This window comes from Manihot esculenta, chromosome 3 (genome assembly GCF_001659605.2).
Source record: "Manihot esculenta cultivar AM560-2 chromosome 3, M.esculenta_v8, whole genome shotgun sequence".
Classification (NCBI taxonomy): Eukaryota; Viridiplantae; Streptophyta; class Magnoliopsida; order Malpighiales; family Euphorbiaceae; genus Manihot; species Manihot esculenta.
Genome location: NC_035163.2, coordinates 22,430,869 through 22,493,545, shown reverse-complemented (window position 1 = coordinate 22,493,545; position 62,677 = coordinate 22,430,869). Strand labels below are relative to the sequence as shown.

At 36.4% G+C, this 62,677-nt stretch overlaps 4 protein-coding genes and 1 long non-coding RNA gene across 8 annotated transcripts; 1 reads left to right on the top strand and 4 right to left on the bottom strand.

Moving 5' to 3' along the window:
- Nucleotides 1–7,731: 7,731 nt before the first annotated feature.
- LOC110610479 (multiprotein-bridging factor 1b) lies at nt 7,732–10,268 on the top strand. Its single transcript, XM_021750415.2, has 4 exons — nt 7,732–7,956; nt 8,820–8,903; nt 9,750–9,832; nt 9,924–10,268. The coding sequence occupies exons 1-4, from the start codon at nt 7,815–7,817 to the stop codon at nt 10,041–10,043; spliced, it is 429 nt and encodes a 142-aa protein (XP_021606107.1). The 5' UTR covers nt 7,732–7,814; the 3' UTR covers nt 10,044–10,268.
- Nucleotides 10,269–14,342: 4,074 nt separating this feature from the next.
- LOC110610954 lies at nt 14,343–15,436 on the bottom strand. Its single transcript, XR_002487307.2, has 2 exons — nt 14,740–15,436; nt 14,343–14,640 (listed from the first exon to the last, which is right to left on the bottom strand). It is a non-coding gene; the product is annotated as an uncharacterized LOC110610954 (long non-coding RNA).
- Nucleotides 15,437–16,576: 1,140 nt separating this feature from the next.
- On the bottom strand, nt 16,577–22,227 carry LOC110611331 (tubby-like F-box protein 7). 4 transcript variants are annotated; one of them, XM_021751588.2, is made up of 5 exons: nt 21,767–22,227; nt 20,578–20,665; nt 19,671–19,800; nt 18,076–18,644; nt 16,577–17,180 (listed from the first exon to the last, which is right to left on the bottom strand). In XM_021751588.2, coding segments are annotated over exons 1-5 (1,137 nt in total). In that variant the 5' UTR covers nt 22,115–22,227; the 3' UTR covers nt 16,577–17,178. The 4 variants fall into 4 exon arrangements, with proteins under 4 accessions (XP_021607280.1, XP_043810902.1, XP_021607279.1 ...); XM_043954967.1 differs by lacking the exon at nt 16,577–17,180 and adding an exon at nt 17,207–17,235; XM_021751587.2 differs by lacking the exon at nt 16,577–17,180 and adding an exon at nt 17,860–17,921.
- An 8,391-nt stretch (nt 22,228–30,618) lies between these two features.
- LOC122723299 lies at nt 30,619–31,431 on the bottom strand. The gene is made up of 2 exons (XM_043955087.1): nt 31,093–31,431; nt 30,619–30,636 (listed from the first exon to the last, which is right to left on the bottom strand). The coding sequence occupies exons 1-2, from the start codon at nt 31,429–31,431 to the stop codon at nt 30,619–30,621; spliced, it is 357 nt and encodes a 118-aa protein (XP_043811022.1).
- A 17,777-nt stretch (nt 31,432–49,208) lies between these two features.
- LOC110610284 (protein DOG1-like 4) lies at nt 49,209–50,245 on the bottom strand. The gene is made up of 2 exons (XM_021750137.2): nt 49,707–50,245; nt 49,209–49,641 (listed from the first exon to the last, which is right to left on the bottom strand). Exons 1-2 carry the CDS (start codon nt 50,099–50,101, stop codon nt 49,335–49,337), a joined length of 702 nt encoding a protein of 233 aa, XP_021605829.1. The 5' UTR covers nt 50,102–50,245; the 3' UTR covers nt 49,209–49,334.
- Between the last annotated feature and the right edge of the window lie 12,432 nt (nt 50,246–62,677).

The following is a 62,677-nucleotide window of genomic DNA, read 5'->3' as shown; positions in this document are numbered from 1 at the left end:
GGGCCCAGCCACTGTGAGCAGCTCTTAACATCCCTTCACCCTCACGGGTTCCAGGCAGGATTTGTCCCTCGGGGGAGCCATTACGGCCCGCCCTAGCCCGAGTGGATTTACCGCTCACAGCCCGTGACCTTCCTCTGGGCCCAGCCACTGTGAGCAGCTCTTAACATCCCTTCACCCTCACGGGTTCCAGGCAGGATTTGTCCCTCGGGGGAGCCATTACGGCCCGCCCTAGCCCGAGTGGATTTGGCCCAATTCCTTCCTCTGGGAATTAGGTCGCCTCCCCCACTGCTCGAACCCTTGACCTCCCACTTTAAGGGAATAATCTGGTGAGAGTGAGTACCAATTGTGCCATTGGAACAATTGGTACTCACTCTCACCAGACTATTCCCTTAAAGTGGGAGGTCAAGGGTTCGAGCAGTGGGGGAGGCGACCTAATTCCCAGAGGAAGGAATTGGGCCAAATCCACTCGGGCTAGGGCGGGCCGTAATGGCTCCCCCGAGGGACAAATCCTGCCTGGAACCCGTGAGGGTGAAGGGATGTTAAGAGCTGCTCACAGTGGCTGGGCCCAGAGGAAGGTCACGGGCTGTGAGCGGTAACAGTGCCGGACCCAGAGGAAGGCCGGGCTGTTACAGTTAGGATGTCGGGACTATTGGTGACATGTTCACCCAAGATGATGTGAATTGTCTGTGATGTGATGCATTCTATGGAAGCATGTTTAATAACATGTTTTATTGTTCTACTCACTGGGCTATAGTAGCTCACCCCACTCCCTTAACCCTAGTCTTGCAGGATCAGAGTACAGGGGAAGTCAGAAGAGTACAGAAAGAGTAAAGAGTTTTGTAATAGCATAGTGTGGACATGTAATATTTGTAAAGAGATGTAATGGTATTTTATAGAGGTTAGTATTGTGCTAGACCTAGATGTGTTGTAAATCCTTTTGGTATACATGATCTGTTTATTGTATGTAAATATTTTTATGAGGATGGAAACCCGGCTTACCATAGTATGAGTTTAACCCGTCTAGAGCAAGCTCTAGTAAGGGGTTCTGTAAGTACAGAGATAGTGCATGCACAGGTTGAGCCGTGGTTCAGAGCAGAGTTTTACGCTTTTACATAAAATGTATGATCATGTATGGGATTTTTCAGGTACACAGACAGTATAGCAGGCTTGCTACGGGTCCCGACGACCTTATGTCGACCTGAATCCTAGCGCCGGTAGCGGTCCGAATTTCGGGACGTTACAGATTGGTATCAGAGCCCTAGGTTCATATGGTCGGACCTATAGAGAGAGTGTCGAGCTTATAGAGTGTAGGTCAAGCACAATAGGAAATCATGTCCACTAGGATAGGATGTCGAGTCCTGTCTTTATGATGATGTGTAATGCCATGATTTATGCATGTGCATTGTTGTTATGTGATGTTTATATGCTGATATGTGTTGTTATGTGTTGTTTTCCAGTAAGCTAAGATGAGAGGAACTCGTCGATCTACACGATTGACTGGAGTCCCATCAGAAAGTGAGGGTACAGCTGCTCGTCCTCCTGCGTTGCCAAGGGCGAGATCTCAGAGATCAAGCAGGGAGGGTACGTCAAGGGGCCCTAGAAGGTCTTTTGACGAGAGCAGAAGAGGAACAGATAGAGGAGGAAGGTCAGAGGAAGTGAGGGAGGCCATGGATGTGGATCAGGGCAGAGAGGAAAGCATGGGTATGGACAGGTCAGAAGAGGGTATGGGAGAGTCTCAGGGAGGCGCTCAGGCCTCGGGGTTTGGTTATCCACCCCATTATCCACCCTTTCCACAGGGCCCGGGGTATCCGATGGGGGGTACGTCGGATTACTCTAGTTTTACCCCATATCCTACCTACATGCCTTACATGCCTTATCCTCCTTTTTACCCACCATATCCCATGTATCCACCCACACCTTTCCATCCCAGTTCAGCATACCCTGAGCCAAGTGATACAGTACCTCCTCCACCACCAGAACCAGAACCAGTAGCCCCTGTTGTCCAAGTACCTCAACCTAGCTCAGCTGAGGGAAGTAAAGTGAAAATGACAGAGTATTTGAAGTTGGATGCTCCCAAATTCAATACGGGAGATGATCCATTTGAGTACCTCAGAACGGTTAAGATGATAACCGATGAGTTAGGAGTTGATGATAGCAGAGCCATTGAGATGGCAAGGTTCACACTCAAATGTAAGAAAGCTCGAGAGTGGTTCAAGAATTATGTGGACCCCAGGTTGGACAGCATGTCATGGGGAGAGTTCGCCAATGAGTTTGCAGGGTGGGCTTTTCCTGACAGTTCCAGGGAGCTGAAAGTGATAGAATTTGAGCAGTTGAGGCAGACCAAGGAGATGAGTGTAGATGAATACACAGACAAGTTCCTGGATCTGCTTCAGTATGTGGGTCAGGCTTATGACACTGACCAGAAAAAGGCAAGGAGATATACCATGAGACTTCATCCCAGGTATTCCTCCTTGATTCTTCCAGCAGAGAAGGAGAGTTTTCACGCTATAGTGGATGCCGCCAGGAAGATGGAGGCAAGTGCCATCATTCAGGGGACAGTAAAACAGCAAGGGGCACAGCCTTCGGGGTCTAAGACCCCCAGTGCAGCAGCTTCAGGCAGTAAGAAATGGGGAAAGGCAAAAGGTACCAAGAATAAGTTCTGGAGCAAGATCAAGTCTGGTCTGGGAATGGGTAGTGGCTCAAGCTCTGGTGCAAGCAGTCCAGTATGTGGGAGATGTGGGAGACCGCATAAAGGAGTTTGTCAGTTGGGATCTACAGCCTGCTTTAATTGTGGGCAGGAGGAGCATTTTGTACGGGACTGTCCTAAGGCGACCTTCATGGCACCATCCCAGCAGATGACTTCTGGCAGTGTGGCTCAGCCAGCAGCTTTAGCTATGCCTCAGAGTAGTGGCAGAGGTAGAGGGAGAGGGTCAGCCTCTTCCCCAGCAGCAGGTTCCCGAAGTGGAGGTCCTGTGGCCCCAGCACGGATCTTCACTGTGACTCAGGAGGAGGCAAACACGTCGAACACAGTGGTGTCAGGTAATCTCATCATTGGGTGTTCTGATGTGTATGCTTTGATGGACCCCGGTGCTTCTCACTCTTTTATTACTTCTGGAGCCGTGGAGAGATTGGGTCTGATGATCTCTGAGTTAGAGTATCCTCTCTGGATCAATGGACCCAAATATGACCCATCAGTGGCAGTGTCAGTCTGTCGCTTCAGTCCAGTGTTCATAGAGGGTAGATGCCTTCCAGCTGACCTTGTGGTTCTAGATTTGACGGATTTTGATGTCATTCTAGGGATGGATTGGCTATCTACATATGGAGCTACCTTGGACTGTAGAGACAAGGTAGTTAGTCTCAGAGACCAGGATGGGTCAGAGTGTGTCTTCAAAGGAGACAGGAGGGGTACTCCTAGAGGTTTGATCTCAGCCCTTCAGGCTCGTGGGTTGCTTAGGAGGGGTTGTCAGGGGTTTCTAGCTCATGTGAGAGAGCTAGATAGTCAGGTGAGGGAACCAGCCTCAGTACCAGTAGTCCGAGAATTTCCAGATGTCTTCCCAGATGAGCTTCCAGGACTACCACCTGATAGGGAGATGGAGTTTGAAATAGACTTGCTGCCTGGTACTAGACCTATCTCTATTCCTCCCTACAGGATGGCGCCAACAGAGTTAAAAGAGCTGAAAGAGCAGTTGCAGGACTTGGTAGATAAGGCTTTCATCCGCCCTAGTACCTCACCTTGGGGTGCTCCAGTATTGTTTGTCAGAAAGAAGGATGGATTCCTCAGACTTTGTATCGACTACAGGCAGTTGAACAAGGTCACTACCAAGAATAAGTATCCCCTACCTAGGATCGATGATCTATTTGACCAGCTAGCTAGAGCAGGTTGTTTCTCTAAAATAGATCTGAGGTCCGGATATCATCAGTTGAGAGTCAGAGAGGCAGATGTGCCAAAGATAGCTTTCAGGACCAGATATGGGCATTATGAGTTCTTGGTAATGCCGTTCGGGTTAACTAACGCCCCTACAGCATTCATGGATCTCATGAACAGAGTGTTTAGCGAGTATCTGGATCACTTTGTTATTGTCTTTATCGATGATATCTTAGTGTACTCCAGAGATGCAGAAGAGCATGCCCAGCATCTGAGGACAGTTCTGCAAACACTGAGAGAGCATGGCTTGTATGCCAAGTTCTCTAAGTGTGAATTTTGGTTGAGGAGCATTTCCTTCTTGGGGCATGTAGTATCAGCAGAAGGTATTGAGGTAGACCCCAAGAAGACAGAGGCTGTGGCTAACTGGCCCCATAGTATGAGTTTAACCCGTCTAGAGCAAGCTCTAGTAAGGGGTTCTGTAAGTACAGAGACAGTGCATGCACAGGTTGAGCCGTGGTTCAGAGCAGAGTTTTACGCTTTTACAGAAAATGTATGATCATGTATGGGATTTTTCAGGTACACAGACAGTATAGCAGGCTTGTTACGGGTCCCGGCGACCTTATGTCGACCTGGATCCTAGCGCCGGTAGCGGTCCGGATTCCGGGACGTTACAATTTCTTTCTTACTTAAAACCTTAAAAACATATAAAAATATGATTTTACCCTTCTAGAGGATTCCGACATCCGAGATTCCGCCGGAAAGTAGGAATTCCGATGCCGGGTCTAGCCGGGTATTACAACCATCCTCAGACAGACGGACAAACGGAGAGAGTTAATGGAATGTTGGAGGAGTACCTGCGACACTTTGTTAGTGCCAGCTAGAAGAATTGGGTTTTCTTCCTTGATGTTGCTCAATTTTGTTTTAATTCTTTACAGAGCTCTACTACTAACAAAAGTCCTTTTGAGATTGTGACAGGTCAACAACCGTTGGCACCTTATAATATAGATGGGCCTTATTCAGTCTGCAATCCGAAAGCATTCCAGTTCAGTAAGGAGTGGAGAAAAAATGTAGAGTTTGCCCGCGCTCAGTTGGAGAAAGCTAAGAGTCATATGAAGAAATGGGCAGATGAGAACCGACAACCGCAGGAGTTCACAGTTGGTGATTTGGTGATGATGAAGCTGTTGCCAGAGCAGCTGAGATTCCTCCGCAACCGTGACAGGAGATTAGTCCGAAAGTATGAAAGACCAGTACCAGTAGTCGCCAAGATTGGACCAGCTGCCTACATAATTAAACCTCCGAAGTGGATGACAGTCCACCCGATATTTCATGTCAGCAAATTGAAGCCATATCATGCCGATGAGTCAAATGCAAGCCGTAACACGAGATCTCGACCAGCCGTAATCCGCGCATCACCTATCAATGAAGGAGTTGAAGAAATCTTAGCTGAACGAGTTGTCAAGTCCACCAAGCGTCCACCACACAAAGAGTACCTTGTCAAGTGGAACGGTCTTGGTATTGAAGAAACCAGTTGGGAGAAGGAGTCAAGTCTACAGGCATATGCACACAAGATTGTGGACTTCATTAACGCTCAATCGATGAGGACGTCGACCATTTAAGTGGGGGAGTATTAGGGTCATAGAGTTTTCAAGGACCAAAACTGTAATTTTTCAATATTGAAATTTCCAGAAACCAATATTGGGATAAATTAGTAGAAATTAGTAGTAAGAAAAGTGTCGTGTCAGTTTCTTGTAATTCCTTTTTATTTATTTATTAAGGGGGTGTCAGCTCAGATATATTGATGTCTCCTCCCACCACAGTTCTATTTGTTCTTAAGGCTCTTTAGGGAAAGTGACTAATTGGCCACCAGCGAGGGCTGGGCCCGATTGGCCCCCGTAGGCTTGTTGAGTCCCTAGATTATACCATCTCTCCTTGCAGGCGTTCCCTCTGTCTGCAAGTTGGGAGAGAATCATTGCCATGATTGTGTAATAACTATTTTGCCCTTAGAATAAAATAAATAGCATGTGTTTTGTCTTCTTTTAAGTTAGGGAGTATTACAATTTTAGCAATGTTTACTAAGGTCCTTGACCAAAATGATGTCGTTTTATCATGACCATTATTGACATTTGCTACACTTTTAAATATATAGGCTAGCCCTAAGCGAGGAGTCCATTGTTCTTTCAAAGAGAGAGAGTGAGCGAGCGAGGAGTGAAGTCTTCATCTTTAGTAAATTGCTACTACCTTTCAAATTTGGGAGAGAGTGCTTTATTTTTAATTATATTTTAATATTATATAATTTTTATATTTTTAAAATAATAAATATTTTAATTTAAAATATAATTATTTAAAATTTTAAATATTTATAAAATTTAAATAATTTATAAATATTAAGTGTTTATAAATTAATTTTTATGAGTTAAAAAGGTAAATACAACTCCGACTTCTTTGTTTTCATTCTTCAAGCTTTAATTTCATCACAATCACCCTGCCATTAAACATCAAAGATAAATAAGGGAAGAGGGGGATAAACTATGGAATTTTTTTCTCTTTAATGAAAATATTAATATAATATAATATCAAATTAAAAGCTATAATGCACCGGCCATTTATAAAATTTTATTTCTTAAAAAATAGTGATTACAAATAATGAATAAAGTATATATAATTAATATTGTTTTAAATAAATTTAATAAACAAAAAATAAAATAAAACAATTAATTATCAATTAATTTAATTACAAAGATAAAGGAGAAAGAAAAATATATATAAAATGGTGATTTTCCATAATTTTTAGAGAGAGGCAAAAACAACTCTTGCTTTAACTTTTTTTTTTAACAGGGAGATCTGATTAAGTTTATATATATATATATATAAAATGTAGTTTATGGAGTTTTATATAATAACAATTGTTTAAAAAAGACAAAATATCCAAATAGCCCTTGAATTTTTATCAAAATTTAAATAAGCTTAATCCAAATTTTAAGTAATTTATAATATAGTTTTTGAAATTTAATAAAATTTATAATTTAGTTCCTATTAATTTAGAAATAATTTAGCTGTTAAAGTTTATTTTATTAATAAAATAATTATTCTGTAAAAATTTACCATTAAAATATAATTATTTAGTATTTTAAATTTTAATTTTTATAAAAATTTAGTCCTTTTAATTTTAATAATCAATAACAATTTAATTTTTATAATTTTAATATTTATAATAATTTTATCATTTTAATTTGAATTAAATTTATCAATTAATATTTATAATAATTTTATCATTTTAATTTGAATTAAATTTATCAATTTACGATTGATTGATAATAAATTTAATAGAAAAGCTCTTTTATGAATAAATTTAAAATTAAATTATTTATAATTAAAAAAATTAAATTAAATTATAAATTTTATTAAATCACAAAGACTATATAATAAATTATCCTTCAATTTTTTTTACCACATAAAGCCTTTAATTTTACTTTTAAGTCTAAAATAAATTATAACTTGACAAAATATTATTTAAATAATAAATTATTATTTTTATAATTTATTTACTTTTTATTTAAAATAAAATTTTAAAAAATACATAAATACAAGAATAAAAATGGTATATATATATATATATATATATATTAAAAAAGTAGTTTATATATAAAATAATATTTTATTTGTCCATAACTTATTGGAACTTTGCGTTCAAATTCAGGGCTTTACTTGAATAAAAAAAATTAAATTGGTCTTATTTAGATTTTTGGTAAAAAATTGAGGGCTGATATGGGTGTTTTTTAATAATAAACTAAAATAGCGAGATATAAATGAAATATTCTCAAAGTTGAGCGACTGTTGGATAAGAAGTAGCAACTATAAAAACGAAGTGAAATGGAGGAGACACAGCTACCGTCTTAAGCTATCATCAAACATCGAAATCAGAAAGAGAGCGTTTTGAGAGAGAAATAAAATGTCTGGAGTTGGACCAATATCACAGGATTGGGAACCAGTGGTGATTCGCAAGAAGGCTCCCAACGCCGCCGCCAAGAAGGACCAGAAGGTCGTCAACGCCGCTCGACGTTCCGGCGCCGACATTGAAACTATCAAAAAATGTATACCCTTTTGATTTTTCCTTTGCTTTTTTTTTTTAAAAATGATTGATTAGTTAATTTACTATGATTGATCAATTGAATCGATAAAGAGTTTCTGTTTGATTTTGATGATTGTATTATCGTCTTGTTCGTTTCTTGGGACAGATGCCAAGGAATGGGAATAACGATTTTGGATCTGCTAATACTCAATTTTTGGAATGATATTGTAACAATAGGCAGCAATAGATTTCTTTCTTCCTTCCCCCTTTTTGTGGTTTTGGTTCCCGGCGGCCAAAGAGCGATTAGGGTTTCTTACTTTATTATTATTAAATTGTAATGATTTTCTTACTCTTTTGTGATAATATCTAGCATGTATGCACTTAGGCCAAACATTCAGTAATCAGAAACCCTAATGCTATATTTATATGAAATCACTTATTTTTCGTTTTTATTGTTATCCTGCATCTATACAAACTATAATGAATAGCTATTTGAATTTTTCTGAGATGGTGACTGATATTTTAAGTGGTATGTTAAGCTGGAGTATGGACTTGGATGAAGAAACTGCCATGTTGCTCTCAATTTTACCATCAGGTTTTACTAGACAAATAATCATGTTTATTGAATATTGAGCTCATTAACTAGTTTGAATGAAATGCTATTGTGTTTATACCAATCAATACGTGTATTTGTGGTCTTGATTAAAGGGAGTTTTAGGTTTTAGAATGAGAGTGGCAATCATGTAGGAAGGGATGTTCATAAAATATTTAATGATGGATCATACTCTTAACATGTGGTTGCTTAGACAATAGTTTAATCTTTTCATTTAGTTGATAGATACCAATTTGTGTAAACTTAAAGTTCTCTTACAATTTCTCCTGCAGCAAATGCTGGTACAAACAAAGCTGCCTCCAGCAGCACTTCTTTAAACACAAGGAAGCTTGATGAAGAAACAGAGAACCTAACTCGTGAGTACTTTTTTTTCTTAAGTGAATTTTTATTTTGTCGTTGATAATTTCACTGACTATATGCTTGATGAAATACTTTTGCATAGCCAGTATCTGATTCATATTGTCTTGAGATGTGTACAATCAGTTATTTAATCAACCAGCATTGAGAAGTGACTCTGCATAGAAAACATGTATTTTCTGGTACTTATGTTAAACTCTTAATATGCTGAGAATGTCTGCTGTTGGTTTTCTATTTTTCCCTTTGTTGTTGGTTGGTTTAATATATATAAGCATGTATGTCATCACCATGTTCTTTTCCTTGCTAATTTTTCAGCTAAAAAAAAGCAGAACTAATATATTTGTTTTACTTTTCTTTTAATTATTATTTATGCTTTTTTTATGGTGAAATTCATGAATGAAGGGGTTCATTTTTATTTATTTTTTTGTTCAGCAGCTTATCCATAAAACAAGTAGCATAAGGTTCTAGATGGTCCTTTTAGGTTGATGCTTCTTGATATTGCTCTGTTTCTCTCTCTCTCTCTCTCTCTCTCTCTCTCTCTCTCTCTCTCTCTCTCTCTCGCACAATTATTTTTTTGTTTTTCTTTTGACAAATGCAGTTATTTTTTGTTGTCACCTATGTGTTAATTTCATGGAGGTGTTCTCTATGTGCATAATGTGGTGCGTGACATTTCCTTGATCTATTATATGGATAGAATTGCTATATATTTTGTTATTTTAGCATGTTTCTGCTCTTACTGTTGCTTTTATATGTTGCCTATGTGAAATAATTACTAGATGATGTGTGAATCTTTAGCATGAGAAGATGAGAGCCTTCTGAATCTCCTGGCCTTGTTTTCTTACTAGATGATCGAGTTCCAACCGAACTGAAGAAAGCTATCATGCAGGCTCGAATGGACAAGAAACTTACCCAGTCTCAACTTGCCCAGGTCTCTCTCTCTCCCTCTCTCTGTGCGCATGTGTGTTTGTGTGTGTGTGTGTGTGTCAGCTTGGGGTTTAACACATTCATGTTTCTTGCAGTTGATCAATGAGAAGCCTCAGATAATACAAGAGTACGAGTCTGGAAAAGCAATTCCAAATCAACAGATAATAGGCAAACTGGAGAGGGCTCTTGGTGTGAAGCTGCGAGGGAAGAAGTGAAAACTGACTTAAGATGTAGCTCGGAGCTATGAAGAAGTTATCTAAGCGTCTTTAGAGTCTTACCGCTGGTGGTGGTGTACATGAACTTTTTCTACCATTGTTATGGCTCGCATGTAAGAAACATGATCTTTGCTTTGTGTGGAGACTTATGATGTTGGAGTTGGAGTTTGAATTTGTCCTTGCATGCACGTTCTCTTTTTTCTCATGAATTTATTTGTTTTTTCACATCGGCAAGTGTTTTGAGACAAAAGGCTTCTCTGATTTCAAGTCTGTATCAAACAAGGCAAAAACGCATCAGGAAATTGAATTCTTCAGATTTAGCCTGTGGAGTTTTTTTATATTAATTGAATCTAAAGAGTGATATCCATAAATAAATAGACCAAGCAAACAGGAACCAAACGTAAATGACAAAACTCAAGCTGTAATTAGACGTACAAATACAATGTCATATGGTAGCGGCAAATGAAGCCCATTTTGGCTCTAAAAGATATCTACAGTCAATTAAGCAAATTATTGCCCATGGGCGTGTTGCTCTTTAGCAACCCTTGAACGCAAAGCTAGGTTGAAGATCTTAGATTGGTGTAGATGGGTTTCCGGTCGGTAGGGGCGAAGGATCGCCCATCCTTTTGTAGAGAATAGCAAAAGGATAAATTATTTGTCATTATTATGTCGGTTCTATATATAATTTATTTATTTTATTTTTTCATATATATTTAAAAAATATTTTTTAAATAATATTTTAATTATATTCATTTTATAGATATTAAATTTTATTAAATATTAAATTATATTTTATAACTAATAAGAGGTTATTTTAAAAATTAAATAAAATTGTAATAGTTAATTTATATATTAACTACATATGAAAAAAAAGTAGATCATAATTTGAATATAATAAAAAAAATATAAAAATTATGAAAAAAGTATATTATTATTAATCGAATGGGGAATAATAGCCGTTTGTAGAGAATTATAATAGTTTTCTTGAAATTATTTGACGACAATTGGAAAAACAAAATTCCTTGTACATGCCTCAATTTTCACATGGATTTTTTTTTCAGTTTTTTAAAATTTAACACAATTGATAAATAGCATTGTTTTAATTGAATTGAGTTTTTTGTATTTTTTTTAAGAATTAAATAAATTTAATTTAAAATTTTGCGTCAAGGCAAGCTCAAGAACATTATCTGGATATCAAGAGTAAATTTGCAAGCTATTAATGTTATGAGTAAATTTGCAAGCTACTAATGTTAATTTTATGATCACTAAATATTCTATCCCATTTTACTGTTAAATTTTCTCCTTGATTATCAGAATTATTAACTAAATCATGAAATAATTGTATTTTAAAAAGTGAGATACATTTTAATTAGAACTCAAAATTATAAAAATTAATTAATAAAATTTAGGATTATAATAATTTTTTTAAAATATTATTTTTTTAATATTTAAATATTATTTTTTATAATTTAAAAATAAAAAATTTAATATTTTAATTACAATAAAATTTTTAAAAATATATAAAAATAATTTAAATTATAAAAATAAAGTTTTATTATATAAAAAATATTTTTATTATTAAAAAAATACTATATTAAATAAAAATTTTATTTAATCCTTACATAAATAATATATAAATTTAATTAGTTTAAAATTTTAAATTAAATTTATTTAATATTTGAGTAGAAGTAAATAAATTTAATTAGACTTATATCTTTATTTTAACTTATTTTTGCATTTAATTCTGATTCAAATAGAAACAATAGCAAATTATATTATAATTTTTATAATTAATAATTGATTTAATAAATTATTTGTTCATAAATGAGTCTAATATAAATTTGATTTCGTGTTATCACCGCTAGATTAAATAATTATATTGAGATTTATATAAAATTAATATAGGTGTATATAAAATTAATATAAGCATATGTATTGAATGGATAAATCTGTACATAAATATTTAATTTAATTATTATTAAACTTATTATTATAAAAAAGTTATCATATTATTATAAAAGAAAATTTACAATTTAATCACCGAATATTGTCATTATTAACAAGTCAGTCTTTATATTTTTAAAAATTCATTAAAACGTTTTTATCTTTTCTTTCCGTCAATGAAATAGTATTTCTGTTTATTTTTGCCTAGTAAAAAATCAAATCAAATTACTCCTCTTAACGATAATAACGTTTTAATAGATATGAAAAAAAATAAAAATATTTTAATAGATTTTTGAAAATATAAAGAGAATGATTTCGTTGATAGAAAAAAACGATGAGCAGAAATTATTTCGTTGATAGAAAAAAATGATAAAGACATTTTAATAGATATAAAAAAAAGATAGAGACTATTTTATTAACGTGAAGAAACAATAAAGACGTTTAAAAATGATAAAAGACGTTTTAATAAATATAAAAAAAAGATAATAACATTTACGGAACTGATTTATTAATAATAGTAATATTAAAAAATTAAAATAAAAATAAAAAAATCAAAATATTTTAATAAATTTTTAAAAATATAACTACTGGTTACTAATGATAATATTCGGAAATTAATATGTAAATCCCCTTGTTACAAATAATGAATATCACACAGTAAGATTTTGCTTCAGATTTATTCCGGTTGATCAACATATGGAGGAAGCTCAGCTGCAAGGTGATGTTCAATGAAATATAGCTCTCTGGTCGTGATATATCCGATGGAGGTGTGGCTTCAGTTGATACTTGTGTGTTAAGAGATGTCTGAACAATGATGCAACCCACTTTTTCCTCTCTCCAAGAGAGAGGTTCTTTTTTCCTTTTGAGGTTCAGCCTCTTTCTGTTCAGGAGTTTGCCGGTTTCTCTGCCTCAGTTGGAGGTCTTTCTTTGCTTCTCGAGGCGGAGTGAGACCTCCCTCTGTTCGAATGTGGGCCATATACTCTCTTCCTGCTCAGTGGAGTGTACATATTTTTTTGGTGTTTTGTTAGCTGTTGTGGTGGTGCTTTAATGGAGGGTTTCTTTGGATGCGTTTTTTGATATGCTCTTTGCATGTATGTTTTTCTTTGTTCTGGTTGCAGGTTGGAGGCTTCTCGATCTCATTCTCTACTTGTCTCTCTCTTTCCAGTGGAAGGCAGTTTTAGAGGAAGAGCCTCGAACGATGCATCACTACCATCTCAGCCGGTACCTTCAAATCCGAGTTTGAAGCATTCTTCGACCTCTGGAAGGAGATTGTCTGGCTTATCATTGTTGTTGTGGCGGTTCATCTGCTTCCCCTCTTCGACCTATGGTTGCATGCAATGGTTCTGGGTTTTTCCTTCGGTGCTCCTTCCTTGATGCGGTGGTCCGTTTGAGAGGAGTTGGGTCTTCCTATACTTTAGTTTGCTTTATGACGGTCTAAAAAGACTACCATCTGGAGCTATCCTCGCCTGTATGGGTTCTGCTTTCCTTGGTTGTCGTCGGTTTCAAGGGAGGAGCTGCAACGATGCTTTAAGGCAACCGAATCTGGATTGGGTCACTTGTAACGGGTATAGGATTCTGACAATAGGTTTCAGTTCGGGTTTTATCTGTCGTTGTATGGCCTTAGTTTTAGTGTGTTTGATATATGGGCTTTATTTGTCTTCAAGCCTAGAGTATTTCCTTTTAATAAAATTTATATTTTTGAGAAAAAAAAAAGTGCTTGATTCATACTATTCCCTTTGTAATTTGTAAAGCACTCGGTGTAGGTTATAGATGACGTTACTTCAATGGCTTAGCGTTTCTCCACGGATTGAGTTTTTAGTTTGGTTGTATCAATAAAATATCCCAGATATATGTTTCTTGATGACAATTGCATTCTCCTACCAATAGCCACTATCGAAGCCCCGTAGATGTTTCACCTTGTATCTTCCCCTGCAAAGCTAGAGGTTATTCTGTTTTATGTCATGGATTTTTCTTCCATTTGTTTTATTTTAAGCTTCCAAAAGCATTTTTTCATTAAGCCTATGTTGACATGTAATAAGCTTGGACCTTTGTTCCTCTAGATTTTGTTAAAGGATCTCTCAATTTTTTTTCTTTTTTGTATGTCTTTTCTGCTACCACTCTTTGTGATTATTTTCTATCCCTTCTAAACGATGGGCGCGACTCTCTCTACTTTTTATACATTTAAACTTGTTTATCTTCGTTTTGGCATTGTATTTACAAATAGTTCTTGGACCTTTAAATATCTATAGGCTTTAGTGCCATATTAAAATGTAATGATATTTTACTTTGGAAAGAGTGTCTGTGTGTGCTCCAAATGAATTGCACATAAAGGATAAAAAAAACAAAAAAAAAAAGTTAAAAATTAAATTGTGATTGAGTTTTTTTTTTTTCGAAAATGAAATCCATTATAAAAGACTCAAGATCTATTATAGAAAACGATCCATCTCGTATGCAGGCCATGATTCAAATAAAAACAGAAATGCCTAACTCACATCCATTCTAAAAACAAGAAAGTCCAACACCATTATAAGCAAGCCCAGCCCGCTGAAAGGAGTAGAAACCCTAGCTACAACCAACTTAAACCGCCGCCGCCTCTCTGCAAAGATGAACGCCGCCGATGAAGTTGTCTACTGAAAATGTCGATGATGGTAGACTTGCATATAAACAACAAGGAGCAGAAAAGGATTAGAAGCGAAGCAATAGGAAGCCCAGAGTATCGAGCCATAGAGAGAACTCAAGATCAGTAACGTACTGGCGACAAGTGGTGGTAGTAGGGCTCTTCGGCGTCTCACTCGCACCTTCCAGGCCGTTACGGGTTCCTGCTAGATACCATTAGCATCTTACTTTCTGCACTCTTCGTCAAACGATAACCATACACAGGCGGTAGATCTCGGAGTCTCTAGACCTGCAAGCACAGAAGAACAACAACCAAACACAGAAATAGAACTCGTGATGAGGAAGGGCCACAACCTAATAGAGCGCGATTTACAAATCTCCCAATAGAAATTATGAACTACGCAAACAGAGGAAAAAATCAATAAAAACCCAAACATGCAGATGAAAATAACATGCTCTCTCTCTCTCTATGCTTAGATCTGCTGGGTAGAAAAGCAACCACAAGAATTATCTACAAACCACCCAAATGGGGGAGAGCAAAACCCACATCCAGACAGGAAAGAGATCCCCTGCCCGTAAGGGTAGGGAAAATCGCAAGAGACGGCAGAGAAGTTTAGGCTAAAACCTAAGGAAAAGACTCGAGGCTGAAGAAATTACAGAGAGAAAAGCTATTGTGATTGAGGTTGAGAGTTGGAAGAAGTGGGCTACAAATACGGTACATGATTTCTAGAAATTTAACAAGCTTGATTAGATGCCTGCATGAAACGTCTTCAAACCTCGTACGTTCCACTTTTAAAAACCTCTTGCATGCTTTGTGAAAAATAAAAATAAAAACTCTTGCATGCTTCGTGAATTTTACTTAATTTGTAATGTCTACTTTAAATACTATTACCAATTTTGGAAACTGCACTTCAATTAAAAAAATTTATATTTTAATTTTTAAATTTTAATATAATTAATGCATCGGTGTATATAATTTTAAAATCGAACATTAAATCTTTAAATAATCAATCCATTCAAATTAAAAATCATTCCATCTATACTTTTATTATTCAACCAATCAAAAGAGAATAAATATTTTATATTTAAAATACTTTGATGAACACTTAAATTTTTTTTTGAGTATTTTATATTATGTAAACTATATTTTAGTGTCAATTTTAATATAATTAATGAATCAATTCTTATTTTTTTAAAATTAAATTCTTAAATCTCTTTGCATTTAATTTGCCTAAAATTATATTTTTTTCATTGATTATAAATATTAGTTCAGAGCTAATTAATAGTTAAACTTTTTTGAAAGTATAATTTTTTTTAAAATACTCTTTATAAAAATTTATAACCTATTTAAAGATTATTTGATATTACTTAAAAATAGTTAAAGTTGTAAATATTTTTTTTAAAAGTTTTAAAATTATAAGTATTGAAGTATTTTAATAAATATAATTGAAGAACAAAAAATGTTAAAAATTAGTTAAATAAAATATTATAAATAAAAATTAATAAAAATTTAAATATTTTTTATATAAAAAATAAATTATAAAAATATTTAAATTATAATAAATAGAGAAAGACTTACCTGTATGATTTTAAAAATATAGAAATTGATTTATTAATTATATTAAAATTTAAAAATTTAAGTATAGCTTATCTATTTAAAAATGATAATAAAGATATTTTTACACGTTTAGTAGTAAAAATGGATAGAGCTAACTTTTAATTTAGATGAATTAATTATTTGATTTTAAAAATATTAAAATCAATCTATTAATTATATTAAAATTTAAAGATTAAAGTATAAGTATATGTGTGGGAAAGAAAGCCATATCAAACCTACTTCCACAATTGATCACAAGCTGCTCTTTGTGCTACCAAGCCCAATCCTTCATATGCCTTTTCCACATGCATCGATTTTAGGCTTTCTTTTTTTTCTAAGATAAAAGTTCATTAAATTAAAAATGGTCCAATGTCTACCAAGATAAAAGGCTGAAGGCCTGATTACAATTCAAAAGCCTACGGGCCAAGAGAAAGCCCAAGTAAGAAAAGGCTCCAACCCAAAGCAAATGCAGAAATGCACTAGAGCCCTAAAGACCCATTTCCAAAGACTTGAATGAACCTCGAACCCCACAAAGCTCCAAATCACCACTGCTCCTTGCTTTCAGAAGGCTCGCAGCTCCAAATCATCGCTGCTCCTTGCTTTCAGAAGGCTAAGCAACCATGGACAATGTTACTCCTTTGATAAATGGCTGAGACAATCTTAGCAGCAATCACTTTAAGCACCAAGGAGAGGAAGAGGCAAAACTAAGCACTAAAGATATGGAGATGAGGATGGATAGTTTGAGGCAGAAAATCCGCATACACTACCAAATCAAGAGCCAACGCAAAGAAAAAAGGTTGTAGAAATAATCTCATTTTAATCACTGCATAATAATCTCGTCCGGATTTAAGAAAGCTTTCTGGTCCAGAGATGATACTAAGGAAGAAAGGTGTAAAGAAAGGTGTACTCTTCGACAACTTCACCCATCTTCAGAGTTCGTGCTCCACGAGCCACAGCAACCTCTCTCTATATTGTAAGCTCTGCTAAAAGTAGCCAGAATTAGTGTTCTTATTAAGCGCCTTCACTTCACTTGGACTGAACATCCCATCAAAAACAAGTTTTTTAGAAAAATATGCTTAATACCCATAGGATTGCGACATATTAAATCATTACAATTCAAGTTTTCTGCAGATTATTAAATAGAACAACCTATCAAAAGGAGCTACCAAGAAAAAAAATACTCACAGTGCTTCGATTTCAGGCTATATGATAAAAACAGGATCCCCTAATGATCGACAACCAGGAATACAACATTCACTTTTTTATCAATTTTTTTTTTTGGTGGGTACAACCAGAAAAGAATTCTCTCACGATCGATTACCAGAAGTCGATTCAAAGGGATTAACGGATATCATCTGGTCAACAAAATTGCCAAGAAAATGTCTTGGACATGCTGCACCACCGACTACCCATGAAAAGCTTAAAGCTTCTATTATCACCAATTAAAACCATGAGCAATAACCGACCTTTTTATTCACATTTACCAGCATACATAAAAAATACAGAATCACCACAGAAGCAGTTACGAAAGACACTGTTTCTACAGAAACCAACTTGCTTCAACGACCCAAATCCTGTATCCAATGTTATGAAGTATTTTTACAGTAGTGATTTTCCGTTCTTTTTTTTTTTTTCTTTTTCTCCAGGGAGACTTGAACGTAGAAAACAAAAACCATCCTGGGTAAATATAAAATTGTAGGGAACCAATAATTTCCAGAGTCCTGTAATTAGTACAATACACAACATTTACATCATTGGTTTCTGCAACCAAACGCATATTGTAAAAGCAAGTAAAGTCAAACGAGCTACTGATATAAAAACATCAACAGAACTCATAACTTCCATAATTATAATAACAGCATATAGGTTACTCACATGCCAGTTTTGTGCCAAAGCTCGTAAGGCATATTGCAAATGCCTGCAAAGCTGATAATGGCTGCCTATAATCCATGGTGAAAGTATCATCTCCTACCTTCCCAAACTGTAGGAGGACGGTATCTTCATCTCCTTTTCCTCCTGGTTGACTTTGGTCCACAGTTGCAACCAATTGGAAGTTTTTCACTGATGCTACAGTTACCCGACCATGGAAATTCAAGCACCAGCATTGTAGATGTTCATGCCACCTTGGCGCCTTGTTGCGCAAAACTGTACAGCCAGAAACAGAAGTCTCTGATCCTTTCGTCATGGAGCCTTCTAGATGTTTTTCGTTAACAGTTTCCTGTGATAGTGGACACTTCAGCGAGCACACCATCCTTCTCGGACCTCTTGACTTTAAGAGGTTAAACTTATATGAGACTTGTCCAACCTCATAATTGGCCACCAGAACTTGTGGGCTTATTTTCTTGCTAGCAAATCGGCGGCTAGCTCTGCTACTTGCCGGCTTTGCACTGCTATCCGGTGGCTGGCTGTCATAGATTGTAAAGTTGGTGCCAAGAAAGTCCGAACTGTAAAATTTGGAAGAATTTTAGACTTTTATTTTCCATAACTGATTACAATAAAAACAGCTCCAAAACCCGAAAGGAGAGAAGAAGATAAGAGAAACAGAATAATGGTCATTTTGTTCTTAACTACATATTAATTAGTACAGCTAGAATTTGTTAAATCCAATCACCATGGTGATTTAGACCATAATTGGTAATAGCATTAGTTCTAGGACTCAAAAGTAGGCATTGTTACCAAAACAGATATACTTCATCTCTAAAATGTGTAGTGATGAGTACAAAGAGTAAATTTAGCAATCTAGAAAATGTCTAGCACTATCGACAGAAGGGAGAAAATCTGGCAAGATCCTAGTCCACAATTGACGATAAAGATAGAAAATGAGATCCACATGTAGGTTCCACAGGGTGTATAACTGTAGTCCAAGGTGAACTAAGTCCACGAGGATTTATTCTCAATAGGGACAATTTCTTGTTTCCCGAGATAGCTACAGTATCATAGTAATCGGTACATAAACTAACAAATTAGCCATCAGCTTCCAGTTATGATGACAGATTTTAACCTAGGTCCTAAAGCCCATTTACTTCTATTATTGTCCCCATATACTGAAGCAAATGGAAACACATCCATGTAACCAACTCCAACCTATTTCAAATTATGCTTAGTTGAGTTCAGTTGAGCTGCATTGTCGTCCCATAGTGATATCATAGAATATATATGATCCAACAGGCCATCAGCAAGTCCAGTACAGAATACAGAGAGCTGCATCATACCATGCAAATTGCATATCAGCAATCACCATGTTTGAAACAGTCAAATACAGATTTTATGTTGCAGACAGACAGTAGACACGGCAAAAATGACTGATTAAATATGAACTTTGTAAGTTTGATAGGAAGGTAAAGAAGAAAAGGAAGAAGAATAATAAGAAGCCATCTAGGCTCTTATTATCTAAAGTAGGAAATTACGATAGCATTATCTGAAGTAAGAAATCAGGATAGCATTACCCTGCTTCAATATGTATGTCTTACCTTAACTTTCCAACATAAGCATTACTCCGTTGGGATAGATCATCTGCATCAAGTGAGATGATGTACTCCATGTGAGCACCATGTCTAATCCTCCGTGCCGCTAGAAGAAACTTTCCCTTGTCCAGTAACGCTAGGAAGAAAAACAAAATAGAACCTCAAATGAGCTAGATTTCAACAACTTATATTACACTATTTCCAAAATGGAACTTCAAACTAGCTAGACTTCGACAACTTATATTACACTATTAACATGCACAAGCAGAAAACAAATAGTGTGAGTGTGTGTGTGTGTGTGTGTGTGTGTGTGTGTGAATGTGTGCGCACACATGTGAACTGAAGGCTAATAACAAACTTGATAATCAAGTGTATGTAACATAAATTTAACAATCTACATAAACCCCTCGCCCTAATAAAATTCACAGTCAACATAAAAAAATGTTATGCATTAGCTTTCCACGTATATCACCAGTCTTCTCAAACCACTAATCATTCACGTTTGTTGGTACGCTCATAACCAAAAAGTAATAATTTTAATAAACAAAAATTTTCCTATACCACATAACAGTTCTCAATCCCAAAGATTGCCTTTTCTGTGTAATTTGAGATTCTTATGTTCGTCATTATTAGTTGAGACTTTTAAATGGAATAAGCTTTTTGTTGTAAATATTAGATATTGTGGATGTTTAGAATGAGCTGGTCAAGTTGACTTGGATGAGCCTGGCATAATACGTTATATATCACCATGTAGACAGAAGTCTGCCTAAAGGTTTGACAAATGCTCAAAATGTAAACATAAACTATTAAATCAAACTAATGTAGCTGCAAAAAAAGCACAAAGGGAATCCTCTCAAGAAGCTTCTAAGTTCCTCTTTTGGTTCTAAAATCAATTCCACCAATAACTACTTACATGGAGTAAGAGCAAGAGAGAGGTAAAATGTTGAAGTCTTCTTATTCCGTTTTATAAGACATTGATGAGGAAAGTCATGTGGACCCGGCTGCATTTGCAATAAAAACAGAAGGACCATGTATTGTAATATTTTAGACATATTGGACCAACAATTGTATGAAGTCAAAGAAACAAATCAAGACAGAATCAAGAACAGAAATGTTATAGTTTCAATATTACTGATTCAATTACCCATATACGTACACACACACACACACACACACACAAACGCCTCCGATCCTAAAATTTACATGATGTAAGGCACAATTTTGACTATTATCAGATCTATTTATTCTTTAACAATGTCTTGAGTTGATCTAAACATATTAGAAATTTTCATATAAAAGTAAGTTCCTAGGAAAAGAATGCCGATAACTCTTTTTTCAAACGAGAGAAAAATTTCTTAAGCATATCTGTGCAATTTCTTTAATGAAATAAATAGAAGTGCAATGCTACTTGCAGTGGAACTTGAATTTGTTGCTGATGACCAATAATTTACAGAAAAGAAGGCCTCCAACAATTGTTCAATGCTCAAAGAATCAAAGTTATTAGCTTTCAACATTCACAATTATGTGAAGCTCCATTTTCCCACATTTTCAATTAATTTTCTAATTTTTGATATTCAACACATAAAAAAGGTTATTGCCAAACCTACAAAATTAGATTCACAAAGTATGGACGACACTGTAGTAATAACATACATAGAAATAGCCTAGCAAAGAAAACAAATTCAAATTCCAGGCACGGAAACATCAAAATTAACAATTAAGCCTTAGTCCCAAACTAGTTGGGGAGGCTATATGGTTTCCTTTTGACCTTTGAAATCTTCTGCATCAATATTTAAAAAACTATAATGAAAGCTCAGTAACCAGGGGCACTAATGAAATTCTTAATTAACCTATAACAATTCCTTGGCAAAAACGTAGCAAATACTCATATAAACGCAACATAATAGTCCAACTATGGGAGAACTTAAATTAGATAGATTTTCGATTTATATTTCATGCATTATTTGTTTAAAAAATAAAACTACTTAACTTGACATAAAAGAATTCCCTAAAAATAATCAAGAAAAATAAATTTCAGAGTTCCCAATCACTCACTACCAAAAAAGAACACCACATAAATTTTAAGAAATATGAAAAATGACCTGTTTAAGGCAAGAAGGGAAAGTGATTTTTCCGATATTGCGGGTAGACCTGACTATCTCCTTAGTAACTTCTCTCCATTTCTTACAAACACAAGCACAAACTACAACGTTTTGTCGCTGAGGCCACCGATCCTCGCTCTCTTCAACTCGTTTTATTATCTCTCCAAGCAATTCAGGCAACAAGCTCGCCCAACCATTGACAGGGTCCGACTCCGCCCACCACTCCCCGGAAACATCGCCTCCGAGACGGCCGGAAACTTCCGCCACTCCGTCGTCGTGTTTATGATTATTTACAGACCTGAACGACCTGGAGATCCTTCGAGAGAGAATCGATTTCCGCAGAGACATTAGAGTGATTAATTTCTCTTTTTTTTTTTTTTCTCCGAAAAGCAGAGAGAGTTTTCGGTCCCTTTCTCGTTTTCGTTTGTAGAGAGAGAAAGCAAGAGAGAGGAAGAGAGAGTGACAGGGCTGTGAGATAAGTGTATGGAAAAGCGAATGGGAGACAATTTTTGGAGCAGGTGGCGTGAAGATAGTGGGGGTTAACAAGAGGGAAGGATGAGACGAGGGGAATAGTGGGATGGAAGTGGTTGGGGAGATTTGACCGAGTCTTAAAAAATAAATAATAAAAAGAAGAAATTAATATGTGATTGCTACTGTTTTTCAATTTCAAAAATATATTAAAATATTTATATATTTTAAAAAATTTATTAATTAATTATTTTATCAGTTTTACTAGTTAAATGTATTTTTAATTTTTTACTAAAGAAAAATTCAATAATAATTGATAGTATATTTGAAAAAATATATTAAAATCTTTTTAAAAAATAAAATTACTAACTAATCCTTCATTATTTAAATTATTTTATACTTTTCAACTTATTAGTAAAATAAAAAGAAAATTAATTAGTTTAGTTTTTAAAATCTTAAAAGTGTTTAATGTATTTTATTTAAAATAAAATTAAATAAAATTATAATAATTAATTTATATATTAATATAATACTCTTTTCTATTATTATTTATTTTTTTAATTACAGTAATATATAAATTTATTATCATAATCTGTTTTATTTTATTTTATTTTTAATAAAACTTTCAAGTATTTAATAAATTTAAAATAAATATAATTAAAAAATTAGTAAAATAATTATATTTTTTAATACATATAAAAAATAAAAATAAATAAATAAATAAAAATTATAAAATAGTATTTAGACAAATAAACCAAACATCTCTAAATATTAAATTTTGCTAGACAATGAAGCGCGTGGTCTCCATGATCATGCGTACAGCTGTGAAACTGAAAAGCGTATAAATTTACCTGATGTAGCTGAATTTTGACTGTGACTTCTTATTCAATAGAATGTGTGCTTTACTGTTTTAATAATTGTTTTACTGTAATTTAATAGTTAATATTGATTTGAAGAATGACTTAGTTAAATTTGATAAAATTTATTTACTACCCATTTGAAGATAAACACGTTAATAAATATAATTTAATAATTATTTATAAAAACTTCAATATGAAATTTTTTAGGCTTAATAAATAGTTCTACATTTATATTATTTAAAATTAATTAAATTAAAATTAAAAATTTATAAAAATTATAACAACTGAACATGAATTAACTATGCCATCAATGATTTGCTAAAAAGATTAAAAGGGTCTCAAATTATCATGGATAGACTCCAATATTTAATTACTATATTTTATTAATTATACTCTAAATTTAAATATTTATAAAACTTTAGAGTACAATAAATAAAACCTCAAATATAATTATCATTAGATAATATTTTTTATATTATTGATTATTTTAATAGTGATTAATAAATTATTATAAAATATTTTTTTATAATATTCTCAAAATATTAAATGTTATTTTAAAATTATTATAGAAAATCAAATTTAATGTTTAACAATATATTTTATATGCTATAAAAAACTTGAAATATTTTGTTAATAAAAATTACTAGGAGTGAAATAGTGATACTTAAAGTTTTTAATAATATTTTTATTGGAAGACTGGTCATAAATAATGTTATATATATTATTTATTATATTATATGATATTTTGATATTTAAAGACACGAAAGTATAAAAAGGTGTTTTTTAATTTTATTTATTTTTTATTTTAAAATATATAGTCTAATTCTATTAAAATAGTATAAGTAATATTGTGCGGTTATGAACAAACAATAACTTTTAGATATAATAAAAAATATTGATATAAAAATTATATTACGATATATTAATTTAATATAAATTGAGTTGTAAATTTTAAAATAAAAATAAATGAAATTATAATATATTTTTTATATATATATTTTTTAATTAATAATATAATTTAATTAATACGTCAATATTTTTTAACAAATAAAAAGTTAATATTATTTATTAATAGTATAATATTATATGTATTATTTTGATGTAAATTAAATTATAAATCTTCAAATAAAAGCTAGTAAAATTACAAAATATTTTTTTTATACACTTTTCCTTTACACGTTAATGGTATTAAAATCGTTTTTATAATTATAAGATTTTGAATTAAGTCTTAATTGAGTTAAAAAAAAAAGGAGAAGAGAAAGACTTAAAAGGATGCTTACCTTATAAAATTTTAAAGGAGATAAATTATTAAGGAAATCTTTTATTTGATAAAGAATCACTAATAAAACTAACAAAAAAAACAAAAACAAATGCATTAGATAAAAATTAAAGATTAGAATAATAAAAATAAAATTTTAAACGCTTTCTTAATTTTAAAAAATATATTAAAAATATTTTTAAACTATTAAAAAATTATTAGTTAATATTTATATTAATTTTAGTTGTTAAATATTTTATTTTTTAATCATTATAATATTAAAAAATTAATTAATTCATTTTTTAATTTTATTGAGGTGTGTTGTGTAACGACCCGAAAATCGGACCGCTACCGGCGCTAGGATCCAGATCGGCTTAAGGCCGCCGGGACCCGTAGCAAGCCTGACATATAACCTGTAAACCTGTATAATCCCATACATGATCCACAACATACATAAAAATTAAAACTTTTCTTTACATGAACATCAACCAAACTCAACCTGTGCATAAACATTAACATAACATTGATCCCTCTGTGGGATCTCATCAGTGCCCCCAAGGGGTGACATAACATACGTTGAGTTGGTTTACATAAACATCATAAAAATCTCTAAGATCATGTGTAAAAGGGATAACACAATCTATGGTCAAGCACACACTAACATCCATAAACCTTATTACATAACTATACTGTACATTTACATTACAATTGATCATGTCCATAACTAGCTATTACATAAGCATAACTTCTTTACTTTATCCGGACTCCCGCACTATACCGTACCTGCAAGCCTGGGGGTAAAGGGAGAGGGGTGAGCTAAAAGCCCAGTGAGTAGAGCTAGCAAAACACGTTAACACTATGCTCTATGAAATGCATCATAACACAAACAATTCACATAAGGGTTGGGTGAACTCGTCACCAATTAGTCCAAGTTAACTCTGTGCCAGGCCTGTAGAATGGGGTCCTGGTCTTTCCTGTCAAACATACATTACTTACCATTTTCCCAGGGCCCCCTCTGGGCTCCTGGTCTTCAAGTCCCATAACCGTGCTCGACCATAGGATGGGATCCTGGTCTTTCCTTACTCTGTGCCAGGCCTGTAGAATGGGGCCTGGTCTTTCTTACTCTGTGCCAGGCCTGTAGCATGGGGCCTGGTCTTCCTGTCATGGACTAACTGGGTCATCCGACATTCACCCACAACAACAACAATTGATGCAGTGCGACATATTCGTGAAATCTAATGCAATCATCCTATTGCATAATCATGATGCATGAAACATGATAAAACATTTAATTTAAAAGATTAAGTTTTAGTTCCACTCACCTCTGGCTGACTCTGACAATACCGAAGCAGCTGAACTCACTGCTGGGGTCCTCGGTTCCTCGGGTCCGAACCTACACAGGTGGACTCAAATGAGGGACCAAACATACTTGAACATAACTCTAAAATATTCCCCAAAAACCCCCCTAAAACATCCTGAAAATATCACATAGAGATATGCATGAAATGGCTGAATAGGGCACTTTCGGCGGCACCTTCGGCGGCCGAAAGTCCTGGACAGATCCGAAAGTCAGGCACTTTCGGCGGCACCTTCGGCGGCCGAAAGTCCCAGACAGAGACGAAAGTCTCTTTTCGGGGGCAACTTCGGCAGCCGAATGCTGCCTCCACAAAGGGGGTTCGGCGGCCGAAACTCCCTTCGGCGGCCGAACCTGGTTTCTGCCAGAAGGGCAGAAACTTGGTTCACATGAACCCCTTGCCTCCCAAAACCTCAAATCAAGCATATATCTCAACCAAAACATGCATACAAGTTTCTAGGGGCCTCAAAACATCCAATACCCCAACTACAACACTTCAAACATACTCAAACAACACACATTGTTCAAAACATCAATATTAACCCATAACTCAACATATAACCTAACATGCATTTCTACCCATAGATCTTGCATAAAACTTGTTTAAAACACATAAGGAGCTTAAGATCGACTCTTACCTCTTGAAGATCGAGAGGGAGACGACCTAAACTTGGAGATCCACGAAAATGAGCTCCTGAGTTCCCAAAGCTCCAAAACTTGGTTTAAACGCTCAAAACTTGCAATGTGAGTTTAGAACTCAAGAAAAATAGAAGAGATTTGGAGGAAGAACACTAGAGTTGCAAAGGGAAGGTCGGAAGCTTGCTGTGGCCGAAAATGGGAGAAAACTCGCCCATTTCGGCTAAGTGCCCCTTTTATAGGTGGCTGGCCAGGCCACGTTCGGGGGCCGAATGTGCCTCCGCATCCATGCAATGTTCGGCGGCCGAACTTGACTTTCGGCGGCCGAAACTGGACTTCCCTAACTCATGCTTTCGGGGGCCTAACGTGCCTCCAAAACGCATGCATGTTCGGCGGCCGAACTTGACTTTCGGCGGCCGAACCTGGGTTTTCCTCCAAGGACTTTTCATGCAAAAACTCATTTAATTTCATACTTAAAATCATAAACACATTAAAACATTTTTATAAAAACATGGTTTTACCCTACTAGAGGCTTCCGACATCCGAGATTCCGCCGGACGGTAGGAATTCCGATACCGGAGTCTAGCCGGGTATTACATTCTCCCCCCCTTAAGAACATTCGTCCCCGAATGTTCCTCAACTAGTACATGTAAGGCATACAACATAAAACACATAGAGACTAACCTTAAAAGAGATGAGGATATTGCCGGAGCATGGACTCCCGTGTCTCCCAAGTGCATTCTTCCATATTGTGGTGGTTCCACAGGACTTTCACCATCGGGATTTCCTTGTTCCTTAGCTTCCTGATCTGCGTGTCTATGATCCGTACTGGCTGCTTGACAGAACGGTTATCGAAGCCGGTCAAAATAAATAACCTGTTTAACTACCAACAATATTAAAATTGCAGACAGTGGTAAGAGGATCGTATCCACAGGGAATTGATACTCGTTTACCTTCCTTGAATAGACCAAATTAAAGAGAGCAGAAAAGAAAAGAAAGTGCGAGTACATGTAAAGTAAAAATGGGGGTCTTGAGATTGATTTGATTAAGCTAATGAAAAGAGTAATTAAAAAGTAAGCAGAAAGTAAATTGAGGGTAAAACAATGATGGTAAAGGCTCTAGTTGAAGATTTAGATCCACTTTAGTTGATGGGATTGATCATTGACTCAAAAGTTCCTTTGTTGATTCAATAAATTGGCCATGGAGATTGAAGAAGCTTCTCACATCCATAGTCTCTCTTTTAGATTAAATTAATTAGGGAAAGTCCACCAATCAATTACTAATTAACAATTGCCAAAGAACGTCTTTGAGCCTTAGGCCTTTTGCAAAAGTCAATCGCATAAAGTAAATGAGAGAACCAATTCTAGTCACCCACATGCATGGAGACAACACTAGATCATGCAATTTCCTTGGTTGTGCACCAAGTGTTCTTATGTTCAAACGATTCAAGCAAATACGGACTTAAAATCATTCAAAACAACAATATATCACTTTGCAACAAAAATCAATGGAGATCTTAAATAACAAAGCAATAATATCCTTAAGCATGAAATCACAAGAATATTGAATAACAAAAGGTAAAACAATGAATGTCCAAGTCTCTCAATCCACAATACAACTAAAGCTTCACTTGATCTTCAACTAGAATGAAAGGTTTCAGCCACTCATGGCTGAAACAAAAACCATAAAGAAAGGTAGAAGAAGAAAAGAAGAAGCCGAAGGTGGTGGAGGCGCGGCCTTGCTTGATCCGGATGGAGAAGGAGAAGATGAGTCTGAAAGTGTCCAAAAATTCGTGGCTGCCCAAATAAAGTACCTTTTTATAGAGTTTTGATGCTGCCTAGGTCTTCCTTATTAGTGTAGAGGCTGCCCAAGTTGCTGCCCAAACTCAACTTGCTGCCCAAGTTGTTGCAGAAGAGGAAAGAATCGTAGTGCATGCACTTCAGAAGGCAGGTGCGCGCAGATGGCTTTCAGAATAGGAAAGGAGCGTACCTTGTGTCTGAAAAGGAAGGAAGAGCGATCCAAGGATGCCAATAGAGGAAGAAAAGTCGTGGCTTGCTCTGCAGGAGAGAGGCATGCGCGCGGATAGCACTGAAAGGGCAGGAGGCGCGCGGATCAGGCTTTGCAGAAGAGGTAGGCGCGCGGATGCTTCTGTATAGGAAATATTTGCTGTCCAAACTTCCTATTTAGATGGATCCTCTATTGAATTATGTATCTGGACTGAATGAAGGCCAAGTGCATAGAGATCTCCTTCCTGAATAGAGAGTGGTGCGCAGATCATGTTGCAGAAGGCAAGTAGTGCGCAGTCATTGAATGCAAGAGGGAAAGTGGATCTGCCAAGTCTTTCCTTTTCAGGTGGAGCCTTCGTTTGAATTTTAAACGCTGAACGCAGAAGAGGCAAGTGTGCCTTCATGAGATCTTGCTGCCTAAATTGGAAGATATGACTGCTGCAGTATGTGCACATCTTTGAATAAGGAAAGAAATATCTGCGATTTGAATTTTAAATAATCCTCTGACTGAGCTTTCCTTATTTGCTTTTGCCTCTGCACTTTCCTCATTTGAAGACTTTCCTTTTCTGAAAACTTGCCTTATTTGAAGACTTTCCTTTCTTGGCACACGTTCTAAACAAGGCAGGAAGGATTCTGCAGTTCGAATTTCGGACAGTTTGCTGGCTGCGCTCTTTGACTCTTTCCTTGTTTGGCACTTTCCATCTTTGGCACTTTTTGGCAGTTTTAACCACATTTTCTCCAGAATGTCTTTTCACACCTAGTTTCTGCAAAACATGAACAAAACAACCAAATTAGGCAGAAAACGTGCAAATAATTATCATTAAGATCATGATAATATGGCCCAAAATACGCTCTGTCAAATACCCCCACACCTAACCTTTTGCTTGTCCTCAAGCAAACAAACACAATTGAACAAACTCTCTTCACTTAGATCCTTTATGTCCACTTAAGCTCTTACTCTAGACCCCTATTTTGAATCATTGCAATAAAGAATGTATGCATCAAGGTTACTTACCTCTTTCCTTGTTTCCCTTTACTTACCATGGCTAGGATTGGTTTTCCTCAAGAGAGAGATCATACATGCATTAGTTCTTGTTCATTCAAAGACTTAATCTAGCTTTCAGAGTGGCTTGCCCTTACCTTGAAGTACTTAATTCAGCCTTTTTGCACTTTAAACTTGCTTGGAAAAGTCACCAACCTTTTGACGTGAAGGTACATATTGGTGATACCCACCCCCAGTTACTCAGTTGGTCACCTGTCCAAGTGGCTACTAGCTCTGTTCATAGTCTGTTGACCATTGGAACAGTTTTCACATTGTGCTTATGAAGTCTAGGCCTTTTCTGAATTTCTTTTCTCAATGATTTGGGCAAATCAACACCAATTGCTAACAAGTCACATTAAGTACATTCACACAATTTCAATTTATTCTCATCAGTTGAGGGTCATCAGTATGTTTTTCACCATGGCAATGTAACAGCCCGGCCATCCTCCGTGACCGGCACTGTCTTAACATCCCCTCACCCTCACGGGATCCGGGCAGGATTTGTCCCTCGGGAGAGCACCTACGGCCCATCTTACCCCAAGTGGATTACTCACTCTCACCAGACTATTCCCTTAAAGCGGGAGGTCAAGGGTTCGAGCAGTGGGGGAGGCGACCTAATTTCCAAAGGGAAATTTGGGCCAAATCCACTTGGGGTAAGATGGGCCGTAGGTGCTCTCCCGAGGGACAAATCCTGCCCGGATCCCGTGAGGGTGAGGGGATGTTAAGACAGTGCCGGTCACGAAGGATGGCCGGGCTGTTACATAAAAAGGCGCCTTTTTATGTAACAGCCCGGCCATCCTCCGTGACCGGCACTGTCTTAACATCCCCTCACCCTCACGGGATCCGGGCAGGATTTGTCCCTCGGGAGAGCACCTACGGCCCATCTTACCCCAAGTGGATTTGGCCCAAATTTCCCTTTGGAAATTAGGTCGCCTCCCCCACTGCTCGAACCCTTGACCTCCCGCTTTAAGGGAATAGTCTGGTGAGAGTGAGTACCAGTTGTTCATTGTGAGTACCAGTTGTTCATTGGAACAACTGGTACTCACTCTCACCAGACTATTCCCTTAAAGCGGGAGGTCAAGGGTTCGAGCAGTGGGGGAGGCGACCTAATTTCCAAAGGGAAATTTGGGCCAAATCCACTTGGGGTAAGATGGGCCGTAGGTGCTCTCCCGAGGGACAAATCCTGCCCGGATCCCATGAGGGTGAGGGGATGTTAAGACAGTGCCGGTCACGAAGGATGGCCGGGCTGTTACAGGCAAGCTCAAGGATTCAATTCAAAAGCAATTCCCAAACATGAATACATCTTATTGCAATTGATTCAACCTAGGTTTAGAGAGTTATTACATCAATGGGGTCATGGAGAGAAAGTTCATTCAACATAGTTTGTTCAGTTTGAGTAAAGCAAATCAAGAAGAAGATTGTGGATGTGTGTGTTATTGAAAGCAAGAAAAACGAAAAATTTTAAAACGCAAACTGAAAGGAATAACTGAAAGAAAAAAAAATGCAATCTGAAAGGGAAAAATGTGTCTAAATCAAAAATTAAAATGCCGTACCCCCACACCTAAATCATACATTGTCCTCAATGTAATAGAAACATAAAAGAACAAAGAAACTGAGTACTTCCCTTGGTGTGGTTGGCATGGTGCGATGAGCCTATTCAGAGTGAGTGACGATCTAGTGGAATTTCTTCCACTAGTTGTACTTTGAATCCTTCGTAGTAAGGCTTCAGGCGATGGCCATTCACCTTGAACTGCTTTCCTGTATCTATACTGCGAATGTCTACTGCTCCATGAGGGTAAGTGTACTCAACAATGAATGGTCCAATCCACCTAGATCGTAGCTTCCCTGGAAACAGTTTCAAACGAGAATCAAAAAGTAAGACTTTATCACCAACCTCGAAGTGCTTCCTTGAAATTCGGTTGTCATGGGAGGCCTTGATCTTGGTTTTGTAGTCCCACGAAGTGTCATATGCATCTCTTCTTATCTCTTCTAGCTCTTGCAGTTGCAACTTGCGATGGTGTCCAACTTCTTTTAGATCCATGTTGCAATTCTTGACAGCCCAGTAGGCTTTGTGCTCTATTTCAACTGGAAGGTGACATGCTTTTCCATAGACCAGTCTATAAGGAGACATACCTATGGGTGTTTTGTAGGCTGTTCTGTATGCCCACAAGGCGTCTTCCAGTTTTGTACTCCAATCTTTTCTGCTAGGTGACACGGTTTTTTCTAGAATGGCTTTGATCTCTCTGTTGGACACTTCAGCTTGTCCATTAGTCTGCGGATGATATGCGGTGGATGTTCTGTGCACCACATTGTGCTTCTTGAGAAGATTTGCAACGACCTTGTTGCAAAAGTGGGTGCCTCTGTCACTGATGATTGCCTTGGGAACTCCATGCCTAGCAAAAATGTTAGTTTTTACAAAATCAACTACTGCCCTTGCATCATCTGTCTTAGTTGCTTTGGCCTCCACCCATTTGGACACATAGTCCACTGCAAGAATGATGTAAGTGTATCCAAAAGAAGGTGGGAAGGGGCCCATGAAATCTATGCCCCATACATCAAATACCTCACAAACCATGATGGGGTTTTGTGGCATTTGGCTTTTGTTGCCAAGATTTCCTGTTTGTTGGCATCTACCACATGTCCTGCAAAACAGATTAGCATCTCGAAAAAGAGTAGGCCAAAAGAATCCACATTCAAGTATTTTATGAGCTATTTTTCGTGGTCCGAAATGGCCACCACAACTGTATGAGTGACAGAATGTGAGTACTGAAGCGATTTCTTGATCTGGAATGCATCTCCTTATCATCTGATCAGAACAATGTCTCCACAGGTATGGTTCATCCCAAACATAGTACTTTGCATCATTCTTTATTTTGTCTCTTGTGTGCTTGGGCATGTCAGAAGGTAGATTACCTGTAGCAAGGTAGTTTACAATATCTGCGTACCATGGTTCATCATCCTGGGTGTGGTGGACCTGCTCATAGAGGTCATTCTCACTCTCTTCAGACTTCAGAATTTGTTGTGAAGGGGATTCTGTTTGTTCATGAACCATTTGCGCTGGAGCTGGAGGCAGAAGATGTTGCGGAAGTGGCTCAGGAGGCGCCGATTGAGGCATTGAGGAGTTCGGCAGCCTAAGGATGCCTTTCTGCGGAAGCTGAAAGGTCTTCTGCGATTGGTCCTGCAGTCCTTTCTGGAGTGGTGCGATTTCCACCTGTTCTTCCTGCAGTGGTTTGCAACTCAGCTCTTGAATGCTGCAGACGGTTTCTGTCAATTCTGGCTCTTCATTTTTCAGATCAGATTCCCTGCAAAAGTCACGGTTTAGCACATCAGCATGATTCTCATTAAAAATCTGTTGACTCAAACAATCAATCATGTCTAAACCATAAACAGGGGAAAAATCGTGGGGAAATTTCATTGCATCATAGACATTAAATTTGATTACTTCCCCTTCAAATTCCATGGTCAAAGTACCATCGTGCACATCTATTTTGGTTCTGGCAGTGCTCAAGAAAGGACGTCCAAGAAGGATGTCTGAAGATGTGCTGCAGCGGTCTTCCTTAGTGTCAATCACGTAAAAGTCTGCTGGGAAGACAAGCTCATCTACTTGCACTAGAACATCTTCGAGCACACCTTTTGGGTATACCACGGATCTGTCAGCTAGTTGAATTACAACTCTAGTTTCCTTCAGTGCACCTGCATTCAAAGAATTGTAAATGGACAGGGGCATAACATTTATCGATGCACCTAGATCACACATAGCCTTTCTAATCCCAACATTTCCTATCTTACAAGAGATTGCAAACATGCCCTTGTCCTTACACTTGGCTGGAAGTTCTCTTTTAATGACAGCTGTCACAACTTCACCTACACTTACCTTTTCCCTCTCTGCCAGCTTCTTTCTGTTGGTACATAGTTCTTTCAAAAATTTCGCGTACCTGGGAATCTGCTTCACAACATCTAGCAGAGGTATGTTGATCTGCACCTTCCTGAAGGTGTCAAGGATCTCCCTTTCCTCTTTTTCTTTCTGTGCTTTCTCAAATCTCTTCGGAAAAGGGGGAGGGATCTGAAAACGTACCTGGGGGTCATCCTTTTGCGCAGAAGGTGCTTCAGTTTGTGCAGGAGGATGGCTAGCTGGCTCAGGTGGATGTTGCGCAGGGGTGGTTTCAGCTGAAACCTCTGATTCTTGCGCAGGAATGGTTTCTGGCTCATCTGTCTTGGCATGTTGGAGCTCCTTCCCACTTCTCAGTGTTATAGCATTCACATTCTCTCTAGGATTGTCTTCTGTTTGAGAAGGTAACTTACCTTGAATGCCAGATCTGTTCATTGCGGATGCCAACTCCCCGATTTGCAGTTGCAGCACTTGTATCGTCTTTGTCAACTCCCCAAGGGCATGGTCTGAATTTGCAGGTGTTGGTTGGACTTGATTCCTGGGGTTGATCTGATTGTTTGTCCTGGCGTAGCTGAAATTGGGGTGGTCTCTCCAACCTGGGTTATATGTGTTAGAATAAGGATCACGTCTTACCTGATTGTTGTATCCTCCAATTGCATTAACGTGCTGGTCCTCTTCTTGAAGTGTGGGACATTGATCAGTTGGGTGTCCCACATAGGCACATAAACCACATGGTCGAAGTTGCTGAGGCTGTTGGACTTGATGAACTTGTTGAGCTTGGCTAAGGAGAAGCTTTTCCACAAGACAAGTTAGCTTTGAAACTTGAGAATCAGAATTACTTACCTCATGGATCCCTCTTTGCATCTGCTTTTCCTCCCCATATTGCCTAGATGAGGCTGCAAGAGTGGAAATCAGCTCCCTCATCTCTCCAGGTGTCTTGTCCTTGATGGATCCCCCACAGGCTACATCGATGTATCTCCTTTCTGATGACAACAATCCTCCGTAGAAAAATTGTATAAGGGACCTGTCTGTCATATCATGTTGTGGACAACCTGTACAAAGCCTTTCAAACCTTTCCCAATAGTCATATAAATCTTCAGCAGGTTTCTGTCTTATGCTAGTTATTTCTCTTATTATGCCAATTGATTTAGATGTTGGGAAGTATTTGTTCAAAAAAGTTTGGACCATTTCTTCCCAAGAATTTATAGATCCAGGTGGCAAATAGAATAACCAATCTCTAGCAAGGTCCTCAAGAGAGAAAGGAAAAGCTATTAATCTAACATGTTCTTCAGTAATTCCTTGAGGTCTCATGGATGAACAAATAATGGTGAATTCCTTCAAGTGCTTGTGTGGGTTTTCATTTTCTAATCCTCTAAATTTAGGGAGAATATGAATCAAACCTGTTTTGAGCTCAAAAGGAACGGTCAGAGGTGGATAATTGATGCACAGAGGTGCTTGATCACCTGTTGGGGCTGCCCATTCTCCCATGGTTCTTATTCTTGGCTCTGGGGCCCTTACGGCTGGATTTCCTTGAGGTATTTCCTCACGGACAGCATGTTCAGCATCTACAGCAGGTGGTGCCACGTTTTCAGCCATTTCAGATGGTTCAGGATGCGTTGGAGTGGTTTCAGAAGGCTGATCTGCGATTTCCAGGTGTCTTTGCGCAGATCCGGATTGCGCAGTCCTCAAATGTGTACCTGTTTGCTTACCTAATCTCCTGATTGTGCGCTCAATTTCTGGATCGTAAGGTAGAATTTCCTCGCGTCCAGATCTGGTCATAAAAGAAAGAAAATAAACAAGTTAGACAACTCCCCGGCAACGGCGCCAATTTTGACAGAACGGTTGTCGAAGCCGGTCAAAATAAATAACCTGTTTAACTACCAACAATATTAAAATTGCAGACAGTGGTAAGAGGATCGTATCCACAGGGAATTGATACTCGTTTACCTTCCTTGAATAGACCAAATTAAAGAGAGCAGAAAAGAAAAGAAAGTGCGAGTACATGTAAAGTAAAAATGGGGGTCTTGAGATTGATTTGATTAAGCTAATGAAAAGAGTAATTAAAAAGTAAGCAGAAAGTAAATTGAGGGTAAAACAATGATGGTAAAGGCTCTAGTTGAAAATTTAGATCCACTTTAGTTGATGGGATTGATCATTGACTCAAAAGTTCCTTTGTTGATTCAATAAATTGGCCATGGAGATTGAAGAAGCTTCTCACATCCATAGTCTCTCTTTTAGATTAAATTAATTAGGGAAAGTCCACCAATCAATTACTAATTAACAATTGCCAAAGAACGTCTTTGAGCCTTAGGCCTTTTGCAAAAGTCAATCGCATAAAGTAAATGAGAGAACCAATTCTAGTCACCCACATGCATGGAGACAACACTAGATCATGCAATTTCCTTGGTTGTGCACCAAGTGTTCTTATGTTCAAACGATTCAAGCAAATACGGACTTAAAATCATTCAAAACAACAATATATCACTTTGCAACAAAAATCAATGGAGATCTTAAATAACAAAGCAATAATATCCTTAAGCATGAAATCACAAGAATATTGAATAACAAAAGGTAAAACAATGAATGTCCAAGTCTCTCAATCCACAATACAACTAAAGCTTCACTTGATCTTCAACTAGAATGAAAGGTTTCAGCCACTCATGGCTGAAACAAAAACCATAAAGAAAGGTAGAAGAAGAAAAGAAGAAGCCGAAGGTGGTGGAGGCGCGGCCTTGCTTGATCCGGATGGAGAAGGAGAAGATGAGTCTGAAAGTGTCCAAAAATTCGTGGCTGCCCAAATAGAGTACCTTTTTATAGAGTTTTGATGCTGCCTAGGTCTTCCTTATTAGTGTAGAGGCTGCCCAAGTTGCTGCCCAAACTCAACTTGCTGCCCAAGTTGTTGCAGAAGAGGAAAGAATCGTAGTGCATGCACTTCAGAAGGCAGGTGCGCGCAGATGGCTTTCAGAATAGGAAAGGAGCGTACCTTGTGTCTGAAAAGGAAGGAAGAGCGATCCAAGGATGCCAATAGAGGAAGAAAAGTCGTGGCTTGCTCTGCAGGAGAGAGGCATGCGCGCGGATAGCACTAAAAGGGCAGGAGGCGCGCGGATCAGGCTTTGCAGAAGAGGTAGGCGCGCGGATGCTTCTGTATAGGAAATATTTGCTGTCCAAACTTCCTATTTAGATGGATCCTCTATTGAATTATGTATCTGGACTGAATGAAGGCCAAGTGCATAGAGATCTCCTTCCTGAATAGAGAGTGGTGCGCAGATCATGTTGCAGAAGGCAAGTAGTGCGCAGTCATTGAATGCAAGAGGGAAAGTGGATCTGCCAAGTCTTTCCTTTTCAGGTGGAGCCTTCGTTTGAATTTTAAACGCTGAACGCAGAAGAGGCAAGTATGCCTTCATGAGATCTTGCTGCCTAAATTGGAAGATATGACTGCTGCAGTATGTGCACATCTTTGAATAAGGAAAGAAATATCTGCGATTTGAATTTTAAATAATCCTCTGACTGAGCTTTCCTTATTTGCTTTTGCCTCTGCACTTTCCTCATTTGAAGACTTTCCTTTTCTGAAAACTTGCCTTATTTGAAGACTTTCCTTTCTTGGCACACGTTCTAAACAAGGCAGGAAGGATTCTGCAGTTCGAATTTCGGACAGTTTGCTGGCTGCGCTCTTTGACTCTTTCCTTGTTTGGCACTTTCCATATTTGGCACTTTTTGGCAGTTTTAACCACATTTTCTCCAGAATGTCTTTTCACACCTAGTTTCTGCAAAACATGAACAAAACAACCAAATTAGGCAGAAAACGTGCAAATAATTATCATTAAGATCATGATAATATGGCCCAAAATACGCTCTGTCACTGCTCAACATAGGTGAGATCCTCTTGGATCTCCACATCAGGCTCACTAAGAACCTTGCCCGGATCTAACATGAACTTTCTCAACATAGAAACATGGAAAACCGGATGGATTCTCTCCATTGAAGCAGGCAAATCTAGCTTGTACGACACATTCCCAATCTTTTGCAAGACTTCAAAGGGTCCGATGTACAGCGGAGCCAGCTTACCCTTCCTCCCGAACCGAACCACTCCTTTCATTGGAGACACCTTGAGCAATACCAGATCCCCCTCCTGAAACTCTACTAGTCTTCTGCGGATGTCTGCATAACTCTTCTGTCTGCTTGCAGCCGTCTTAATTCTCTCTCTGATTATGGGTACCACCCTGCTGGTGATCTCTACTAGCTCAGGCCCTGCCAAGGCCCTTTCTCCAACTTCCTCCCAGCAAACAGGTGACCTGCACTTCCTCCCGTACAAAGCTTCATATGGAGCCATCCCGATGCTAGCATGATGGCTGTTATTGTAGGCAAACTCCACTAAAGGTAGATGCTGCCTCCAAGAACCGCCAAAGTCCAGCACACACATTCTTAGCATATCTTCTATGGTCTGGATGGTCCTCTCTGACTGTCCGTCTGTCTGTGGATGGAAGGCAGTGCTAAAATCCAACCTGGTACCCATGGCATTCTGCAGACTTCGCCAAAACCTGGAGGTGAACTGGGGCCCTCTATCTGACACTATAGAAACATGAACCCCATGCAGTCTGACTATCTCATCAACGTACACCTGCGCCAACTTGTCCACAGAATAGCCACTCCTGACAGGGATGAAGTGAGCAGATTTGGTGAGTCTGTCCACAATCACCCATATGGAGTCCAATCTGTTGGACGCTGCCGGTAACCCCACTACGAAGTCCATAGCTATACTCTCCCATTTCCACTCTGGAATAGGTAGCGGGTTAAGCATTCCAGCCGACTTCTGATGTTCCAGCTTCACCCTCTGACATACTTCGCAGGCTGACACAAACTGTGCCACTTCTTTCTTCATAGCTGGCCACCAGTAAACTTTCTTCATATCTTGATACATCTTGGTGGCTCCGGGGTGAATGCTGTATCTTGCATTATGAGCCTCTCTCATAATGTCTCCTTTTAGCCCAATGTCATCTGGTACACACAATCGACTCCCATAGCGGAGGATCCCCCTATTGTCAAATCTGAACTCACTGTCCTTGCCTGACTGAACAGTCCTGGCAATCTTCACTAACTCTGGGTCCTCATGCTGTTTCTGAGCCACCTGCTCCAGAAACACGGGTGTCACTTTCATCTGAGCGACCAAGGCACCTGTACCAGACAACTCCAACTGTAGACCTTCCTCAATGAGCTTGTAAAACTCCTTCACCACTAGTCTCCTCTCTGCCGTGATGTGGTATAGACTGCCTAGTGACTTCCGGCTTAGAGCGTCTGCCACGACATTCGCCTTACCCGGATGATACTGAATCTTACAATCACAGTCAATCAGCAGCTCCACCCATCTCCTCTGCCTCAAGTTCAAATCCCTCTGACTCAAGATATACTGCAAGCTTTTATGATCTGTGAAGATCTCACATTTTACCCCATAGAGGTAATGCCTCCACATCTTGAGTGCAAAGATTACTGCTGCCATCTCAAGGTCATGTGTGGGGTAATTCAACTCATGCTTCTTTAGCTACCTAGAAGCATAAGCAATCACCCTCTCATTCTGCATAAGCACACAGCCCAATCCCACTCGGGACGCGTCACAAAAGACGGTAAAGTCCTCATCACTAGATGGCAGAGCTAAAACTGGTGTTGAAGTCAACCTCTTCTTAAGCTCTTCGAAACTCTCTTCGCACTGGTCGGTCCACACAAACTTCTGATTCTTCCTGGTCAGTCTGGTCAGAGGAGCTGCAATTTTCGAGAAGTCCTGAACGAACCTCCTGTAGTAACCTGCTAAACCCAAGAAACTCCTGATCTCCGTCACTGAAGTGGGTCTAGGCCAGTTAGCCACAGCTTCTACCTTCTTGGGGTCTACCTCTATTCCATTTTCTGACACCACATGCCCCAAGAATGAAATGCTCCTCAGCCAGAACTCACACTTAGAGAACTTGGCATACAAGCCATGTTCCCTCAAGGTCTGTAGAACCAACCTCAGATGATGGGCATGCTCCTCTGCATTCCTGGAATACACCAAGATATCATCTATAAAGACAATAACAAAGTGGTCCAGGTACTGACTAAACACTCTATTCATGAGATCCATGAATGCTGCAGGGGCGTTAGTTAACCCGAACGGCATCACGAGGAACTCAAAATGCCCATATCTGGTCCTGAAAGCCGTCTTTGGCACATCCTCATCTCTGATCCTCAGCTGATGGTACCCCGATCTCAGATCTATTTTGGAGAAACAACCCGCTCCTGCTAGCTGGTCGAATAGATCGTCGATCCTTGGCAATGGGTACTTGTTCTTGGTAGTGACTTTGTTCAACTGTCTGTAGTCGATACAAAGTCTAAGGGATCCATCCTTCTTTCTCACAAACAAAACAGGAGCACCCCAGGGTGAGGTACTCGGTCGGATGAAGCCCTTGTCTACCAGCTCCTGCAACTGCTCCTTCAACTCTTTCAATTCTGCCGGCGCCATCCTGTAGGGAGGGATAGAGATCGGTCGAGTTCCAGGCATTAGTTCTATCTCGAACTCTATCTCCCTAGCAGGTGGTAAACCTGGCAGCTCGTCTGAGAACACATCTAAGAACTCTCTAACCACTGGCACCGAGGCGGGCTCTCTAACCTGACTATTAAGCTCTCTCACATGAGCCAAATACCCCTGACATCCCCTCCTAAGCAACCTACGAGCCTGAAGAGCTGAGATCATACCTCTAGGCGTACCCCTCCTGTCTCCTCTGAAGACAACCTCAGACCCATCCTGACCTCTGAACCTGACTACCTTGTCCCTGCAGTCCAAGGTAGCACCATGGGTAGATAACCAGTCCATCCCTAGAATGACGTCAAAGTCTGTCAAATCTAGAACCACAAGGTCGGCGGACATGCATCTCCCCTCAACAAAAACTGGACTACACTGACAGACTGACTCTGCCACTGATGGATCACACTTGGGTCCACTGACCCAGAGAGGACACTCTAACCCAGAGATCATCAATCCCAACCTCTCTACGGCCCTCGGAGCAATAAAAGAATGAGATGCACCAGGGTCCATCAATGTATATACATCCGAACATCCAATGACGAGATTACCTGCCACCACGGTGTTGGATGCGTCTGCCTCCTGCTAAGTCATTGTGAAGATCCGTGCTGGGGCTGACGGACCTTCACCTCTGAAACCCGCTGAAGAAGAGGCTGCTCCTCTCCCTCTGCCTCTGCCACTGGCCTGAGTCATGGCTGGAGCTGCTGGCTGCGCTACACTGCCTGAAGCTGTCTGCTGGGACTGAGCCATCGGGGCCGCTCTTGGACAGTCTCGAGCTATATGCCCCTCCTGACCACATCTGAAGCAGGCGTTCGTCCCAAACAGACATACTCCCTTGTGTGGTCTACCACACCTCGCACAAACTACATTATCCGCACCAGAGCTTGAGCCACTCCCAAATCCCAGACTAGACTTGACTTTATTCCAGAACTTATTCTTTTTACCCTTGGGCTTACCCCATCTCTTACTGCCTGAAGCTGCTGCACTCAGGGTAGAGGGATCTAATCTTCCCCCACCCGGAGTTTTAGATTCGGAAGACTGTGCCACTGACTGCTTAACTGTCCCCTGAACGATGGCACTGGCCTCCATTTTCCTGGCCATATCTACTATGGCATGGAAGCTCTCCCTGTCCACTGACTGAATCAAGGAGGAATACCTGGAATGGAGTTTCATGACATACCTCCTTGATCTCTTTGAATCTGTGTCCAGACTCTGTCCAGAAAAAGGCAACAGCTCCATAAATCTGTCGGTGTACTCTTCTACACTCATTTCGTCCGTCTGCCTCAACTGTTCGAACTCTATCATCTTCAGCTCCCTTGAACTATCGGGAAAAGCCCATCCTGCAAACTCGTTTGCAAACTCTTCCCAAGTCATGCTGTCCACTCTCGGGTTCACATAATTCTTGAACCACTCTCGTGCCTTCTTGCACTTAAGCGTGAACCCGGCCATCTGAATGGCTCTACTATCATCAGCCCCAATCTCCTCTGTGATCACTTTAACCCTTTCAAGATACACAAATGGGTCATCCCCTTTTTCATACTGGGGAGCACCCAATTTCATGTAGTCAGTCATCTTAACCTTGCTCCCACCGGCTGAGCTAGGTCTAGATGGCTGAGCAACTGGGGCTGCTGGTTGTGTAGGTGGTGGAGGTGGTGCAACATTTTCTGAGGTAGGGTCTACTGGATTTGGATAGTAGGGTAGAGGTGGATACATTGGGTATTGAGAGTACGGTGGGTAGTATGGTGGGTATGGCATCTGCGTGGGATAAGGGGTGAAACTAGGGTAATCCGATGTACCTCCCATCGAATACCCGGGATGTTGTGAGAAATGTGGGTAGTGAGGTGGCTGTACAAATCCCGAGGCCTGAGTGCCTCCTTGGGACTCTCCCATTCCTTCTTCTGACATACTGACTCCCAAACTGCCATCCCTTCTCTGATCTACATCCATATCATCCCCCATATCCTCTGACGCTCCTCCCTGAACTGTTCCTCTAACTGACCTACTTCTACCCAGATCCAAAGACCTTCTAGGGTCTCTTACTGCTCTGTCCCGGTTGGACCTGCTTGACATTGCCCTAGGCAATGTAGGAGGACGGGCGCTCATGCCCTCATCCTCAGGTGGCACTCCAGTCAATCTCGCTGATCGACGAGTTCCCCTCATCCTGTTTTCTGAAAAACAGTACACATAGCACAAACATTAGCATCATATGGTTCATGTGGGCACACATGAACCCGCATCGCATACATCACATATCATAGCATATCATTAATGCACATGCATAAAATCATGGCATTTCACTTCATCATGCAAGACAGGACTCCACATCCTATCCTAGTGGACATGATCTTTCCTATTGTGTTTGACCTTCTATAACATCTATGAGCCCGACACTTTAGGTCCGACCATATGAACCTAGGGCTCTGATACCATTCTGTAACGACCCGAAAATCGGACCGCTACCGGCGCTAGGATCCAGATCGGCTTAAGGCCGCCGGGACCCGTAGCAAGCCTGACATATAACCTATAAACCTGTATAATCCCATACATGATCCACAACATACATAAAAATTAAAACTTTTCTTTACATGAACATCAACCAAACTCAACCTGTGCATAAACATTAACATAACATTGATCCCTCTGTGGGATCTCATCAGTGCCCCCAAGGGGTGACATAACATACGTTGAGTTGGTTTACATAAATATCGTAAAAATCTCTAAGATCATGTGTAAAAGGGATAACACAATCTATGGTCAAGCACACACTAACATCCATAAACCTTATTACATAACTATATTGTACATTTACATTATAATTGATCATGTCCATAACTAGCTATTACATAAGCATAACTTCTTTACTTTATCCGGACTCCCGCACTATACCGTACCTGCAAGCCTGGGGGTAAAGGGAGAGGGGTGAGCTAAAAGCCCAGTGAGTAAAGCTAGCAAAACACGTTAACACTATGCTCTATGAAATGCATCATAACACAAACAATTCACATAAGGGTTGGGTGAACTCGTCACCAATTAGTCCAAGTTAACTCTGTGCCAGGCCTGTAGAATGGGGTCCTGGTCTTTCCTGTCAAACATACATTACTTACCATTTTCCCAGGGCCCCCTCTGGGCTCCTGGTCTTCAAGTCCCATAACCGTGCTCGACCATAGGATGGGATCCTGGTCTTTCCTTACTCTGTGCCAGGCCTGTAGAATGGGGCCTGGTCTTTCTTACTATGTGCCAGGCCTGTAGCATGGGGCCTGGTCTTCCTGTCATGGGCTAACTGGGTCATCCGACATTCACCCACAACAACAACAATTGATGCAGTGCGACATATTCGTGAAATCTAATGCAATCATCCTATTGCATAATCATGATGCATGAAACATGATAAAACATTTAATTTAAAAGATTAAGTTTTAGTTCCACTCACCTCTGGCTGACTCTGACAATACCGAAGCAGCTGAACTCACTGCTGGGGTCCTCGGTTCCTCGGGTCCGAACCTACACAGGTGGACTCAAATGAGGGACCAAACATACTTGAACATAACTCTAAAATATTCCCCAAAAACCCCCCTAAAACATCCTGAAAATATCACATAGAGATATGCATGAAATGGCTGAACAGGGCACTTTCGGCGGCACCTTCGGCGGCCGAAAGTCCTGGACAGATCCGAAAGTCAGGCACTTTCGGCGGCACCTTCGGCGGCCGAAAGTCCCAGACAGAGACGAAAGTCTCTTTTCGGGGGCAACTTCGGCAGCCGAATGCTGCCTCCACAAAGGGGGTTCGGCGGCCGAAACTCCCTTCGGCGGCCGAACCTGGTTTCTGCCAGAAGGGCAGAAACTTGGTTCACATGAACCCCTTGCCTCCCAAAACCTCAAATCAAGCATATATCTCAACCAAAACATGCATACAAGTTCCTAGGGGCCTCAAAACATCCAATACCCCAACTACAACACTTCAAACATACTCAAACAACACACATTGTTCAAAACATCAATATTAACCCATAACTCAACATATAACCTAACATGCATTTCTACCCATAGATCTTGCATAAAACTTGTTTAAAACACATAAGGAGCTTAAGATCGACTCTTACCTCTTGAAGATCGAGAGGGAGACGACCTAAACTTGGAGATCCACGAAAATGAGCTCCTGAGTTCCCAAAGCTCCAAAACTTGGTTTAAACGCTCAAAACTTGCAATGTGAGTTTAGAACTCAAGAAAAATAGACGAGATTTGGAGGAAGAACACTAGAGTTGCAAAGGGAAGGTCGGAAGCTTGCTGTGGCCGAAAATGGGAGAAAACTCGCCCATTTCGGCTAAGTGCCCCTTTTATAGGTGGCTGGCCAGGCCACGTTCGGGGGCCGAATGTGCCTCCGCATCCATGCAATGTTCGGCGGCCGAACTTGACTTTCGGCGGCCGAAACTGGACTTCCCTAACTCATGCTTTCGGGGGCCTAACGTGCCTCCAAAACGCATGCATGTTCGGCGGCCGAACTTGACTTTCGGCGGCCGAACCTGGGTTTTCCTCCAATGACTTTTCATGCAAAAACTCATTTAATTTCATACTTAAAATCATAAACACATTAAAACATTTTTATAAAAACATGGTTTTACCCTACTAGAGGCTTCCGACATCCGAGATTCCGCCGGACGGTAGGAATTCCGATACCGGAGTCTAGCCGGGTATTACATGTTGTAACTAATATGCATGATTTATTTTATAAATAATAAATTTTTATTTTTTATATAACTTATTTTTTATATAATTTTATATAAAAATATAATAAAGTTAGAATTTAAGTATATGAATAATAATTTTAGATTTAGATTGATTAATAAAATTATAATTTAAATATATGAATAATAATTTTAAATTTAAATAGAAATTAATCTTCAAATAAATTGAACTTTTAAAATAATAAAAATTTTATATTATATTTTAATCACTTTTATATGTAGTCTAGATTATTAATTAAACAATAATATCATTAATTAAACAATAATATCATTAAAAAACCAATGATTTTAAAAGAAAAAAAATCAATTTTATATTATTTTTTTTCTTCTCACTTTTATATGTAGTCTAGATTATTAATTAAACAATAATATCATTAAAAAACCAATGATTTTAAAAGAAAAAAAATTAATTTATATAATATACAAAATAAAATACATAATATATATTATATATAAAAAATACAGATGATTAAAAAAATAATTTTATACTAATTTTGTTTAACAATTAATTTATAATTAAAGAAATTTTTATAAATGAATCACTTTTATTTGTAAATTCTTAAAAAAATACATATAAAATCATAAAAAAAATTATTGATTACAGTTTTGATATTAATTTTTAAATAATAAATATAAAAAATTTAAATTTAATTAAATATTATTAATTTTATATATATAAAAACTTATTTATACACAAACGATAATATAATAAAAAAATAAAAATAAAATATGAAATTAGTTAACTATGTACAATTTATATGAGTTCAGTGTTAATCGATAACCGCTGGATTTCTTTATTTTATTACGAGACCGGGTTGATAGTAGAGTCTACAATCAGGAGACTCCTAAACCCCCGAATAAGTCAGACCCAACCCGTTCATCCTCCTGATCGGACTCCTATTTAAATCACTCAATCAGACCGGTCCGGTCCATTTTAGCCTTGAAACCAGCCCTTTCTTAGGTTCCGGTCATTTTCCCTCAAATCCGATCAAGAAGAAAATATTGTGGGTCCAGTCATTTCACAGCCCTGTCCACTCACACGCCGAAGAGAATTAAATGCTCGCCTGACACAGGGAGGATTCTGGGGTTATCTATACGTACGGACCTGCGGGGTAGGTAGTCCTATAGCGGAAAGGTCATCTCACGTGAGGGAGAAAAAAGAGGATAAAAGGGAGGAAACACTCTCCTCTAAAGTTACGTTTTTTTCTAAATTTATAAAACTCTTATAAAATTCTATTTTCTGGATATCAAATCATAATAGTTGATCCTTAATAATATTCACAATATATCATTGTGAGAATATATTTACTAATGATAATAAATAGAAATTGTGTAACATTAACTCAGAGTTTGACCGGTAAATTGCCTTTTTATTTTTTTTATTATCATCAATAACTTTAAATTCTTAATAACTTTTTTAACTTATATTTTATAACTTTATTTTATAGTAAATTATTAAAATTATAATATTATATATAAAAAATAAATATAAAATTAAATCAATTATTTTTTAATTTATTATTTATATATAATAAATCAACATATAATAATAAAAATTTAAAGTATTTTTGAGTATCTGATCTGACCGAATTTTAATAGAATATATTTAGATAATTATAATTGGGTTTGAATTTAAAAAATAATATCTAAATTCGGATCGAATTTGAATTTTATATATAGAGCAACCAATATATTTTATAATAATATTTATTAACTTTTATATATTTTTATTTAAAAATTAAATTTTAAATATTTTTTTAAAAATATTAAATTTTTTAAATGAAAATTATTAATAAAAAATATTTTTTATATAAATTATTAATTAAAATATATAAAACTAAATAGATTATAATTTTATTTGGATAATATTTGAAACAAATTTATATATTTTAATTATTTTTTAATCGAACGACGGATTTAGAATATAAATCGAATTTTGAAATCATTTAATTTTTACAGTTACCTATCTATTTATATTCCTAATACAACTATTGTTTGCTTTCCACAAAATTGGGCACTTATTTTTAAATAAATTAGTTCTTCCTTGTATTTTAAAATATAGCATATAAATTTAACAAAATCATAACTTTAGCCTGTACTATTTTAATGAAAATAATTTAATTTTTAAAATTTTAAACAGATATTAAAATAAAATTTCTCTTTTTTTTGAAATGGAATAAATTTTCTCTTAAAATTTGTATTAGATTATAATAATTTAATTTTTTTAAATTTCACTGTTTATACTAATTTAGTATTTTTTTAATTTTAATAATTTATAACAATTTAATATTTATAATATTTGCAATAATTTATTTCTTTGAAATTGAATTAATCTTTTCAATTTATAGTTCATAAATAATAAATTTAATAGAAAAATTATATTATTAATAAAATAAAAAATAAAAAATAAATGATTTAATATTTTAAAAAATAAAAATTAAATTATAGATTTTTCTAAATTTCAAATACTATACTATCATTTACCCTTTTAACAAGTAAAAGCAGTTAAAACCAGAAAATGCAGTAAAAAAAATAGTAAAAATATAATTTCTTCTTGAAAAGTAATAACTGTGGAAAATAATTTATATTTAAAATATTTTTTATAAAAAATAATTTTAATAAAATAATTTATTTTTTATTAATATTATAGTAATTTATATATAAAAATATAATAAAACTTTTAAAATATAAAATAAATATTTCTTTCTATAAAATGATTTAAAATTTCTTTTTATTAAAAAAATATTTTTTATTTATTTATTTTTTAAGTGCTAAATAAAGATATAAAGGGATAGTATCTGAAAAATTAAAATATTTAAATCCGGTTATATTAATAATACTCATTTAAATTTAATTATTATTATTTAAATAAAATTTGACCGATTTAATTTTATTTATTTTTATTAATAATTTATATAAAAAATATTTTTTATTAATAATATTTATTTAAAAAATTTAATATTTTTTAAAAATATTTTAATTTTAATTTTTAAATAAAAATATATTAAAATTTTTTATAAATATTATTATAAAATATATATATTTATATTAAATTAATTATTTATATAAATAAAATTTTAAATTCATCACGGTATTCATCTCAAATTTATCTTATTAGAATTCAATTTATCTCATTAAAATTATCGAAATTCAATTTATATTCAATCGGGTTATTAGAATTCAATAAATAAATTTAAATTCAATTTATCTCATTAAAATTCAATCAAATTATTAGGATTCAATTTATATTCAATCGGTTTTAAACTCATTGTATTAGGACTCATGGAATTCCAAACTATCTTATTAGGATTTAATCCAATCTGGCCATCTCTTTTTTTTTTTTTAAATAACAAGAAAACTTCATTAATTCAAAGAGAACAAAGAAACAATATGAGGAGGAGGGATATCAATCCAAACTCCTTAACCTGACTCAGAATGAGTCGATGTTGCTAGAACACGAGCGACATCATTCGCAGATCTATGAACAAAAACACACTTTGCTTCCTCATAACTAGATAGAAACAGTTTACAATCTTGAACCAAAAGGCCAAAAGACGATAAATCATCTAACACAATTAACTGACATCACAAGTACCTGAGCATCCAATTCGAAAAGAACCCGATCACATCCACACTCTTTAATTCAGCTCAATACTTTCCGGAATGTTATAGTTTCAGCACACTTTGCATCCATCTGACTATAAAAAGAGCCTGCTCTAGCAGTTACAAAACTTCCATCATCCTTCCGGATTACACAACCGAAACCTACCGAATCTCGTTGCAAGTTTAAAGAGGCATCAATGTCAATAAATAATAAAAATATTTTATAAAAATAATATATTTTATAAAATAAATAGAACCTAAAACAGACACTAAAAAGTTAAATTTATTTTTAATTAATTTAATTATAAAATATGAAAACAATAAAACAACTCTTTCCAAATAATTCTTTTCATTGACATCTAAAATGACTTTTTTTTAAAATAATCAAACTAAGAGTGTCACCCATAATTAATATGGGAGGTTGCGGTTCCACTATTTCTGCTCGATCAGGTGCTGCTTACTGCTGAGTGTTGATGATGAATTCCCGTTCAAAAGGGTAAACCCTTTTTTCATAATGAGGATGATAATTTTGACTTGCCATTATATTTAAACATAATAAATTATATAAAATAATTCAAAAGTTGTAATTTCCCATGAAAAAGGAGTTAAATGACAGCCGTTTTCCACCTTCTAACAAGGTGTGATTGACAACCGCTGCCTTAAAAGAGTCGCATGTAGGAAAGAACCAAAACAGATGTCGCTGTGCATGTTGCATGGGAGCTCAAACATGGCCACGTTCTTTCTTCTTCTTATACAATCACATGGATTCTGATTCTGAACTCACCAGATTAAGGCTATTAAAGAGAAAATATTTCCAGCAAATATGAAGATAAGACATGTCAATTCACTTGTTGATATTATTAATAAATGTATGTGCACTGATATATTTTGTTAATAATTGATGATTTATCAAAAATTAAATTTTATTATAGTACATGCAACCATTTTCTAATTTTAATTTTTGAAATTTTTTTCTAATTTTAATTTATTTAAATAGATAATTTTAACAAACTACAGTATTTTTATAAACTTTTCCATCTTAGAAGAAGAGAAGTACAGACACTTTATTCAAGGGAACGAAAAAACCACCATAGTCCTGCATCAGTAACACAGCTTCAAAATAAAATCAAAATGAAAATCCAGCAGCGGCCATGGATGCATGATCAAGAAGACTGGCGACGACGAACATCCTGATTCCTTCCCCAGAAGCGGATGCCAAACTGCAACTCAGCAGCAGCAATCAATAACTCAGCAGCTTGCTGTGGAGTCAAAAATTCCACCACCTTCCTCACTGTTCTCAGCCTCAGATCATCAGCTTTCTGCACTATCATCACCAACAGGCTGATCTTCTCATTCATCTCCGAGCACGTAGACCTCGTTAACTCACTTGCACCATCTTGCCACTCTGCTAATTCCTCCGTTATTGCATTCTCTTCTTTCACCGTCTCGCACTGCAGCTCGCTTACTCTCCTGCACCACCCACCATTAATTTATAGTTCCGTAAGAAATTAAACAGAAGGGTTTAATTTAATTACCTAAATTGGTTGGGAGATAGGTCACCGAGATCTCCAGTCTTGATCCCTCTGAGAATATCAATTATGTGGGACTCGAACATTATACTGGATTCTGTATACACAAGGTGAAACAAGGTGGTGGGTCGCCACCCAGCGATCCAGTGGAGTGACCGCTCCAGAGAGGACGCCCAAGGGGCAGTGAACACTCCCAAAACGTCGCACTCTGCTGCCACCGACTTCGCCCTGTAGTATTCAGCATAGTGATTCATGAGTTTGTCGACGAGGAGACACATACGGGTGGCATCCTCCTGGTTAGTAGGAGGCTTTGGGGCTTTGCTCAGTTGATTGACCAGGTGGTGGAGCTGGTCGTACCATGTCTCGTAGAAGCGGCCGAAGCTGGTGGTGGCGCTACTCATGTTTGGTAGTGGTGAAGCCAGAGATTTCCTCTGATGTTAGTTTTTTAATTTTTGCATATGCTTAAAGGGGGAGAAAGGACTGCTTTTTAAGGACGAGTGGAAGAGTGTAGCAGCATACACTTGGAAGAGATGAGAAGTTTTTTTGATTGGAAAATAATACAGGGTTTAAAGAAAATAGGTGGAAATGGGAGTTCAAGATTTGCTGTGCACTAGAAGCTTTTCAAAGTCTGTTTGAAAAAAAATAAAATAAAAAATATATATATATATATATAAACAGATTTATTAAAATACTAAAATATTCTACACAAATTCAAGCACTTATTTATTTTTATACTTAAATAAATACATAAACGTATAATAAAGTTTTTAAAATGTAAAAAGTTATTTTTTAAAAAAAAAATATTTTCTATAAAAAGATTTAAGATTTCTTTTCATTAAAAAAATATTTTATATTAATTAATTTTTAAATTTTAAATTAAAAATATAAATAGGTAAAGATAATCATAAAAATTAAAATATTTAAATTTGAACTCTATTAACAATGTTATACATTAATTCGATTATTATTATTAATAAAAATTAATTTGTTTAAATTTATATATTTTAATTAATAAGTTATATAAAAATATTTTTTATTAATAATATTTATTAAAAATTTAATATTTTTAAAAAATATTTTAATTTTAATTTTAATTTTTAAATAAAAATATAAATTTTTTTTATTAATATTATTATAAATATATATTTTTATATTAAATTAATTATTTATATAAATTTTAACCCTTAATCTATAAATAAAATTTAAACTTAATTTAAATCTATTATAAATATTATTTTTTAAATTTAAATTTATTCTATTAAAATTTTATCCAATTAAATATTTAAAAATATTTAATTTATTACCATTTTATTGTAAAAGTTAATAAATATAAAAAGTATATTTATAATAATATATTTTATGAAATAAATAGAATTTAAAATATGAATAATTGATAATCTATATATAATATAAAAAAAATGTTTTATATATTATAGGGTTTAATCTGATAGTAAGTGCATCTGAATAAATCTGAGAGGCACGAGGTTCAACTCACCCAATCTCGGACAGCCTAGCCTAATTAAAAAATAAAAGAATAATAAGTACAAATATAAATAATTAAGATCCATAATCCTTATCATTCTCACTACTATACATGGATTCATAATAAATAACTACCCACTACTGAATTAGTGATGGGGAATCTGTTAATACAAATACAAAATTTGAATCGTCAATAAGAACACATTGCAAAACTTCAATATATATATTTTCATGAATATTTGAAGTGCTTTCTTCAATCTCTTGGATCTCAACTTTGTAATTGGTTCTTAAGGCAATATTAGCTCATCATTTTTTGTATTGTTGGTTGTACTTACATCATCCCCTCCCTTTTGAATGTATGGACCCATGATTTATGCCACTACCCACTACTATGCCCATGCCACTATCCACTACTGGATAACTATCAACTGCTAAATAACTACCCACTACTGAATTAGTGATGGAGAATCTATTAATGCAAATACAAAATTTGAATCGTCAATAAGGACACATTTGGCCTAATTAACTTAGAATAGTCATATTGTTCTTCAATTTCAAAATTAACTTGCAAAACTTCAACATCTCTCTTCATGAATCTTTGAAGTACTTCCTTCAACCACTTGGATCTCAACCTTGTAATTGGTCCTTGAAGCAATGCTAGCTCATCATTTTTGGTATTGTTGGTTGTGCTTGCATCATCCCCTCCCTCTTGAAAAGGATTCGTCCTCGAATCTGTACTAAAATCAAAAGGAGACAAATCAAAAACATTAAAAGTAGCACTTACACCAAACTCACCTTGCAGATCAATTATGTATGCGTTGTCATTGATCCATTCCAGCACTTGATATGGTCCATCCCCTCGTGCATCGAGTTTTGATGTCCTTTGATTCGGAAACCTCTCCTTTTGCATATGGATCCAAACCCAATCACCTGGTCTGAATACAACTTTCTTGCGACCCTTATTGGCCTGTTTCTCATACATCCTGTTACGCTTCTCAATATGCTCGCGCGCTTTCATGTATATTGATTTAACCATTTCAGCCTTCGCTTTTCCATCTAAATTAGACAACTCGTTCAAAGGTAAAGGCATTAAATCTAATACAGTTAATGGATTAAAATCATACAAAATCTCAAAAGGTGAATAACTAGTAGAAGAATGGACAATGCGATTATAAACAAATTCAACATATGGCAAATATTCTTCCCAAGTTTTCAAGTTCCTACCCACAATAGCACGAAGCATAGTTCCTAAAGTCCTATTAACAACATTAGTTTGGTTATCTGTTTGTGGATGACAAGTAGTAAAAAATAAAAGTTTAGTACCCAATTTTTCTCATAAAACACGCTAGAAATGACTAAGGAATTTAGAATCCCTATCAGAAACAATAGTCCTAGGTATACCATGTAAACAGACTACTTTCCTGAAAAACAAATTAGCTATATTCGTTGCATCATCAGTTTTATGACATGAAATAAAATGTGCTATTTTACTAAAACGATCTACAACAATAAATACTGAATCTCTACCTCTTTTTGTTATAAGTAAACCTATCACAAAATCCTTAGATATATCAGTCCAAGGTTCAGTAGGTACAGACAAAGTAGTATACAACCCATGTAGCAAGGACTTAAATTAGCCTGTTTACATGCAAAACATTGAGCACAAATTTTCTCTACATATTTTCGCATATTAGGCCAATAAAAGTGTTTATTCAACATGTCTAAAGTCTTTTGCACACCAAAATATCCCATTAACCCTCCTGAATGCGATTCTGTAACAAGCAACTCACGCACTGAACAATTGGGTATGCATAATTATTTCTCCCTAACAATAAACCCATCATGCAAATAAAACTTGTTAAACACCCCATATTCACATGCCTTAAATACATCAGAAAAATCAGTATGCTCAAACCCTAACAACTTAGAACTAAGCATGGAAATCAATGCGTAACGTCTAGATAATGCATCAGTAACCACATTCTCCTTACCTAGCTTGTATTTAATCACATAAGGAAAGATTTCGAGATACTCAACCCACTTATCATGCCTCTTGTGCAACTTACCTTATCCCTTCAAGTGTTTGAGAGACTGATGGTCGGTATGAATCATGAACTCATTAGGCAACAAGTAGTGTTCCCAAACTTTAAGAGGCCTAATCAGTGCATAGAACTCTTTGTCATAGGTGGAGTAGTTCAAATGTGCGCCACCTAGCTTCTCACTAAAATATGCTATGGTTCGGCCTTCCTGTATAAAAACAATACCAATACCAATCCCAGAAGCATCACATTCGATTTTAAAGGTTTTAGAAAAATCAGGTAACCTTAAAACATGAGGAGTAGTAAGTTTTTCTTTTAATGTGTTAAATGCAAGTTCATGTTCTTTACCCCATTTAAACCCAACAACCTTTTTAATGACCTCATTTAGAGGTCCAACAATAGTGCTGAAATCTCTAACAAACCTCCTATAGAAGCTTATAGAAGCTTGTTAATCTATGAAAGGAACTCACCTCATTAGCATTCTTAGGTGTAGGCCATCCTTGGAAAGCCTTAACCTTTTCTGTATCTATCTCAACTCCACGTGAACTAACAATAAATCCTAGGAGTATGATACTATTAGTACAAAATGTGCATTTCTTAAGATTAGAATACAATTCATGTTCACACAACTTTTATAGAACAAGTTCAACATGCCTAATATGATCATCCAAGTTTCAGCTATAAATCAATATATCATCAAAATACACAACCACAAACTTACCTAGGTAATCATGCAAAACATGGTTCATTAATCTCATAAATTTGCTAGGTGCATTAGTTAAGCCAAAAGACATCACTAACCATTCATATAAACTATATTTAGTCTTAAAGACAGTTTTTTACTCATTACTTAGTTTCATCATAATTTGATGATAACTGCTTTTCAAATCAATTTTGGTAAAAAAAACAGCACCACATAATTCTTCAAGCATCCATCTAATCTAGGAATAGGATGGCGATACTTTACAGTGATTTTATTGATCGTACGACAATCAACACACATGCGCATTGTTCCATCTTTTTTTGGAACTAACAAAACAGGTACTGTGCATGGACAAATTCTCTCCTTGATATGTTGATGTAGGCTCCGATACCAATTGATACAGAATCTCAGCCTATTAGAGACTGAAACGACACATACCCTAGTAAAAAGAACTTAGTTTATAAAATAATTTCCCAATCTAAAGCATCCTTAATTAACATGCAATTAAGAACATTTATAACTAATTGATTTTAAGAGTAGCAAGAATAAGAATCATACAAGTTAGTATCAAACCTTATTCGTGATGCAATGTTAAAAACTAAGATCTCTCTTAAGCTCTCAAAGAAGAATTGCGTAAAACAATTGTATTGAATAATTGATAATCTGTGTACAATATGAAAAAAGAGATACTTTATATATATAGGGCACCCTAACCTAATTAAAAAAATAATAATAATAAGTAAAAACCTAAATAAAGACCCATGATCTTTGTTACTTCCTACTACTATGCATGGACCCATGATCTATGCCACTACTCACTACTATGCATGGATTCATGATCTATGCCACTATCTACTACTCGATAACTATGAACTGCTAAATAACTACTCACTACTGAATTAGTGATAGGGAATCTGCTAATGCAACTACAAAATTTGAATCGCTAGTAAGGACACATTCAGCTTAATTGACTTGGAATGGTCAAATTGCTCTTCAACTTCAAAATGAACTTGCAAAATTTCAACATATCTCTTCGTGAATTCTTGAAGTGTTTCCTTCAATTTCTTGAATTTCAACCTTATAATTGATCTTACAGCAATGTTAACTCATCATTTTTTGTGTTCTTAGTTATACTTACATCAATAGAGGATTCGCGAAATTAAAATATTTAATTTAAATTTAATTTATATTAATAATATTTAAATTTAATTAAAAATTAATATAAATTATTTATATTATTTAAAATTTAATTATTATTATTCAAATAAAATTTAAATTTCTTTAATTTTATATATTTCAATTAATAATTTTTATAAAAAAAAATTTTTATTAATAATTTTATTTAAAAAATTTAATATGTTTTAAAAAATAAAAAAATTTATAAATATTATTATAAAATATATATTTTTATATTAAATTAATTATTTATATAAATAAATATAATAGTAAATAATAGTTTATAAATAAAATTTAAATTCATTATAAATATTATTTTTAAATTTAAATTTATTGTAAATTCAATCCTAAATAATTATACAAACCATTTTATTAAAATTTAATCGGATCAAAGGGCCAAACTGTAACTTGTTGCCATCACTAAGTGTCACTCATAATTTACAAGGCAGCTTGTCGTTTCACTATTTCTGTTAACGTAATAAATTATATAAAAGAATTTAAAAATTAAAATTTTTCGTGAAAAGAAATTTAAATAACAGCCGCAGAAGCGGTGATTCACGATAACTTTTCCGCGAGCAAGGCGGTGGCATAATTTAAGTGATGACTGATGAGTGGCCTGTGCAGGGAGAAAACTTAAAAAGAGTGACATGCCCGGAAAAACCAAACAGATGTTGCTATGCATGTTGCATGGGAGCTTAAACGCGGCCACGTCCTTTCTTCAGATATCGCTATGCATGTTGCATGGGAGCTTAAACGTGGCCACGTCCTTCTTCTTCTACTCTGTAACTTATCACCAGCGCCACTATTAAATAAAATAATCTATTTAACTCAGTTCAAGGGAATAATCTAAGGACAAAAGCAAGTGGAGTCTCCATATTATATATATATTAATTAAAAAAATATTAATTTAATTATATAAATAATAAAAAAATTATTTATCTATTTATGCAAAATTTAAAAATATTTTTAAATTTTATATGTAAAAATAGGATGTTCGACGGTCATTCGACATTCATGGTGTTAATAATAGAGAGTATGACCGTCATTCATGGTGTTAATAATTGAGAGTTTAACATCATAAGTGTCGAACTGCCACTAAATAACTTGTCCGATGGTGTTAGACAAGCTGCTCCATGCTACGGGAGTATGAAATGCTTCTGTGACATACACCTTTGGCATGTTCGGCATCTAGGGTGCCGAACATATTTGTCCGACACTTAAGTGCCGGACAAGCCATCTTCGTCAGGGGTGCAGAGATTCTCTGCACTCTTGACGACCCTTAACGAAGAGGGCAGGTGATTGATCGAGGATCAATCACTTGTCCCTGGGAAAAGTGTTCGACACTATATTTTCTCAACTATTGCGGTTATAGACAATACCCGAAATTCTTTCATCATGCCATTTAGGGATTCAATCATATTTGTTGTCATCATGCCATACCTTTGTCCACCATCATGAGATCTCGTTTATTTCTCTAAATTTATTTTGACTGTCCAATTATATGATTCAGAGTGAATCTCCCGAATATTGTTCATTACTTCGTAAAACTCTCTTCTAGTTTTCATTTGTTGATATAAATGACAATATCATCAAAGTAAAATTAGCACCGACCAAAAGTGACATTAAAATAAATAAATAAATAAAACTTCATATTAAAACATGACGCATATCTGCCATAAGCAACGATTCCTTTATTGTACCATTTTTGAATGTCTTATTGTAACTACTCAAAATATGTCTGATGCAGTAACGATAATAACTGGTTGGAGGTTGCCACCAATATTTCTGCATCGCCTTAAGAATTCCAGCACGACGATATGAAATTACACACAAGTCTTATCGATTGGTCAGAAAGATCCTTAAGCAATTCATAAACCATGATTAATTGTCACCGTCCTCCTAATCAATTATGGCAAAAGCTAATGGAAAGACTTGATTATTTTCATCGAGTGCGGTTGCACACAGTATACACCCGGTGTATTTTCCATGTAAGAATGTCCCATCGATTGAGATTACAGGTCAATAATGTTTAAATCTCTCAATCGATTGCTTAAAAGCCCAAAACATATGGTCAAATACATGACACATTGGATTTAATCGTTCATTTATCCAATGTGGATTATCCTCAATCATGTATATTGTTTCTAGGTTAAAATGATGAAGAGCAGTTATGAATCTACGCAACCGACTGTATGATTTATCCCAACCCCCATAAAGTCTTGCAATTGCCTTCTACTTTGCTTTCCATGTTGTTTTATAAGACGACTCGTACCCAAATTTATCTCTCACTTCGGCTTGTAGGGCAGCAATTTTTATATCAGGCTATTGTTCAATTAATGCAAAAATGAATGAACAAATAAAATTTTCATCCAATTGGCTATGGTTTTTCGTCAACTGAGGATTTGTACATGTGTGCGGTTCACTATATCTCGTAATTTTTCATATATCCTCTCCTTTTTTTTTATACTCGAAGCTTTTATGCTCGAAGCTTTCATGCACACCCACTGTCTTTATCTTTACACTTTATAGAATAAGTCTTCTCTCTTATTTCTTAGTATCAAAATTGATGATGATATCTTAGGTGATATTCTTTTGCAGCCACAGTCACTGCATCTCTCGAAGAAAATATCATCCTAACTGAAAACTCTTTACATGGATCCCAAAAGGAACGACCTTTTGGCTTATCATAAGGATCCACCCTAAGTAAATCGAAGTCTATTTCTGAGTATGGCAGATGATGAACAACATGCACAATAGGATTAGGAAATTGAGTGTTGTAATATCGAGACTTACTTCCACTATCCTCCTGACCATTATCATCATCGTCATCGTCATCCTCATCCTCATCCTCTACTCTATCAGATAAATTATTTGACGGCCCTCCAAGACTATCAGATAAATCATAATCATCCACTAAAATTTGCTCTTTACATTGTTCAACATTTGATACCACAGCTGTAACGACCTGGAAACCGGACCGCTACCGGCGCTAGGATCCAGGTCGACTTAAGGTCGCCGGGACCCGTAGCCAGCCTGCTATACTGTCTGTGTACCTGTAAATTCCCATATATGATCATACATTTTCTGTAAAAGTATAAAACTCTGCTCTGAACCACGGCTCTACCTGTGCATGCACTATCTCTGTACTTACAGAACCCCTTACTAGAGCTTGCTCTAGACGGGTTAAACTCATACTATGGTAAGCCTGGTTTTCATACTCATAAACAGATCATGTATACAAAAAGGATTTACAACACATCTAGGTCAAGCACAATACTAAACTATGTACAATACCATTACATCTCTTTACAAATATTACATGTCCACACTATGCTATTACAAAACTCTTTACTCTTCTGTACTCTTCTGACTCCCCCTGAACTCTGATCCTGCAAGACTGGGGTTAAGGGAGAGGGGTGAGCTACTATAGCCCAGTGAGTAGAACAGATAAAACATGTTAATAATACATGTTCTCATGGAATGCATCACATCACAGACAATTCACATCATCTCAGGGTGAACATGTCACCAATAGTCCCGACATCCTAAACTCGTGCCAGGCCGTAGAATGGGGTCCTGGTCTTCCTGTTATCTCATATCACAATATTACTTACCATATACCGTGCCAGAGCATAGAATGGGCACCTGGACTTCCTGTCTTACCTGATACCTCGTGCCAGGGCGTAGAATGGGCACCTGGACTTCCTTATAACTAGTGTCAGGCCGTAGAATGGGGTCCTGGTCTTTCTCAGGGACTAATGGATCATCCACTATCACCCATATCAACAACATTAAATGCAATGCAACATATTCGTGATGTCTAATGCAATCAACCTATTGCATATTCATGGTGCATGAGACATGTTCAAAACATTTAATTTCTTAATTTCAAACATTAAATTGAGTTCCACTCACCTCTGGCTGACTCTGAACTGACTCTGAAAACTCTGAAGCAGTGCTCACTGCTGATCTTTTTGGTTCCTCTGGTCCGTTCCTACACAGATGGACTCAAATGAGGGACCAAACTAACTCAAGGACATCTCTATAAACCTCCCCAAAAACCCCCTAAAACATCCTAAAACCATCAAGGAAAACATGCAAAAGAAGGCTGGACAGGGCACTTTCGGCGGCAGGTTCGGCGGCCGGAAGTCCCTTCTAGAGACGAAACTCATGCATGTTCGGCGGCACTTTCGGCGGCCGAAACTCCCCTCCAGAGCCGAAAGTCCAAACTTTCGGGGGCAAGCTTAGGCAGCCGAAACCACCTCCTTAGCATGTTCGGCGGCCGAACCATCTTTCGACGGCCGAAGCTGGGTTCCCCAGTTAAGGCAGAACCCTGATCAACTTCATGCAATCTTCCTCCAAACTTCTCAAATATGCAAACCTCAACTCTACAACACACATATACTCAAACATATGCACAAAGGGGTCCAAAACTACCTCAAAACCCCAACAAACATCACAACCCAACACATATACATGCTTTGACCACAAATAAACCAAAAACTCAACTTACCCTAATCATGCATCTCTACCCATAAACCTCCATAAAACCTTCATAAAACATCAAAGAAGCTAAGGATCTACACTTACCTCTTGAAGATCTAGAGGATATGTGATCCTAACGTGGAGATGTGGAGAAATTCACTCTCAAACTCTCCAAACTTCAAAATCTTAGTTTTTAGCTCAAAACCTTCAAAACAACATACAAACTCATCAAAACTTTGAAAGATTTGTAAACATCATGAAGATCACCCAAGGAAGAGCATGGTCTCACCTCTGTCTGTGAAAATAGAAGAAACTTATCCATTTCACCGACCTAGGGCCTTTTATAGGTGGCTAGCCAGACCACCTTCGGCGGCTTAACGTGAATCCAAAACTCATGCATGTTCGGCGGCCGAACTTTCACCTTCGACGGCCGAACCTTGCATTTCTTCCTTGACTCTTTTCTTTCAAAAAAACTTATTTCCTTTACACTTTAAAACATTAAAACTTACTAAAACACTTTAAAAAACATAAATCTTACCCTTCTAGAGGATTCCGACATCCTGGATTCCACCGGAAAGTAGAATTCCGATACCAGACTCTAGCCGGGTATTACAACAGCAGTTCCAGATGGACCTATATCAGCATCCTCATTTGTTGCATTAACACAACGAAGTATCTTAACATATATTTCTATACCAGGTAGACCACCAATTTGATATAAGTAATTAAACATACTAGATACATCATTTTCACCCCATATCTCCATGCATTCAAATTTTAAGGATCCATCCACAATTGTAGGCTTTCTAAAATTAATTGTCTTTATATATTTATTCTTCTCAGATAATCCAATTGCACGAGTAATTTTTCCGACCAACTGATTAAAACTTATCTTTTTACCCATTGAAACAACTTTTGAAAAATCTCCATCATAATCATATCCATGAGAACTATTTATAATATTTTCGTCCCAATGAATATTAGTGTGTGCATGAACTGCCATTTTTTTATAATAAATAAAAAATAACATGTAAATTCAATATTTTTATAATTGATAAATAATTTTTTATTTTTTGAAATTACTATAAATTAAATTTAAACACAATAAATATGATATAATTATTTTAAAAAATTGTGATTTTTTATGTACTTACCTTTTAAATATAAATCACTGTATCACGTTTTCACAGATACAATCAATGAAATCAAATCTTTTAATTCCTGCAAAAAAATATTTTATATTAAGAATTTTTTTTTTTACAAAATTTACTATAAAAATAAAAAATAATTTAAATTTAAAATGAAAAATATCTAAAACTTATTGACTTTTTTTTGTAGTCAAGTTAAAACAAGTAGATACGATAATTTTATAAAATTTGTAGAGGAAAAGAACTGATTTGTATCGAAAATTAAGTAAAAAATAAGCAAGATTATAGAAGTAGAGAACAATTTATAGAGGTGATTGAGTAAAAAATAAGTAAGATAAGAGATGGGAGGTTGATTGTAATTGGGTAAGCAGATAGCAATTTATAGATATGCGGGTGGGTGGGTAGTAGGGTGGATAGTCGTTGGAAATTTTGGGCCGTTAGTGTAGTTCGGCAGTCTTAATGCCGAATTAGCCGTTACAGGGAGACTTTCCAGCACTTTAGACATGTTCGACACACAGAGTGCCGAACATGCCATGGACAAGCATGTATGCAATGTCACAGGAGTGCAGAGATTCTCTGCACCCCTCTGTGCACCCTTGATGAAGGGATGGCTTGTCCAGCACTTAATCTCTGCACCCCTCTGCGCACCCTTAATGAAGGGATGGCTTGTCCAGCACTCTAAGTGCTGAATGACATTTAGCTCCCGTGGCATTTAGCAGCTTGTCTGTCAAGCTGCTTGGTGTCGGACAAGCTGCTTAGTGGCATATCGACATCCATGGTGTCGAACTACCCATTGTTTGACAGTCATACTGCCGAACACGCCCCTTTGACATACATAATTTGAAAATATTTTCGCATTCTGCGTGATTTGATAAATACTTCCTTTATTATGCATTAATTGAAAAAAGCTCTATATAATATATTTAATTTTAAAAATATAAAAATTAAATATTTTTTGTTAGCCAGAAAATTACGTTTTTAGATGGTTGTGGTTGCCAGAGATTTAAACTTTGATCAGCGAGCGAGATAATAAAAAATAAAAATAAAAAAGAGAAAAATATATAAAAATTTGTGAGTTTGGATTTATTTTTTTGAAGATTATCCTACGATTCGAAGGAGTTAATTTTTTATTTATGATGAGTTACAGAGAAGAGAACAACTACACACGAGTACAAGTTCGATTATAGATCAATAAATGGCAAAGAAAAATAATTACAATGGTTTTTTACTTTGCACACTTTTTCACACTAAAAAATAGAGACATCTGCTCCTTAAATAATAGATTCAATGACCTTAGCCACTATAAAAAAGACTGAAAAGCCCCTCAGTTCTGTTAAATAAAGACGGGTAAACAAAACGCTGTCATTCTTCTTAATCTTTTCAGACGTTTTGAGCACTTTAAAGAATCCGCGCATTAGACGTTCTGAACTCTTTGAAGAATCCGTGTATTCAGAGCTTCTGGACATTCTGAACTTTCGGGCATTCTCGCCATGTGCAAGTCTTTAGGCTTCTAGGCTTTCGAGCTCTCAAGCCTTAGTGAGCCTTCAAGCCTCCGTGCTTTCCTTGCTGCCTTGCAAGCTTCCGAACATTCAAGCTCTCCTAGACAATTGACCTGCCTTGACGAGCATCTGGGCTCCATCAGCCCTGCGAGCATCTAGGGCACTCCAGCACTTCTTTCATCAGGCCTGCCTTACTCAGCCCTGCTTCCATCAAGCAGGTCAGCTCTTCCTTCAAGCAGGTCAGCCCTTCAGCAAATCACACTATCAACAAGTAGTCACACCTTGTTACCGCATCTGATCATCTGCCAGGACATCTACTGGTCGTTTGATCTCTCCCTCTCTATTTTTGTCCAGAAGTTTCGAGCACTTTTGAAGAATTCAAGCATCAATCCTTTAATTCTCCACCTTGCTTGAACTTCTTCAACTTATGTGAATTCTTGTTCCT

Coding starts and splice junctions, on each gene's coding strand:
- LOC110610284 (XM_021750137.2), bottom strand. CDS start 50,101: ATGAGTAGCGCCACCACCAGCTTCGGCCGCTTCTACGAGACATGGTAC. Junction 49,642..49,706: donor CTATCTCCCAACCAATTTAG/GTAATTAAATTA, acceptor TGGGTGGTGCAG/GAGAGTAAGCGAGCTGCAGT.
- LOC110611331 (XM_043954967.1), bottom strand. CDS start 22,114: ATGTCTCTGCGGAAATCGATTCTCTCTCGAAGGATCTCCAGGTCGTTC. Junction 20,666..21,766: donor TCCCTTCTTGCCTTAAACAG/GTCATTTTTCAT, acceptor TTGCAAATGCAG/CCGGGTCCACATGACTTTCC. Junction 19,801..20,577: donor CTCTCTTGCTCTTACTCCAT/GTAAGTAGTTAT, acceptor TTTTCTTCCTAG/CGTTACTGGACAAGGGAAAG.
- LOC122723299 (XM_043955087.1), bottom strand. CDS start 31,431: ATGGATCTAAAAGAAGTTGGACACCATCGCAAGTTGCAACTGCAAGAG.
- LOC110610479 (XM_021750415.2), top strand. CDS start 7,815: ATGTCTGGAGTTGGACCAATATCACAGGATTGGGAACCAGTGGTGATT. Junction 7,957..8,819: donor CATTGAAACTATCAAAAAAT/GTATACCCTTTT, acceptor TTTCTCCTGCAG/CAAATGCTGGTACAAACAAA. Junction 8,904..9,749: donor AGAAACAGAGAACCTAACTC/GTGAGTACTTTT, acceptor TTTTCTTACTAG/ATGATCGAGTTCCAACCGAA.